At 40.5% G+C, this 69,287-nt stretch overlaps 1 protein-coding gene across 1 annotated transcript; it reads right to left on the minus strand.

Moving 5' to 3' along the window:
• Positions 1-18,406: 18,406 nt before the first annotated feature.
• On the minus strand, positions 18,407-49,434 carry LOC143037967 (proline dehydrogenase 1, mitochondrial-like). The gene is made up of 2 exons (XM_076206713.1): positions 49,202-49,434; positions 18,407-19,985 (listed from the first exon to the last, which is right to left on the minus strand). Exons 1-2 carry the CDS (start codon positions 49,357-49,359, stop codon positions 19,823-19,825), a joined length of 321 nt encoding a protein of 106 aa, XP_076062828.1. The 5' UTR covers positions 49,360-49,434; the 3' UTR covers positions 18,407-19,822.
• Between the last annotated feature and the right edge of the window lie 19,853 nt (positions 49,435-69,287).

Consider the following 69,287-nt stretch of genomic DNA (forward strand, 5'->3'; position numbering starts at 1 on the left):
CTACTGGAGCAATATGATAAATTCAAAATTAATATTTGCCTAAAAATTTGGTATTTGGATAGGACAAACTAAACAATAAAATTTACAAACCATAAATCTCCATTTTGTATTTACAGAATATGTACAAATTTTACTTTGTGAATTACTAAGTTTGCGTTCTGATTATCCATCACACAAACTTGAAAGATGCCAAACTTCAGTCCACTATTAAAGTTCCAGAACCAGTATGTTCCAAGTATGAAAAACAAGAGAAGTTTGACATCATCCAAAAGCAAAGGTCCATGTTTAATTGTCCACAGTGAATTCTTCTTTACCAAGGACAAATAGTACTCCGAATATAATTCCAAGAATCTGAACTACAGTGCTGAAGGGTATTTAAATCCGGTGTAACGTCCATCTGGTGCAGGCCATTTTTTCCTAATCTGGTCTCTGACACACACTGGAAAGGGCAGGCGATTTCTTCTGCCCAGTCGTTGCTAACACCACTCCACTAAATTAAGATAGGCAAGATACCTGTACAGCCTGAAAAATAAAAGTACCAATTTATGATTATTTTGCTGTAAATTCATAAAAATATGCATTTTTACATAGTCTATTGTTTATATATTTTGTTACATGTACTTGAACCGTACCTACCTTGAAACACAAAAGGGCATCTGATAATTCTTCTTAACTCGATGTGAAGTCACTTTCGTATTGCGTGCTGGCCATGTTGAGGAATGTAAACAGCTGTTACGTCATCAGTATGTCCCAGCGGTGGAAAATGTAACTACGACACTGAAAAGTTCGTCTACAACCAGGCATTTTTTTTAAGATCATGCTCTTTGGATAAAATAAAGACTAAAATGCCAGAAACGTTCATTTTAGTGTTCTAACTTCTAAGTTATATTTTCACACATGAAATAACAAAAAATAAAGAAATCCAAAACCCTCTCAGTTGACCTTTGATATTCCTGTTTTTTAAGTGTATGGATAGTCGCCTAGTGAGACTGCACGTGGTATATCCAAGGTCCATGTAGACTGGTCAGCCAGCCGAGCGGGCCGAGTGCGGGTGAGGTGTGATGACGTCATCCACGCCGCACCTTACAGCCACTCACAGTACTGACTTGAACTTGACCACCCTTGGAGCCTGTTATCTCTTCCCCTCCCCCCCCTTTTTTTTTAACTGCATTACATATTACCTACATGCATTACTAATTAGATGAACACTTGGAATATTAAAGGGTCTATCGTAAGCACAAATATATTCATAATTATGGCAAACAGTAGTCATAATACAAAGAAAAATTAAGTTCATACCATTCATAATGTTAGCATAAATATTCAATATTTGTTATTGAATATAAATCACTTAATCATAGCATAAACAACAAAGGAAAACAGGTAATATGGTCCTAGTGAAAAAGTAAACTACATATCATTCATGTGGTCAGTTTCATTAGCTTTCTGTTTTGACCTTTGCATGACTTATGTTTTTTCTCGTTTGTCTTAATGCTATTTAGATTCCTAATTCTAAAGTACACAGATATTTTGGCAAAAAATTATATGACATCATGAGGTTCATCAAGTCCAACATTTTCTAATTCACAAACAAGTGTTTTCAAGCACTTTTCCTTCCTTGAGAATGTCACCGTGTATTACTTTAAATGTTTCTCTCATAGTTGTTAATTGGGAAAAGAAGGTGTCAGCAGGAGCATACAATCCACCTCTGTTTACTTCATCAATCCATCTTTTAGCCATGGCGGTAGGCCTACAGTCACTTGCTTTGTGGCCTAAGTGAGGATATTTTGACTATTTGTCAAATAAAACTAAACTTGAGAAAAGGGAAAATGAAGTTTCATGTTTTGATGAGAGGTAGTTGGCATCAAAACTGTACATTACTAGTCTTTGCTTCAAAGATTTGGATGTTGGGCCAGATGTAAATTATGAGTATGATAACATTGATTAAAACCTAAGAGACTGTGTAATCTCAGTTTCTAATCCACAGAAAGCAATCCATGTACTTATAGAAGAATCTCTCAAATACATTGGTGGTTATATCGTTAAAAAATTTAACACAAAATATCCTCACTTAGGAATCTAAATAATAACATTAAGACAAATAAGAAAAAACATAAGCCATGCAAAGGTCAAAACAGAAAGCTAATGAAACTGACCACATGAATGATATGTAGTTTACTTTTTCACTAGGACCATATTACCTGTTTTCCTTTGTTGTTTACGTTATGATTAAGTGATTTATATTCAATAACAAATATTGAATATTTATGCTAACATTATGAATGGTGTGAACTTAATTTTTCTTTGTATTATGACTACTGTTTGCCAAAATTATTATGAATATATTTGTGCTTACGATAGACCCTTTAATTTTCCAAGTGTTCATCTAATTAGTAATGCATGTAGGTAATATGTAATGCAGTTAAAAAAAGGGGGGAGGGGAAGAGATAACAGGCTCCAAGGGTGGTCAAGTTCAAGTCAGTATTGTGAGTGGCTGGGAGGTGCGGCGTGGATGACGTCATCACCCCTCCTCGCCCGCGCTCGGCCCGTTCGGCTGGCTGACCTGTCTACATGGACCTTGGGTATATCCAACGCTGCTAGAGTTACGAGGTGCAGTCCTCAAACACAAACTCGTATACTATACTAGTTTTAGAGGTAGCCTCTGTGTTGCAAGTCAGTGTATATTTCTTGTTGTTAAGCAATCAAATGTCATTCTTAAATTTTTCCTGTATAGCAAAATTCCGTTATATCATTATAACCACTTTGAAATTTGTGATCATACTTGAATGTTTGTATTTCCAGATTTTTCCTAAAGATGTCAATGTAGACGAAATGTCGAGTAAGATTTCAAATGGATGTTTTTGGCAAACTCGTCTTTGCTCATTCCCGAATGACCGGATCCTTGTTAAAAACATATAGGCAATTCACTCAAAGAATCTCAATCGATTCTGCGTTTTCGGTTGGCAGCCCTGTTCACCTCAAGCTTCTTTAAAATATATTTATATTTCTTCACTTAGTTCAGTGACTACGAGTTACACGAATTTCATGTACATCTAGAGATGAAGCAGTCCTTGTTCACCTATTTCAAAGCTTTCCATCTCGATAGTGCAAAGAAAGTAATTATAGCGAGTATAAGATAAATATAACTTTAATGTTTATACAGCATTTTATTTATTATCGCTGTGTCCAGTCATTATGAGGCCGGTTATAAATTTTAACATGTCTTCTGGGGTATAAAATAGTCATAAATATGATTGTACTTTCGCATATCCCACAAAGTGATTTAAGAAAAAATGAAAGGTTTATATGATACTGGATGGGTGGCGGGAAGCACAGCGTCTTGCCCCCTCCCTCTCTCACTCACTCCACCCCAATCAATCTCACGAGTCAAAACTGAACACGACTTGAGTATATACCGCTCATGGTTTTTCGCATCTCTATTAGTTTACGGCTTTCATCATCTCATTATCTTTTCGAGTCTTTGAATACGGTTGTACCAACGTATATGGTCGGAAGAGTGACACTCAGACCGGAAATTGAAATAATTAGATATGAAAAAGTATGATCCGCCTCTACGTGGTGCATCCTGGAAACGTCATAATAATGACCTTTCGCAGTGAGCAAATTGATACCAGACACCGCCAGATTTTGTAATTCTTGCCGGAAAATAAATACTTTTTTGGGCAAGTTTTATAAGCTTACAGAGGTGTATCGTTGTACATTGTGTCTGAAATTTAAGTCAATTAATTTCATGATTGCAAACGGCATATAGCATTGTTTGAGCCTCTATTTATAATCACAGATGATATTCGTAAAACAGCCTATAATTGTATCAAGCCAAGCATTTGTCATTTTCTATCGATTTCAACGGACGTATACTGATATATACTTTCATTTGAACCAAGCAATAGGCATATCCATGTAATGTATCGAAAATATAATTTTGCATCGAAGACTTAATTTTTTCGGTACGATAAACTTTGTCTTAAGTTATATTTTTTTTAATCTGACGTGTAGTTTGCCACGGTACACGCAAATTAGTAATATTTGTTTGAAAATAGCTCCCAGCAGATCTAAGAGGCTATTCTTTACAAAAATGTCGTTAACTTCGTACGTCCGCCACCACTGTTGTTATTTTTTATTTCACTGATTATCTTCATATAGAGGACGTAACAGTGATATCCATTATTTTTCAACACTCAGATAAAATGCACAAACCGAAATCAACATCCTCTTATTTTTACTGCTCATAGTTACTTCAGTCAAAATAATTACCTATTTTTAGTTTTACCTTATAATTAAATTAAAGCCTTATCACACACTAGTAAGTAAAAATTATAATATTATGAGTCATGTGTTTAATTTCAAATACATTTATGCAGCAATTTATGGCGTATCTTTTTTTAAATATCGATTTTCAAATTAGCTAAGTCACCCCTTTGCCTCGTGAAATCCGAGACAATTGAAAATTCTAGCTCTAATAGGAATCTACGAGCCTGATTGCGAAAAGTCCCATTGACGGCTAAATGAATCATGATTTTACCAACCGTAGCATTTCAACCGCTCTATATTGCAAGAGTGTGGGGAAGGGAGGAGATAGATCTTCCATTACGCACTGTGGTGACAGATGCCCCTCATGAATATATTTTATAGTGTCTCGTGAGTTGCATCGTAACGAATTTTTTTTATACATTTCAATTTCCGATCCGAGTGTCATTTTTCCGACCATATACGTTGGTACAACCGTATTCAAAGACTCAAAAAGATAATGAATACGAGATGATGAAAGCCGTAAACTAATCGAGATGTGAAAAACCATTAGCGGTATGTACGCAAGTCATGTTCAATTTTGACTCATGAGATTGATTGAGGTAGAGGGAATTAAGCAAGATGCTGTGCTTCCCGCCACCCGTCCAGTATCAAAAGATGATCATATAAACCTTTCTTTTTCTCTTCTAGGTGTCACTTTATGGGATAGGTGAAAGCACAGTCATATCCATGACTTCTATATCACAGAAGACATGTTAAATCTTGCACAGCGATAAGTAAAATGCTGTATAAACGTTAAAATTATATTTCTTATCTTATACTCGCTCTAATTACTTTCTTTGCACTATCGAGATGGAAAGCTTTGAAATTGGTGAACAAGGACTGCTTCATCCCTAGATGTACATGAAATTCGTGTAACTCGTATAGTCACTGAGCTAAGTGAAGAAATGTAATTGTATTTGGAAGCTTGAAGTTTCAGCCACCTCAACGGGGGAAGGGTGAGCAGGGCTGCCAACCGAAAACGCAGGATCGACAGATTCTTTGAGTGAATTGCCTATAGAAAATACTAACAATATTTTCAACTGCCAGAATGCCATTCAATACTATTTGTATACAAGAAAATCTATATATTTTTTAAATATATATTATACATATATATTACACACACACACACTGTATGTACTCAGATAAAAGTTTCTCTTACAGCATTTGATTTCATATTCCAAATGTGAAGCAGAGACGTCGCTCTCAAGCTCATCCTCCCTGCATGAATCCACTATGTCTATCACGACCAGCAAGAATACAATGAAACCCGACCGTACCGATCGTGAGGAATTACTGTACGCAAGATTGGGTAGCCCACACACGTAACGGGTTGCGAGACACGTTCGAAGGCACACATACAACAAGGACAGGTTGGAACAGACACGAAAGACTGGCTTTGAGAGAAGTGAGATTGCAAGAGAAAACATGGAGAACAGGGCATACGTGGATGGAAACCGGTAGTACGGGCCAAGATCTAAGAATATAAGGTCTAACCACTTCCGACCGAATTTCGAGGGAGTTGGCGCAGCGAGCCCGTGAACGTCACCTGGCTGTTCAAAGTGGGGTTAGCGGGTCCTATAGCTGTCAGTTGAAGTTGGTCCGTCGTTCGAAAATGACGTCGCCTTCGCTCGCACCGCTCCACTCAATTAGTTATATTTTGACAAATATTATATAAAATATATATATAAAATATTATAGTTCCTGTCTATATATATGAATATATAATATATATGATATATAATATATCTATATAATATATAAAATATTATAGTTCCTGTCTTCCTTGGCGTTTCACAGTTTTCTTCAGTGTATCACAAAGAGAAAATGGACGCATCCAAACGACGTCAGAAGCTGCGCAGAACTGCTCCAGCGGTTAGACCTGTTTACTTAGACCTTGGTACGGGCAAGAGGTCAAACAAAGCTTCTCGAGATGAGATAGCACGACATAAACACCATCGTGGGAGAGGCGAGCACCAGATCGTACATTTTCGCAATCTTGCTCCTGTCAGGATATTTTGTACCGTAATCATACCCTTGTTAACAAGAACATACTGATTGATTACTTCTACATGTTCCTCTGGTTAAGATGGCTTTTTTCAAACACATTATTTACCTAAGTGTAGTACTGGAGTGCTCACTGGGTCCCGCCTGCCATCCCAATTATAAATCTTTATGGTTAATTCTATTTTTAATACCTATTCTAAATGCACCAAACAATTCTATTAAGGAGCTCCCTTTCACACTCAAAATATTAAATCTATTTCTAACAACAAACTGCAATGGAGGATTGTGAAATTTTAAGGAAGAGGAAGGAAACAAGGCTGAGGAGGAGGCGATTAAACAAACTGGGAAAGGGATGGCAAATGCAAGAAGCGAGATGAGCGTGGCGGGAAAATAGGCCAAGGTCTCCTGCGACAGGAACGGAATGTAGGCAGAAGAATAAATGCAAAGACGCAAGCCGACAGACAGGAAGTGTGGTGTGCCTGTGGTGGAGGTGGAGACATGATACAACAATACCGGTGTACAAGTGCATGCTCCAAGGTATGTTGGCGGCGCCGACGACGCCTGCATGTGTGAGAACACGTGTATGCATTTGACAGGCAAACATGTGGTGGGCTAAGCTAGAAATACATGCAGGGCGAGTTCATGACTAAAGACCTTCGCTATCGAAGGAGTATCACGAGTATAAATTAAGTAGCAAAGCTGTAGCCAGGATGTGATGAAAGAGTCACCCAGTGAGGAAGAGTTCAAAATTGTTGTACTCTTTTTTTTTCGATAGCTTTCGATTGAAAATGCCCGGCGGCTGCAAAATCAATAGGAAAACTGCAACTCCAAAATTCATACTATCTATGGTGCAATAATTCGCAAACTGTCAAATTGCCCGAGTGCTTGTCGAGCGAAATAACTAAGGTGGTGCCCCCCGGTAGCTGGAGCTTCGACCCTGCCAGACGCAAGTTAATATCCTAAACCCAGCAGGCCCGGCAGAATTTGCCCGCCAACCGCGTTGCCCGACGGACACACCTGATCGTCTGGACATGGCTGAATGACAAAATATGGTAGCGCTTACAATGTGCATTAAATATCCGTATTATACTACTTAAATAATACATAAAATACAAATAACTAATTATGCACTCGCTCATTTCACATTTGTGAAATCTTTCATACAATTTGTTAGGCTTAAGAATGTTCTTATATTAACTTTTATATTTCCTATATAATACAAATTATGCTAGACACGTGCGAGATCTGCAGATCTAAAGGCCTGTCCAGAAGAGTGGGCCTGATCGGCGGGCATGCCCGTTAACGGGCACATTTGACGGGCAAACTCAAATTGCCCGAGTGCTTGTCGAGCGAAATAACTAAGGTGGTGCCCCCCGGTAGCTGGAGCTTCGACCCTGCCAGACGCAAGTTAATATCGTGAACCCAGAGCAGGCTTCCCTCCCACATCCCACGTCACTGTAACACAGTTCACATTTTTTATCATGGTGTACAATATATTCTTCTTGACAATGTTAGGCCCCATGCTTGTTGTACCGCACTCCACACGCTAGTGGTGGGCAGCTACCGGTAAAGTTACCGGTTTTATCGGTAACAGCCTTGGCGGTAGCTTACCGGCAATAATTCTGCTACCGTTAAGGTTCCGTTAACCGATAAGCTATACCAAACACTCGTGGCGCGGTAAGCACGTCTCGGCTTGGTGGTACTGAGTGACGGTAGTGGTGGGCAGCTACCGGTAGTTACGGGTTTTATCGGTAACAACCTTGACGGTAGCTTACCAGCAAAAAATCTGCTACCGTTTAGGCTCCGTTAACCGATAAGCTATCCCATAATACTCAGAGAGCGGTAAGCACGTTTCGGCTTGGTGGTACTGAGTGACAGTACTGACGGCCCTACGTAGGATGAAAATTAACAGGAACGTATTCAACGTGCTAGATCGTCCTGCTCCCTTCTCGGCCCACAGATGCACAGTACGAAATGTACGTATTCGAATATGAAAATTAACAGACGTGCTAGATCGTTTTGTTCGCATCTCGGCCCGCAGAGGTTCAGTGCAAAATGTACATATTCGATTAGTCAGCCTATGTGATCTAGAAATGAAGAGGTGGTCAAACTACTCGAAAACTTTTCAGTCTGCCTGGTTAAAGGATCCCCTGTTTAAAAAATGGTTAGCGGAAGTGAAAGAGGATGGAAATAAGGCACGTTGTAAAGTTTGTAGAACGGACATGAAAGCTCACAGAACGGGGAGATTGGAGAGACACTGTTTCCACACTTACCAGATCTTCATATTTAACTTTATATTTAATGTTTATTAATATATGCATATTTACATAAATGTACGCAGTTGCTCATGAAAGACACCATCTGCATGTTACAATCTATTTGTACTGTACTTGTATTGGAGTTAATCACAAACAAGTTCACAAATACACTTATCAGACTCGCACGAGTGATGACTGACAAGGATATATATATAAGCTATGGGTTGGGGCAGGGAATACAGTATACCACAACAGACTCACGGAAAGCAGAAACAAGAATAAGCGGGCAGAGATGATCAAAGATTCTGGTGGATTAACACTGTGCCCATTGAAGTGGCCTCTACGACGCAAGGTAACGTGTTATTCAAAAATCATATTTTGTTAGTGATACGCATATAATTATTATTCGCGTAGTCTTAAGTAACTAATATTTGCGAGCCTAACCGATTGGTGGAGGTGGCGCGCGCTGGCGATTCCGGTGGGCATGTATCCAAATGGATACACAGAATAAAAAATTGAAATAAAATATATGCGTGTGTTTTTTGTCCATTTAAAGGTACTATAATATAAATATAGGGATCGTAGAGTCCTGCTAATACAAAATTAACGTAATTCCAATATAAAAATGACAACTATGAACAATTGAAAAAAACTTTGACAGAAATTCAAAGGGTTGAGATTGTGTTCCTGAGCCTAATATAAGAGGAACTTGGTAAACAAAATTTTTATGAAAATGGCCTACATATGTCAATTCATCTCGCACAAAACCTTTAAAACCTCAATTGTACAAAAAAAAAACTTTGTCCTGACTAAATGAAAAATGGGTGATTTTGGAAATGAATTTTTATGTGTAATGTGTAAAAATGATGCATGTAATTATTTTTCTTTTATGAAATTGTTTCTATGTGAAAAATATATTCTTTGTATGAAATTGCACTTACATAGAGACGGAAGTGGAGTGTGAGAGGGGGAGGGGGGGATTGGTGCGTAGGCCTATGCACTGCGGGAGAGGAGGTAATGCTGTGACCTTACACGCACCCCCTCCCTACTCCCCGCCCACGAGAGTTGGAGTAACGACTCGGAGCGCAGGATTTTTATAGTGACGACGTTACAAAACTTGTGACTACACACCATAGTAGGATGAAATTTGTCATAAAGGCGACTCGAACTTGGGACGTCACTACTACCTCACGAGTCTTTTACCGGTAAATTACCGGTAATTCCGGTAACGGCATTGTTTACCGGTAATTCCGGTATTGAAATTAGCGGTATTTCCCCAGCACTACCACACGCTACTGGCGTCGTCGGGGACGCTCAGCAATTCATCAACTCGGTCGTGTGGACAACATTCACGGACAGGCCCGGCATAATTTGCCCGCCAACCGCGTTGCTCGACGGACACACCCGATCGTCTGGACACGGCTGAATGCCAAAATATGGTAGCGCTTGCAATGTACATTAAATATCCGTATTATACTACATTTATAATACATAAAAAAAAAAAAAAAACTAATTATACACTCGCTCATTTCACATTTGTGAAATTGGCTTTCATACAATGTTAGGCATAAGAATATTACCTTAACTTTTATATTTCATATATAATACATCACTTTCACCTAAATTGTAACTTAAAATATGTTGCTTTAATAGAGCTTGACAGCGTTAAACAAGAGAACTTTAGATGTGATGAATATCAACGATTTTTATACGAATTACTTTACTGTACTCTTTTCTTTTGTAATTCAGATAGTGCATTTAGTTATGCATTTAAAAAACCCTATATTGCTATTATACACCTTGATAGTGTTAAAAATGCCCGTTTTAGCGCAAATAATAAGTATTAATCCAATAGGCAACAGCCTGTGGGAAAGCTCCAACGCTTGTGAATTAAACACCTTTAGGGAGTATTTCGACATTTCAAAACTGAAAATAAGGCACACGAAACAATTACATTTAGACGCGGAAGTGTCAAGCACCAGGAAATACGTCTACGGAGTAAAGGAGAGAAAAGGCAATAAGGATTTCATGCCCTTTTCGGTGCGACCCAGAACGAGTAGCAGACATTGCATTCGAAACAGTATCAGAGATTCACGAACAAAAGCAAGGCGACATTCAGCACACTGACAATGTCAGCAACGTGTTAAACTGCTTCTGCTTGCGAAAGAATTATGTGCAGAGTGCTTACGCTCTATGTCCAGTCCCGCGTGACTTGACTTAGGCCCCGTCCACACGGAGCATTTTGATGCGCGATGTATTGAAGCGTTGAGTTGAAAAACGTGACTTTCAATTCGTCGCAGCATCGTGAAAGCAGTCATGGGGCATACCGATTTCGAATCGCTGCGCAGTGTGTCAATGACAGTTGAAGGAAGAGGACACACGCGCTCTGCTTCGCCCTTCTAGTTTCATACAATGGCACAATTTCCGCAAAGCCGTTCGAGTGGACGAAGACTATCATATTACATTTCATTAACCTACTAAAGCAGTACCCAGCCATTTGGAATATCAAGTGCAAAGAATATAAGATTAGAAATATAAAATGTACAAGCATCGAAAGCTGACTTATATTCTTTAACAAAATGTAATGTGCGGAATGAAGACATTACCAAAAAAAAATTCACACACTGAAAACACAGTTTCACAGGGAAATGACTGCTATCAATGCATCAAAGAGGTGCTGGATCGAAAAATATATACACTCCAAAAGCTGTGGTGATTTAATGAGTAGAGCGTCGGCAGACATCCTTCTCCCGTGAAAGCCAAATGATGACTGACATCTGGTTGCTCGCTCAAGGTATTCGCAGTGATGCAGCCCAAGATCTAAGAATATAAGGTCTAACCACTTCCGACCGAATTTCGAGGGAGTTGGCGCAGCGGGCCCGTGAACGTCACCTGTTCAAAGTGGGGTTGGCGGGTCCTATAGCTGTCAGTTGAAGCTGGTGCGTCGTTTGGGAAAGACGTTGCCTTCGCTCGCACCGCTCCACGCAATTAGTTATATTCTGACAAATATTATATAAAATATATATATATAAATATATATAAAATATTATAGTTCCTGTCTATATATATGAATATATAATATAATATATATATATAATATATAAAATATTATAGTTCGTCTTCCTTGGCGTTTCACAGTTTTCTTCAGTGTTTCACAAAGAGAAAATGGACCCAGCCTAATGACGTCAGAAGCTGCGCAGAATTCAAACGGTCTGACCTGTATATTTAGACCTTGATGCAGCCCGTCCGGAGGCTAGTGTCAAGTTTTCAACACGACTACTGCATCAAGTCGCTGATGCGTGATGCTCCGTGTGGACGGGGCTTTAGAGAAACATTGTGGACCGACGATATGGAGTAAATTAAACTTCCTAAAGAAAATAATATAAACATGGCTGTGGATGGCTTGCTAAATGTGTTTTATAACAATTTTGTCCTGTCCGACCTCCAGTGTGATTGTCCTTTTTTTAGGCTTAAAACGAATTACATATTTTGCCTCGTATATGCTAGAACAGATGAAATGGTTTGCCTCAACTACTGGCGCATCAACACACACACACACACACACACACACACCGGAAAAACAAGGTGAAGGAGTTATGTTCTTGGCTAAGAATATTTTACATGTGACAGTTACAAATTGGGAATAGTGTGGAAATGATCACGATATGAATTGAAGGAGATGAAAGTTTTTGTGATATGTGCCCCCAAGAACGGGTTCTTGGAAAGAAATTACTCTAAAAGGTTAGAAGATACAAGGATTTCATTAAATGGGGTGCTAAAAGATGAAATAAACGCGGTATTTATGGAAGATTTTAACTGCAAATAAACCTGTTGGGAACAGATGACAGTGAAAGGTGGAGAGGAACTAAGGGGAAATGTATTACTTGATATATGGAATATACAATGACACCAGATATAGAAATAATAAAGAATTGTCAAGACTGGATTTATTACTTCCGTCAGAACCTGAAATTGTGGATAAAATTGAATATAAGACGCCAATTGGGAAGTGACCACATATTACTTGAACTAGAACTAAAGGAGGAAATATATAGAGAAATGAGAAACAGAGACTAGTACACAGTAAAACGAACTTTGTGAAACTTAAGCTTTTTTTCTTTCAAGAGAGTTGGGATAAAATTCACAATGAAAAGACGCAAGTGGAAGAAAAATGGAAGATTCTGATGGAAATCTATAATGAAGAGGTGGATAAATATGCACAAAGACAACAACAGGAAAAGGAATATAATAAGTGCTGGTTTAACAGCAAATGGTGCAGCAATGCAAAGCGAAGCTTGGGAAAGGTGGAAAAACAGAAAAATCCTAGAAAGTGGTATATTATATATATATATATATATATATATATATATATATATATATATATATATATATATATATCAACGAAAGGAATATGTAAAATACGCAGGGAAGAAAAAGAAATTATGAAAAAGACAATAGAAAAAATTAAGGATAAACCAAAACTATATATATGTGAATGGTAAATTGAAAAACAAACATAAAATAGGTAAACTACGCCATGGGAACACTGAATACACAGAAGATATAGGATTGGCTGAGGTCATGAGTAAACATTTCAAATCTGTTTTCACTAGAGAAAAAGTATGGCAGATAATGGCGAAAAGTGAAAACCCACCCTATAGGAGTAATAACACGAGCTGAATTATTGGACCAAAGCCTTGATGTCAAGAAATCGCACGGCCTGAATGGAGTGTAAAGAAGAATTGGTAGGCAAAATATACAACATGTTGTTCACTTAAGGAAGGAAAAATACCGAATGACTGGAAAAAGGCCAAAATCGTACCGATATAAAGGAGGTAACTAGGAAGACCCAACAAATTACACACCGGTTTCCCTTACAAGTACCGTAGCTAAATTCTGTGAAAAAAGTTACCAAAAATAAATGGACAAAACATCTAGAAGAGAACAACATACTAAACCCGAGACAGTTTGGATTCAGACAAGGAAGATAATGTGCCACAAATCTGATCTGGTTTTACAAAAGACTATTAGATATAATACAGGAAAGGGACGGATGGGCTGTTTGTGCTTTCCTAGATCTACAAAAAAAAATTGTTAAAGTGCCACACAGAAAACTATTATGAAAACTGAAAACCAAAGGAGGGGTACATTTTTTTTTTTTTTAAAGTGCCACACAGAAAACTATTAGGAAAACTGAAAACCAAAGGAGGGGTACAAGGTAAACTACTAGAATGGATGGAGGATTTCTTACATGGAAGAAAAATGAGAGTAGTGCTCAGAGATAAAGGTTTATGTGAATGACATGAACGAGGGTGTGGGCAGTTACACGAGCTTCTTTGCTGATGACGCAAAGTTGTTGAAAAAAGTGAACACTGAAATTGACCGAGTCGCTGCAGAGATCTGAACATAATTTGGGAATGGAGTCAGAAGTGGGAAGTGGACTTCAACATTAAGAAATGTAGTATAATGAATTTTAGAAAAAAGTAAAATCAGGAGAGCAGGACAATATAAAATAGGTGAAAACGAGGTCAAGAAAATGGGATTTGAAAAAGAATAGTCATCACAAAGGACATGTCCCCTGATAAACAGATAAAATTGTCGGAGAATCCTAAAACTTGCTGAGATCAATAAAAGTGTCATTTACTTACTTGGACGAAGAAATGGCTTAGAAAATATTAGTCACACTGATACAAAGACTGGAGTATGCAAGGGCATTATGGTCACCCAGTACCAAAAAGAATACACGGAAAATTGAAAGAATCCAAAGAGCAACTACGAAGTTGGCCCCCCACACTTTCAGAACTGTCATACGAAAAGAGACCGTCAAAACTAGTTATCGACCTTGGAACAAAGAGAAAGAAGAGACTTGTTGACCATCTATAGAATCACGAGAGGTATAGAAGTCCTTGATAGAGAATACTTACTAAATTGGTATAAAAGAAATAACAGAGAACATGGAAATAAACTCAAAAAGGACAGTTATAAGCATCTGAAAACGAACATCTTTCTCCAGAGTGGTGGATGTATGGAACAAACTGGACGAAATGATAGTGTGTGAAAAAAAAATATACACGAATTTCACAATTTAGATATTGCGAGATACAGAGATGGGACACGGCAAGCGTATCTCCCCTTCCCGCAAGATACATATACCAAAGGCTTTTCCCCCTTACAAGGGAGGTAGCCAAAAACAAAGGCATAAAAACCATTCCCACCCATTCCATCCCTAAATACACTCCAATTCCGTCCACCCTCTACCCTCCCTCTTATCTTGGCACCTCCTGGATGACTGGTCATCCCTGTATCTTGTCCACTGCCCTGGGTCAGACACAGTGTCGCAAGACACAGCACATCCACAGCAAGGCCGCTTCATTAAATCGGCGACCCCCCCCCCCTCTGCGTCCCCTCATGCAGAAAAGAAGACGAGGAGAAATCCCTTCGGGCTGCATCAAAATTTTCTCACACATACCACCTCACCCCCCATCCCCTCGCCCATTCCACCTCTTGCATCACATCATCCATATACAACAAATTTCCATTCACCCGTCTTCTGTCCTCTCCCGTCCTTCCTCAACAGACATTCCCCTCTTCCCCAAAGCATCCATCCATCTCATCCCAGGTCACCCCCTCATGTTCATTCCCTCCACATCTGCCTTCCATACCTCTTTTACTAGTTTTTCTTCACTCATTCTTTCCATGTCTCCAAACCATCCTAATACTCTTTCATCAACCCTATCCCCTAACTCCCTTACCACCCCAGTTCTCCTCCTCATCTCCTCATTCTATCCAGCCTAGTAACCCCTATCATACTTCTCAGACATCTCATCTCAAACACATTCAAACTCCTTCTCTTTTCCTCTCTTACGTTCCATGTTTCTGCCCCAGTGCTGTTGGCACAATCACTCCTTCATACAATCTATTAGCATCCATTCCCAAATGTCTGTTTCTCATTAAAAAAAATTAATCCACCAAGGCATTCACTCGCTTCTCTCAATCTACATTCTACCTCCACCCCCACTCCTCCCTTTCCTGCCACATTCGCACCCAAGTATCTGAAACTATCCACTTCCTCCAGTCTCTCTCCCTTAATGCTCATTTCCAGTCTGCTGCCACTTTCACCCCTTGCACATGTCACCACCTTACTTTTACCCACATTTATCTTCAACTTTCTTCTTTCACACACACTCCCAAACTGTCACTAACTTTCTCAATCTCTCCTGATCCTGCTACAAGCGCAGTGTCGTCCGCAAACAACAGCTGGCTTACCTCCCACTTTTCTCCATTTTCTTTAACCATTTCTAATACCTCTCGCACCACCCCATCCATGTACAAGTTGAACAGCCAGGGCGATATAAAACATCCTTGACGAAGTCCCACCTTTACCTCGAACCACTCATTCTCTCCAGTTCTAATCCTGACACATGCTCTACTACTCTCGTAAAAACTGACAGCTCCTAAAAGCTTTCCTCCTATCCCGTATATCTGCGAAACCTCCCACAGTGCCTTCGTGTCTACCCTGTCAAGTCTTTTCCAAATCCATAAAGCCCAAAAAACATTCTTACCTTTTCCTATAGCTTTCTCACATATGTGTCTTACCACAAAAATTTGATCTACGCAACCTCTACCTGTCCTAGATCCACACTGTTCCTCACCAACGACTCCCTCTGTTCCTCTCCTAATCCTCTCAATCAATATCCTCGCATAAGCCTTCCCAACTACACTTAAGCCAATCCCTCTTAAATTACTACACACACTTGTCCCCTTTTCCCTTGTAGAGTGGGACTATACAAGCACTCCTCCAGTCCTACGGCACTCTACCCTCTTTCCAGCATTAAATAACTTCACCAGCCAGTCCACCATGACTGTACCTCTTTTTTTTTTCCATTCTGCATGGCATCCATCCAGACCAGGTGCCTTACCTACTCTCATCATCTTAACTGCCTTCACTTCATCCGTCCTTATTTCTCCTCCATTTTTCTCACTCATCACGGTCATTTTCTTAGCACTTCCCACTGCAACTATTTTTTCTTCCCTATCCTCCCTCACATTTTGCAACTCCCTAAAATACTCTGCCAGATGCTCCCTTGGGCAAGATGGTGCGTTCGTGCGTGTGTGTCACAGCATTACGGATCGGTTATATGAACTATGAAGCTCTCACCCGGGAGGGTAATAGCTTTCGATCACGAGAATAGCACATATCGAACGCTGCTCCAAAGGAAGGAAACGTACCTCTGCCGACCATCCTTTAAAAAGAAGAAAGAAAGAAAAAAAAAAAAAACTGACACCCACGTAATAATAAATGCAAGTAGTGTCTAGTGTTTTTATTCACCCTAGTGGAGGATATCTGTCATAAGTCTCGGACGCCTCGTTCTAATCTGAAATCCAACGCTGATACATAAAATACGTGCAATCTGTCGAAGTAGATGGTAATAAGTGCACTACCGTTGAAAGGTTAAGTGGACTGACACGTTCGGCAAAAGGAAATACGTACGTATTGGCACAAGGAAACGCACGCAGTCTCGGATGACACCCATTTTTGCACTATGAGGAAGTACAAACCACGTGGAGGGTACCGTGCTAAACATATACGTACTTGAACTATTAAGTAGGCAGAAATGGACAAAAATTTAGGACGTGTTTGTGTGCGAGTGTAGTGGGGGCAGGCAAGAGGAACGAGAACTTCTAGAGTATTACAGCCAAGACAGACACAACCAAGGTAAATAAATTACTATTACGGGACTTGGGGTGCGGTGGAGAACGAAAAATCTCTGCCAACTCATGTCCACTTCGTCCCAGCCAAATATTGCGTGTGGTAGGCAGCTCGGCGGAGCCTGCTCATCCTCCACCCCTCTTCCTCCCAGTGACCTATTTCTGGTTTGCCGATTACCCACATAATATATCGGCTCAAGACTTCTTAATTAAAAAGTATCAAAGACGTCAGCCCAAAAACTCACGAAGGCTCGTCTAGGTGTTCCATTCATCTGAGAATACCTACAGTATGAGCGCGCTCAGAGTACTTAATTTCAGTACACAGGAAAGGAGCAAAGTTTGTGGGATCGTCTCTTACCCGCCAATTCATTGTACCTAGTTTCAAATTCATGCATGATTCCAATTTGGGTTATGCCCTTAAATCCATATATTTTAATTATCATACTTAAAATCTTAACGTGTGCGCGTGTGATTCACCATGGTCTTGGATCACGTGTTGGACTCGTGATCGACAGCTATTTCCCTCCCGGAAGAGAGCTTAGATCATATGACCGATCTATGGATAATGCTGTGACCTTACATGTGTACACACACACACAACTCCCCGCACACCAGAGTTGGAGTAACAACCCGCAGCGATATTATTTCAGCCCTGGGCGGGATTCATACCCGGACCGCAGTAGTGGCAGCCGGGAACTCTACCAACTGCGCCACGAGTTGTGTGTGTGTGTGTGGTCTCGAGACCACACACACACAACTCGTGGCGTATGTGTGTGTAGTTTTAGCACTCACCGAGAGAATTGTGCGTGAGAATGCGTGTGTGAGAATAAGTGCGTGTGTGATAATGTGTGTGCGCGTGCCTTTCCCCTTCAATTTCTGTCCGCCAACACCTTACCACCACCCTCCGCTTCCTTGGATCCCTTCATTTCTGGCGTCGTCGAAGATGCACACCCACCATCATCCTCTCCTCCTACACTCCCTCCTTGGTTCTGTCGATATCCTCCTTTGCTGCCTCTAGACGCCACACTACTCCCCTTCTTCTAATTGATGACTCACTATTTCCTCTCGTTCCCCCACCCCGTCTCTCTCCTCCACGATGTTTTTTTTTTACCCCACTTTCCCTCTCCTGCCCTATTCCAAATCTACCCTTTCCTCATTCGTTTCCTTTCGAATCCCCTTTACCTATCTTAGAACTAGTCATCCTTAATACTGTATAATGGGAACCTACTTCACGGTTTACTTTCCCTCGTTCCGCTTACTATATGCGCGCGCGCGCACGCGCACACACACACACACACACACACACACACACACACACACACACACACTTCAAGAATACAAAAATAACCCAAAATGAACGAACAAGAATAACGAGAAGAGGAAAAAAATTAAGCATACCGTTGACAAAAGTACATTGACCTTCAGAGGGACAGAAGGAATATCTAGGTTGAAAAGCGAAGAAAGCTAGGTAGCTGAAATAATTAACAATTTTCCAATCAGTATTCAACAAAGGGGAGTTTAAGCAGAAAAGGACAAAGGTAATGAAAACGTTATAAACAACAGTGGAAATACGAGAAACAATTAATCTACAAGAACCTGAAGTGAGAAAGGCGCAGCCAGATGGGATCTCAAACTGGATATTGAAAGTGTAGAAAACAATTTATGTATAAAATACTCAATTGATTGTATGTTCTCTAGAAGAAGGGAAGGTGCCACTGGGTTGGAAAATTGCAAATGTAGCACCAATATTCAAAAGATGGAGAAGGATGTACAGCTGAATGATTAGAGTCATCAACAAGTGTGATGGCCAAAATGTATGAACAGATTGTAACCAACAGATTGATTAATTACTTGAGGAAAGTGAATCTTGGTTGACAAATTATTTAGATTTAGACAATAAAAGTCCACAAGTATCCTCTACCGTCTGGTACATAGATACTTTGAACGTTTCGTTCTTTGTATTCATACACAAAATTATGGGGCCGTCGACTCAACTTTGTATTTCATAAATAATTAACAAATTAATTAATAAAAACAAATTCAGATTAAATCAAATTTAAAATTATTAACATGGCTGTGCTCAGATAAGAGGGAGCAACATCAATGGACCGGCTCACTGCGACAAGAAAATGTAATCACAACAGTGCGTTCCGGTGTCTAATATTACTATGGATTTTATGCGTGTTAATCCACTGACAACTGGAAAAATAGTTATGGCTACGGGTGCTGACGGCTGATGGGGACCTGGCAGCACTCTCAAATCCCAGAGGCCAATTAAATGGGCCTTCTTACTTACTTTTTTTTTTTTTTTTTTTTTTTTTTTTTAAATTGTGCTAAATTAAGAACCACCAGGTGGACACCTAATGTGCGCCCCCACCTCTCATACCGTCAAACACACCACACCTCCCCCATACCAGTCTCTCGAGCGCGTGCGGCAGGTCCCGTTAACCGATAGCAACATTAAGTCCACATGCAAAGGGACGATTAGCAACTGCAAGATATGGAAACAAGCGTGCGAGCGTGCGTGTGAGTACATGTCACCTTGACTCGGCTGTTGCTGCAGCTGTGGCGGCCGATGCGGCTAGGGATGCTGAAGGAGCGTCCTGAGGCTGCTCCGCTGCGTCCTGATGGCTGGGCAGCCCCACCTTGTACGAGACCACCTCGCACTTCGGGTAGGATCGTAAGTCGCTACGGTGCAATCTATAAGCAAAGGAAGCCAGGTCGTCTTCCACAAACTAGGATCTAAGGTGCGACCAACAAGTCTCAAACACAACGACAAAGTAAACGAAATGGGTACTTTCCGCCCTGTGAAGAGGTGGAAAGTTTCATCCCGCTTGTCGTATGTTTACCTGCAGACGCACCTTCATGAACACGGAGTTTACTGCCGACTCTTAATACCCGTGTACAACCACGGTCAGGAAGTTGCTGTGCAATCACCTTTTCCAACACGGAGACGTAAAAAATAGTCGAGCTGTACAATACTTCTGACTATGCATTGGCATAACAAGATTCTCTCTGCAAGGAATCCGAGAACATGGCACAAGTAAAATCTATGAAAATCTTGAGTGCTTTGAATTACAGAGATACTCGTGTGTTGTTCCTGCAAGGCCTCTACAAACAAATCCTAAAAAAAAAAAAAAAAAAAAAAAATCCCTCACCAACAGTGAAGAACTCAAGTTCCACGTCTCTTACCCATGCCTCCTGAACCACGACATAAAACTAATAAACACTCCTTACTTAGTGACAATGGTCCACTTTTATACACAACTATCTTTTATTTTCCTAGATTTCTCTCTCGCTCCCACAAAAACAGATCCCGTGTGCACGGGTGGTCTTGTCTATGTAATCCATAACCCAATATACAAACAGTATACCAGCGTGACTATGCACGCAGGGTTTTACGGGTGAGCTTCAACAGTCTAGATACAACGTTGACGTTGCAGTGTGGGTATTTGTTTATGTTGGCGTAGGAATTTGCGTTCCTACTACATATCGGAACCAGCACCTGAACGTAATAGTTACGTACATCACTGAGTGTAGTAACCAGGAATCCTGGACATGTAGTTAGTTTGACTGCCATACAGCCAAAACAAAGTCAAGTCATCATGACTTTACAGACACCAAAATATGGTTTGCTTTCATCTGTGTGCCTGGAAGGTACACCAAGAAAGAAGACTGTCAGTATGGCAGGTATGGTACTCTCCACCTGACGTCTTTGATATTTCTGACAAGACTTCCCCTGAGGCTCAATAGATATTACATGTATTACCCGTATCTATAATATGTGGATATGCATGGAAGCACGAGAGTTGTGTGTGTAGAAAAATTAGCGTCAGTGATTACTGAAGACCCTGCAACCTCTATCCAAGTAAATTAAACATCCGCGACGGTCCAGGAGTGCTGAAAATCAAAACACGCAAGCGAGATGATCCAACAACCTGGAGAATACAAACGCGGCAGCTAAAAGAAGTCAATCGCAAGAGATCTTGGAGCCCAATTCATTAATGGAAATCTTCCTTTCTGGATGATGAGTGCTTACAAACACGTGGCAACGAATCACTAACAGGGTAACGTGGCCAGGATGCAACAAAATCTGCACACAAACAACTGCCATGCCATATAGCTTGGCTGGAGTTTCAAATAATGACCATACATTTCAATGAACTTTCCTGAACGACTACTAATCGCAGCATCTCTAAGTGCATAGGGGAGGATGACGAATGTGTAAACAAACACGCAGGTACAGTGTCCAAAGGCAGAAAAAGGTGCATACAAATACCACAAAGGTGCAATATAGAACCAAGCAAGTGCTGACATGACACAAGGGTGCTGTAAGGTCGGCCTGACATGAGGGCTTAAAAAGGTACTGGGAAGCTCCAAGATGTGCACGATGTAGTTATACACCCCGTGTGTAAGGTAAATAGTACCTCAAACCCCAATATCAAGCCGAACTAAAGGATGGAAACTGCATAGGTAAATCAAACAAGACGCGATTTCATTTGAGGAAATAGTCCACTTACCCTTCCTCCATAGCAGATGCGTGCAAACAAGACCAGTAGTATTGGCAATGGATAATCAGCCAAAATATTAGTAACAAAAATTTCTACATAGAATGAATGAAAAACAAAAAAGACTAAATCAAGAATACCAGCAGAATCATGAGTCGTTAATCACATGTCCAATCATAATGGGAACACATTCCAGAAAATATACTGGAATTCTTAAATATAGGACTACAAAATGAAATCTGCCCATTCTTAATGTGCATTAGACAATGTAATTCCTGAAAAAGCAAATTTTAACCCCAGAAAATACATGTATAAAATTGTGCCACCACCTACTCTTAAACCCACCATTTACATCTTACACAGCACAAATACGTTTCCGGGGTACAAATTCATTCATAATCCTAGAGGGGTCACCAATCAGCCTTATCCTTTCTAGGATAACCCCCCCCCATCAGGTATCTCCAAAGCATACACCGCATGACTAACCGGTCAATTTATAGTTTCACTCAACCAACGATTTTCTGATGTGGCTTATGTGTTTCTGGTGAGATATGTTGTGTATTAATTGATGGTGTACATCATTTCCGTCGCAAATATGTAGTTTTCAAGTAATGAATATTTAAACTTATGCCTACATCTCCCCAACAATCTTGGGGAACCTGTGGGAAATCAGGGTTTTTGGGTGGGTAGCATTAAATCGAGTAATGCGCGTTGCAAAACAGGTCTAAAATCAACAAGAACACATAAAAAATATATGAAAATACATAAATTACACCTTTGATGGCGGCAGTGGCGGCGGCTGACGCGAGCGTAGCCATGTTATTGTTGAGCAGCGTTACCAACGATTCGCAAAATTTCTCGCTCTATCCGCTACATTTAGCGAAGCCCACTCCGCCCGCGCAAGAGTTGCTAACCCTAAATTAGGGAATAAACTCATGAAGCTTTGATTGATTCATTGATTTATGAAATTTTTGGCTTGAAGGCCAAGCACCGGAGCCGGTAGGCCATTCAGCACATATTTATCTTATATAAATAGATAAAAATTCAAGTAAAATAGTAAAAACAATAAGCACTCACAAAAACACATCAGAACAAGATACACTCACAAGCAATCATGTACACAATTTTAAATTTCATAAAATAAATTTATGTCTTTTAAAAACTTTCACATTCTTCACATGAGCTTCCTCCCCTAAAATTTCTTTAAAAGATCAATTTGTTCAAAATTTTGCCCTGCGCTTGTTAGAGTATGCAGGGCACTGAATTAAAATGTGTTTAATTGTAAAAACAACTTGGCAAGTGGGACATTGGGGGGCCAGCCTTTCTGGTCCACTTGCCATAAAAAAATTGTGGGTAATGTAGGAATGGCCAATTCTTAATCTTGTTAAAACAATACTCGACCTTCTGTCCAAAGAATGACGCTTCCAAGGTTTCACCAAGGGGTGAATCTCTTAACTTGTAACTACCGTCCAGCCTTGTCCATTGTTCTTGCCACTTCTCCATTGCATAACAATGAATTACTTGTTTGAAGTCTGTATGTAGGATTTTTGTGTCCGTTATATGGCTGAGCCTAGTAGCGGCTTTGGCTGCAGCATCGGCCTGTTCATTTCCAGTAATACCCACATGGGATGGCACCCAGCAAAAGTTTACTTTTACTTTTTTTCGGTTGTTAATAAGAATCAACCAGTCCTGTATTTCTTGGACTAAAAAGTGAAGAGGCAATAGTGTATTTCGAGAAGATAGAATGCTCATGGAGTCTGTAAAAATAACAACGTTCTTATTAGATGGAACAGAATTAAAAACAAATTTGAGGGCGTTGCTGACTGCCAGCAGTTCAGCAGTAAAAACAGAGCTAAAATGAGGCAACTTTCTCTTTAAAACTGTGCTATCAGATACAACAGCACAACCAACACCATCTTGGGATTTTGATCCATCTGTATAAACAAAGACTGAATCAGCATGTATTGATAAATGTTCTAAAATTTCACTTTTTAGCTCTACAGCAGTTCTATTTTTCTTGTTTTTAAGAGGAAAAATTACAGTGGGGCATCGGTTCCAAGGAGGGAATTTGGGAGGCGTGATCTCAGCAATTGTAATAGGAACAAGTCCTACCTCCTTTGCCCCAACTTCACATCTCACTTCTAAAGGTTTCAGCAGAGTACTTTTTCTTGGAGCTCTGTCTATCGGCTGCTTTACATATTTGAAGTTTGGATTTTGTTTTGATGTCAAGACACGAGATATATATCTAAGGCTTAATTCCCCCCTGCGAATATAGAAGGGAGGAATTCCTGCATCCACATACAAGCTATCCACTAGAGATATTCTATAAGCTCCTGAACAGATCCGCAAAGCTATATTGTGGACTATATCAAGCTACTTTAATAAAGTTTTACATGCCGATCCATAAATTTGACATCCATAATCGATTTTGCTAAGGCACAATGTTTGGTAAAGCCTTATTAGAGTTATACGATCTGCTCCCCAGTTGAAGCGAGACACTACCTTTAGTATATTAAGTCGCTGTTTAACAGTGCATATAACCTCATTTGTGTGACGAGTGAATGTCAACCTTTTGTCCAAAACCAGTCCCAAGTATTTTACTTGATCTTCATAAGGTAATAGACACCCTCTAAGAATAAAGTTGGTATCTCTTCCTTGCGTCTTAGTCTGGAGAACCTAATGGCTTTTGTTCTTTCAGCAGAGAATCTGAAGCCCCTGCAATTAGCCCATGCTGTTGCTAAGTTAATAACCTCTTGAATCTTTTGGCCTGTTTCTAATGTTGTCAATTTGCTGCACACAATAGCGAAGTCATCAGCATAAGCCAATCCATGAACTCCTGCAGGAACTTGTTCTAACAAACTATTGATGGCTATGCTGAAGAGTGTAGGACTCGGAACACTTCCTTGGGGAATCCCTTCCTCTTGAAGATATGCAGAAGAGAAAGAAGAGCCCACTCTGACTTTTAGATAACGGTCAGACAAGAAATCCTTTAAACAATTGAACATATTACCCCCGATACCCCACTCTGCAAGTTGCTTCAGAATGCCTCCCCGCCAGGTAGTATCGTAGGCATTTTTCAAGTCAAAAAACACAGCGATGCTTGAGTTCTGAATTGCAAAGGCATTCTGAATCTCACGAGTGATAAAAAGTAAGGGGTCCAGAGTGCACTTATTTCTTCTAAATCCAAACTGTTGGTTAGATAGATTTTTAGATTCCAAAAACCAAACTAAATGCATATTAACCATTCTTTCATAGATCTTACAAATGCAGCTAGCGAGAGCAATAGGTCTGTAACTTTGTGGGTCATGAGAGTCTTTTCCTGCCTTTAAGATTGCTATGATAATTGAAGTCTTCCAAGATTTAGGAGATCCAGAAGACCAAAATTTGTTCAGCACATTTAAAAGGAATTTCTTCGAGGATATGGATAAATGAGCAACCATGGAATAAAGAATGTCATCCTCTCCAGGAGAGGTTGGGGAGGACAAAGATAAAGCATAATCCATTTCATCCAAGGTGAAAAGAAGATTATATGCCTCCGAGTTCGTATTGGTAGGGGGAATAATCGTGGTCTTGTCTCTAATTCTTCTGAAATCATGTGAATAATGTAGTGGACTTGAAATATCAGCATAATGCCTTCCAAAAGCCTCTGCTACTTCTCTTGTATCTGATATAAAAGAGTCATTTATCTTGAGAATGGGCAAAGGAGATGGAGTAAACTTTCCTTGTAATTTTCGAATCCTATTCCATACTAAGGTAGGGGAAGAGTCATATTTCAATTCGCTAATAAATTTAATGAAGGATTCCCTCCTTGCTTTCTTGAAGATTTTCTTCTGCTTTGCTTGAGGTCTTCTTTACGTTATCTTATTGACTAAACAATGATATCTCCGATATCTCTAATAGCAAGTTCTTGTAATCTTTCTGCTTAAATCACATTCATCGTTCCACCAGGGGGCTACTGGTGGAACCAGCTGTCCTAGGAATGGATGAGAAAGCACCAGAAAGTATGATGCCTACCAGATAATCATATGCATCAGAGTTACTAAAAAAATCACTAGTCTTATAATTAATCTTTGTGGATCTCCTAAATAATTCCCAATTGCCTCTCCTGTCTTCCATTTAGGTAAGCAAGAGGAGGGAGTGCTCTTTAAATATTTGATATGGGTAGGCCAGTGGTCGCTACCATGGAGATCTTCATCTATTGACCAACTGTAATCTAATCTTAAGGATGATGAACAAATAGTTAGGTCTATAGCAGAACTTGAGTTGTGAAAGACATCAAACCTAGTTTTAGAACAGTCATTCATAAAAATATCTTTATTATCAATAAATTCTTCAATTATATTGCCCCAGGGGTCACACCTTGATTCACCCCACAGAGGATGCTTGGCATTAAAGTCACCCATTAAAATAAAAGGCTGAGGGAGCTGGCCGACCAAAGATTGTAGGTCATTTAACTCAAACTGACGGGAGTGGTTATATATGTCTAGGAGTCGGTCTTCCAGTTCAGGTTCCAAATACAAAGAACATATAGTGATCCATTTAGTGGTAAAGATTTGTACTGCACAAGCCTGCAACACCAAATGTAGGTAGACACTTCTGTGGTTTACCGATTTGTTAACAATGATACCAGTACCTCCATGGGCATGGCCCCCAATCATAGGAGATCTGTAAAATTTATAATTAAGTCCAACATTAGGGGATAAATCGCCAAGCATAGTTTCTTGGAGACAAATAGCAGACACATGTTCTTTAAATAGAATCCGAACCTGCTCTCGATGAGAATTAAAACCTTGAATATTCCATTGAATTATAGACATTATACAGTTTTCTTTTTCTTTTTTGGGTCTACTGGTCTGGGAAGAGAAGTTTGGGAGAGAGAGGGTCTACAAGATGGGTTCTTTTCTAATTTCTTTGCTTTCGCGGGTGGCATCCTCCTCTCTGACAATGGTCCGATAGACGATGTAGAGTCTGGCTTATTTGTTCCTTTCTTAGATTGCATATCACGATATGGAGATGAGGGTGGACTGTGGACTCCATAGCTTTGCTTCTGTGCACCTCAACTGAGTGAAGCACACCAGTCTGTGATCCCTTTATTGGAGAGCCCCCCCAAGTTTGGAAGGTTGACCGATTGAGAGGAGGCTTTATTGAAGGAACCCTGTAAGGTTTCAGCAATGGGGACTTTAGGTGCCCCTCCAGATGGGTCAGGAGACATTCCCTCAACTGGGGATGAGAGAACCTCCGCAGAGGAGGGTTGAGGAATACTAGAATTTCCAAGTTGTGGAGAAGAGCAATTAGGTCTAATAGTGACTCTTTCATGCTGAGGCTTGGGTTCAGCATTAACAGAAGAATTCATATTAGTATTTGTTTTTCTATTAGATTCTAGAGTTGGTTGATCCTCATTGCTTCTGTGCACCTCTACTGAGTGAGGCACACTAGTCAGCAATCCCTCTACTGGGGAGTCCCCCAAGTCTGGAAGAGAGATTGCCTGAGAGAAGGCTTCATTGGAAGAAGCCTGTGAGGTTTCAACAATAGAAACCTTAGGTGCCCCTCGAGATGGGGCAAGGGACACCCCTTCAACAAGGGGTGAGGAAACCTCCGATGAGGAGGGTTGAGAAATATTAGAAATCCCAAGTTGAGAAGAAGAAAGACGATTAGATTTGATAGTAACACTTTTACACCAAGGTTTGGGTTCAGTGTTAACAGAAGAATTCATATTGGCATTTTTATTTCTATTGGGTTCTACAGTTGGCTGACCCACTTTACAATTTGTTTTAACAACATCACTGTATCTTTTGGAATTAGTTAGTCGTCTTTTAGCATGTCCTACACTTATATGTTCTGCATGAGCTTTTAGTAGTGTTTCCTGTTCCTTCTTATAAATTACGCAGTTCTTATCTCTGGCATCATGCTCTTCTTTACAATTTATACAAACTGTTGGGCGGGAACAATCCCCCATGTTCAGGCTGAGCACATATCAAACACAGTTTGTCCCTTGCACATCTGCGGGAAGGATGGCCAAAACCATAGCAGTTAAACATTAGTTTGGCACATTTCTAAAATTTCTTCTTCCTCAAAGTCATAGAGATCTCTATTAAAAATTACCCCTTTGGCATAACTAAAGGTATAGTGGGGTTTAACTTCCTTAATGTTTGATTTCTGTCTCAAGTTAAGCACCATGGCAGCTTGTTCATAAGATTTTACATGAATTAAGAAGGAATTTCTTCCAAATCGTGATACCTGCGAGTTAGTCAAATCACCAGAGCCAAGGCGACTTTTCAAGAATCTTCTAAACTCGAAGAAGTTAGCACGTTCCTTTGCAAGAGTGATAATAAGCCACTTAGCTGGATTGGGAGGCCTCTGCACACTTTCCCTTCCTTTCCTCTATCGGGTTTCCTGGATAAAAGATATCCAGGTTAGGTGGCACTCTAGCAATAAGTTGGGCCAAGATTCATTTTCTTTACAATTATTATAATCCAAGCAGGCAGCTGCTGCATCCTGATTAGAAAGAAATGAGATCCAGAATCGCCAAGCTTTAAAGTTGTCAGTCAGTTTAACCCCGATCTCTTTAATTGGTCCAAATTTACAGAATTCTTCATGCAAGTCAATATAACTCTTACCAAGAGAGACATATTTTAAATGTAAGACTATGACTATTAGGGGCAACATTAGAGCTATTTATTGGTTTCTGAGTATCTAAAGATGTTTTCGTCACTTCAGAGTCCATTCCAATTGTAAGTTTCTGGGCTACAGAATTATCTGTCAATGAAGTCTTTGTATTGTTACCGAAGTCCTTTTTCAAGCCGGAGTCATCAACTGGGGGTTTTACTTTTGCCGTGTCAATATCGTCAACATTAGGATTGGCAATATTAGGAGAGGGATTGGGGGGTTTAGGAGGAGGATCAGGAGTGGTGAAGGTTTAGAATGTACAGTTTGAACAGCCACCATGATTGTGTATATTTATGAGGCCACACCATATATTAAGAAAGAAAGATCAATGTATTCCAGTCCATGGTCAAAGACAAGCTAGGGTCGTCAACAAAAGTCTTTTGGCTCAGTTTTCGTCTGGTGGCTTAGGGCTGACCTCTCCAGTATGGTTGCACCTGGCTGGCACAGCTCAGCCTGTCCTTGCTACACATAAGCCCCCCCACTACATCAAAGTACTGGGCCTCGGGGGGGCATGAAGCTTCGAGAGGACTGAGAGTTGTGATTTTGTGTACAACTAACCTAACCTAACATAACATAACCTAACGTAACCAAACCTCAACCTAACCAAACTAACCTAACCTAGCTGGGGGCTTTGCCCCACAGACCCCTCCAATCCCCACCAAAGCACTCTTAGTAATGTAACTTGAGCTCTCTTTAAAGTATAACTATTAGTATAAATGTGCATTATAACTAATTGCCAATAAACTAAATGGTAACCATATTTGCCATAAATTAAAAACCACAATAATAGCATTAGCATTACCTTATGAGGAAGAGATTGAGGGTTGCTAAATGTAGCAGATAGAGCGAGAAATTTTATTAATCGTTGGTAACGCTGCTCAACAATAACATGGCTACGCTCACGTCAGCCGCCGCCACTGCCGCCATCAAAGGTGTAATTTATGTATTTTCATATATTTTGTGTTCTTGTTGATTTTAGACCTGTTCTGCAATGCGCATTACTCGATTTAATGCTCCCCACCCAAAAACCCCAATTTCCCACAGGTCCCCCGAGATCGTTGGGGAGATGTAGCCATAAGTTTAAATATTCATTACTTGAAAACTATGCATTTGCAATGGAAATGATGTACACCATCAATCAATACACAACATATCTTACCAGAAACACATAAGCCGCATAAGAAAATCGTTAGTTGGGTGAAACTATAAATTGTCAGACAAACCTAATGAAGCTTTCCAGACTACAAAATAATGAAGTATGCCAATTCTTAATGTGCATTAGACATTGTGTAATTCCTGAAAAAAAAAAAAAAAAAAATTTAACCCTACAAAATACATGTATAAAATTGTGCCACCACCTACTCACCCATCCTTCACATCTCACAACACAAATATGCTTCTGGGGTACAAATTCATACATAAACCCAGATGGGTCACCAATCACCCTTATCCTTTCTATGATAAATGCCCCCCAGGTATCTCCCATGCATACACCAGATCTACCCTACCATCTACGACTACTACCTAATGAAGCTTTCCAGACATCCATTGGATGAACAGAATTAAGGGACCAGAAGGAGCAATGGGCAGCAAGAAAGAATATAATTACTTTTCCTTGCCAATAACCATATTCTCCATCCTTGGTGACTATATTGCGCCAAAGTGCAGTCAAAGGTGCTAAATTGTGTACAGGTCCCCCCCCCCCCAAAAAAAAAGACATTTCTCCCTCAACATTATTTAGGTTGTGTCCTTGACACAAGTTTATTTCCTATAATAAAAATAAATAAATTAATACAACTCAAGCTATGCCTAAGTTGTGCAGCAAACTACAAAAACACATATACCAAAGGCATGTGTATATGTATTTGCACGTGTGTATATGTATTTGCACGTGTGTATATTTATTTACCTAGTTGTATTTACCTAGTTGTATTTTGCGGGAAGGGGAGCTATGCTCGTGTTGTCCCGCCTTTGTATCTTGCAGTGTCTAGTTTGTTTTTAAACTCATGAATGGTTTTTGCGCATACTATTTCATTGTCCAGTTTGTTCCAAGTGTCCAAAACTCTATGAGGAAAACTGTTTTTCTTCAGTTCTCTTCTATAGCTATGTTTTTTTATTTTCTTTCCATGTCCTCTTGTGTTTCTTTTGTCCCAGTTAAGTAAGTTCTCACTATCGAGTACCTCTGTGCCTTTCATGATTCTGTAGATGGTCAATAGGTCACCTCTCTCTCTTCTTTGCTCCAGTGTCGGTAACTCCAGTTTAGCCAATCTCTCTTCGTATGATAGGTTTGCAAGTGCAGGTGCCATTTTTGTAGCTGCTCTTTGGATTCTTTCTATTTTCTTTATATTCTTTTTGGTACTGGGGGACCACAATGTCGCTGCATACTCTAATCTAGGCCTTATCAATGTAACCAATATTTTTTTCATCATGTCTTCGTCCAAGTATGTAAACGCCACTTTTATTGATCTTAGCAAGTTGTAAGTCTCCCCGACAATTTTGTTAATCTGTATATCATAGGACAAGTCGTTCGTGATAATTACTCCCAAATCTTTTTCGGATCCTACTTTCTTTACTTCTTTGGTTCCAATTGTATATTTTCCTGATATTCTGTTTTTGCTTTTTCCAAACTCCATTATGCTACACTTCTTCGTATTAAAGTCCACTTCCCATTTCTGACTCCAGTTCCATACCCTATTTAGGTCTTCTTGCAGTGCTTCACAGTCCTCATCAGTTTCTATTTTCCTTAGCAGTTTGGCGTCATCGGCAAAGAAGCTCATGTAGCAGTTCACGTCCTCATCCATGTCATTCATATAGATAGCAAACATTATTGGTGCCAGCACAGATCCTTGCGGTACTCCACTGATCACCTCTTTCCAGTCTGAATATTTTTCTCTGAGCACTACTCTCATCTTTCTACCAGTCAGAAAGTCCTCTATCCATTTTAGTAGGTTTCCCTGTATTCCTCCTATGTGTTCCAGTTTTTTTAGTAGTTTTCTGTGTGGTACTTTGTCAAAGGCTTTTTGCAAGTCTAGGAATGCACAATCAGCCCATCCATTTCTTTCTTGCACTATGTCTATTAGTCTTGAGTAAAAGCATATTAAGTTTGTGGAGCATGATCTTCCTTGTCTGAATCCGAATTGTCTTGGGTTTAATATGTCATTGTCTTCCAGATGTTTTACCCATCTATTCTTGATTATTTTCTCACAAATTTTGGCAATGGTGCTTGTTAGTGATACTGGCCTATAGTTGGTGGGTTCTTCTTTGTTTCCTCCTTTGTGTATTGGTACAATGTTAGCGTTTTTCCAGTCCTCGGGTATCTTTCCTTCTTTGAGTGAGCTGTTTATTAAGATGTGTATTTTGTCTGTTAGTTCTTCTTTGCACTCCTTTAGAATCCAATTTGCAATACCGTCCGGGCCATGTGATTTTCTGACATCCAGCCTTGATAAATGTTCTGATATTTCCTTTAGTGATGCTGTAAACTCATTCATGAGGGGAGATTTCTTGTTTTTGTCTATGTCACAATTCGGTATTTTCTCTCTGGTGAAAACAGATTTAAAGTGATTGTTCATGACTTCGGCCATCTCTAAATCTTCTGTGTATTCTATGTTTCCTTGGCATAGTTTCACCAATTCCTGTTTGTTTTTAAGTTTACCATTCACATACCGATAGAATAGTTTGGGTTGCTCTTTGCATTTGTCTATAATATCCTTCTCATGGTTCCTTTTCTCCTCTCTTCTCACATTAACATACTCATTTCTATAGTTAACATAAATTTGCCATTTGCTTTGTTTTTTGTCTTTTCTCCACTTTTTCCAAGCTTTGTCCCTTCTGTCTTTTGCCTCACTGCATCTTTTGTTGAACCAACATTTAATGTACTCTCTCTCTCGCTTTTGTCTTGGTACATGCCTGTTTACCCCTTCATTGTAGTTTTCCATCAATATATTCCATTTCTCTTCCACTGCTGTTTCTTCCCTGTAAAATATTTCCCAGTTTGCATTCCGGAAGAATGTCTTTAGTTTTGTAAAGTCTGTTTTGTTGTACCTCAGTCTTCCTTTCCTATGCTTTTCGTTCCTCTCTATGTCTATTTCTTCCTTTAGTATAGTTTCGATGAGTACATGGTCACTCTTTCCAATTGGTGTCTCATACTGGACTTTATGCACTATTTCAGGCTCTGTTGTAAATATTAGATCTAGTTTCGATGGCTCTTCATTATTTCTGTACCTTGTGTTTTCATGGACCCATTGGGTCATTGTGCACCTGTGTATATGTGTGTATACATACACACTGAATGGTTCCCAGTGATCAATTAATATCTTTTTCAACCACATATCACTTTTAATTCTGTACCATCGCAAACGAGACTGAGAATCGCTCGAAGGAGGCATCCGTTGGAAATTGAAACGTAGATGAGCCGAGGATTCGAACCCAGCTAACCCGTAACAAAGTTACGGGATAGCTGGGTTCGAATCCTCGGCTCGTCTACGTTTCAATTTCCAACGGATGCCTCCTTCGAGCGATTCTCAGCCTCGTTTGCGATGGTACGGAATTAAAAGTTATATGTGGTTGAAAAAGATACGTGTATATATATATATATATATATATATATATATATATATATTTGGAAGAAAGTATACGCTGGACTTGTCATTTGCCAATTTATTCTGACCTTTCAAACCCTGTCCAGGGTTCATCTTCAGGGTAATACAGTGGTAGCAATAGGAAATCTATATAAAGGGGATCTCCCTCATACACTGGGACAGGTAACCCTGGTAATCGTTACATTTCAGAAACAAACAAAAGTAGAATACTCAATCACCGATTGTACTGTACATATCACAAAGATTAGACATGGTGCAACCCGAAAATAATTCCAATTGGAACCCCATTAACACAATTCACATCATACCATTAGTGTCAAAACTAGCCAATCCAATCTTTATACTAAAACATGTGAACCTGCCTCACATTGATGTGAAGATCCAACACAGCTAGGCTACTCGTCGCCTGTAATGCGGGAGATTAAAAATATAAAATAAAGACTAATACAGAACATATAATACATCAATAAAACAAACATGCAGAGTTTATAATAATATAAGAAAATACAAGGAAGATTGAAAAAAATGCTACCACACGCTAGGATGCACCACAATGCATCCGGTAACCTAAAAGGCACCACACAGCGTGTTGTACCAACACATGGAACAAATGTCCCATGAAGCAATTACCTTAATTTAAATTAATGAATGCTTCATGGGACATCTGTTCCACGTGTAAGTATGACATGCTGTGTGGTGCTTTTTAGGTTATTGGCTGCAATGTGGTATGTCCTAGCGTATGGTAGCATTTTTTCAATCTTCCTTATATTTTCTTATACAGACGCTCCTCAACTTATGTTTTAGTTATGTTCCGAACTGCCGAACGTAAGTTGAAAATGAACGTAAGTTGTTACTGTACTATACATCCGTAAATTCTATTACCGTATCTTATAAAACACCCCTAAAGCATTAATTATACACATAACATTGTAAAATAATAACATTAATTTCAAATAAATTAAATTCAAGCAACATAAATGGAGATGGTGGAAGAGGAGGGGGAGGAAGAGGAGGATGAGGCAAGGCACGTTCAGTCTGTCGTTTGTGCCATGTAAATGGACGCAGCGTCATGCGTAAGTATCGTTTGAACTACGGAGAGCGTGCTAAACTAAAAAATTCACTCAAATTTTTTTTTTTTTTCAGTCAGTTCAAACATAAAATTGAAAAAACGTAAAACGAATGAACGTAAGTAGAGGAGCATCTGTATATTTAATTATAAACTCTCTGCATGTTTGTTTTATTGATATACTATACATTCTGTACTATAGTTTTTATTTTATATTTTTAATCTGCATTACAGGCGACGAGTAGCCAAGTTGTGCTGGATCTTTGCATGAACGTGAGGCAGTTTCACATGTTTTAGTATAAAGATTGCATTTGCTAGTTTTGACATTAATGGTATTATGTGAATTTTGTGTTATGGGGTTCCATTTGGAATTATTTTCGGGTTGTACCATGTCTAATCTTTGGGGCATTCTCTGTTAAATCAACCAAATTTTTTTTAAATTAACACCCTCATCTCTCAGAGTTTGATGAAATATGGTTATAGGGAAATCATAGACCCTGAATCAATTTTTAAATTTTTTAGATCAATCAGACAAACGGTTCAAAAGATATGACCTCAGGAATTTTGAGGTCGCGTGTGAGGTCATATGTTTTCAGTGACCCATAACTTGGTTAATAATGATCAGAATTGCATATATGTATATATATTTAGAATCAGAAAAAGCCAAGGAATTCGAATATACATGTTTTAAAACTGTAGGTTGAAAAATAAATAAGTTGTACAAAAAACAATATTTGAGGTCACAATTTGACCTCTGGGGTATCAAATGAGAATTTCTTTTTATAGATATTTTTAATCTGCATTACAGGCGACGAGTAGCCAAGTTGTGCTGGATCTTTGCATGAACGTGAGGCAGTTTCACATGTTTTAGTATAAAGATTGCATTTGCTAGTTTTGACATTAATGGTATTATGTGAATTTTGTGTTATGGGGTTCCATTTGGAATTATTTTCGGGTTGTACCATGTCTAATCTTTGGGGCATTCTCTGTTAAATCAACCAAATTTTTTTTAAATTAACACCCTCATCTCTCAGAGTTTGATGAAATATGGTTATAGGGAAATCATAGACCCTGAATCAATTTTTAAATTTTTTAGATCAATCAGACAAACGGTTCAAAAGATATGACCTCAGGAATTTTGAGGTCGCGTGTGAGGTCATATGTTTTCAGTGACCCATAACTTGGTTAATAATGATCAGAATTGCATATATGTATATATATTTAGAATCAGAAAAAGCCAAGGAATTCGAATATACATGTTTTAAAACTGTAGGTTGAAAAATAAATAAGTTGTACAAAAAACAATATTTGAGGTCACAATTTGACCTCTGGGGTATCAAATGAGAATTTCTTTTTATAGATGTAAAAAATGAAGGCAAAGGCATTAGCTATTAGAATCGGCAAAAAAAAAAAATTATGTATTTTTCATGAAACTAACCTATAAGTGAACACCATATTCCTAAGTCTGGCATCAATTCTCCCTTTTTTTCCACACTTAAGCTCATATTTTGACACACAGATTTTTTTTTTAGATATAAAAGCAAAGACAGGGTTCTTCGCAATGAGAAACAATCATAAAATCCAAAGTGTAAGTTGGTAAGCTATGAGAAACAATCATAAAATCCAAAGTGTAAGTTGGTAAGCTATGAGAAACAATTAACAGTGTTGCTAAACAGCCAGTTGAAACAAGTTGCTACTTGTCTAATTTTAGCATCCTTGTCCACATGTTAGTACAGTTGCAGCCATATAACTGGGTGGTTGTTGTTGTTGTCGTTCCTTAGACTGTCTGTCCGAGCAGTCCCGTCTCCCCAAGGAATGCCATAGCCGAAACTGGGTTTTCCCACAAATCCTTTATAGAGCGTATGTTGTGTTGTTTGCGTGCATGATTGTGTATAATGCAGTCGTGCATGATTGTGTATAATGCAGTCTTCCATTATGTGTTGTATGGTATGGGGTGAAGTGTTACATCCTGGGCAGCTGTTCACAATGCGGTCATCCAGCCTCTTCTGGTAGCTTAGAAGTGCTGGGAGAGAGGATTCAGAAGGGTGGATATCAGGGGGTCTGGCATGCAGCAGTGTGTTGTCTTTCAGTGTGTTAATGGAGCGGTGAGTGATATGATTATGAATATGTTTCTGGAGGCTGGTATTTGGTGGTTGTGGAGGAAGAGAAGAGAGTATCTGTGCGTGATAAAGGTCTTTAGGTGTTGTTTTAATGTTTCTTGGTGTGTGTGGGTGTTCTGCTATGTAGTGTAGCGGGTGTAATGTGTTTGTGGTGGCTGCGGCAAGTGTTTGTGTGCCTCTCATGTCGAGGTGGTCCTTGACTTTGAGGACTTTTGTTTCATGGTGTAAATGGTCTGTAGGTGTTGTATTTGTGCAGCCTGTAATTGTTTTTAGGGCTTTGTTTTGTATGATTTGAAGGGTGTTGTGGTGTGTCTCACTGAGATTAGGAGCCCATGCAGGACTCGCATAATTCAACACTGAGCGTATGCATTGTTTGTATATTGTTATATTAGTTTCTTTGTTTTGTCCAAATGTTGTTCCAGTGATTGACTTAAGTGCGTTAAGTCTGGGTGTGCATTTGTTTTTTATGTTTGTGATGTGTTGTTTGAAAGACATGGATGTATTTTATGTTACACCAAGAATTTTCAGTGTGTTTGTGTGTGGTATTAAAGTGTTGTTGATGTAGAGATGAGGTATGTATTTGTGTTCTTTTGTTCTTTCTACACCCTTCTGGGTCATCAGGAACAAGTTCATATTATTATCCCTCAAACAAGGATTCATGTGCTGTGCCAGGACATCGTATATTATCTGTAATGAGTTGTCCTAGCCTAGGAGGAGGTAGCAGAATTCAATACATGTTTCCCAAAAAAGAAATTGATGAAAGCATTGCAAATGCAAGACTGGTGTTGGCTAGCACATGAATCCTAGTAGGTGAGCATTGTTCTTTGTCATATATCTTATTTTCAGTGCAGGTTAACAGTAATACAAGTTTCATTTCTTATATTCTTGGTGTCTGCCAACCTCAAATCTAAGGACCAAGATATTACAATTCCTGGAATATATATGCAATTTATAAATTTGGTGTTTTCTTAAATGACATGAAAAGTACCAACAATGATTTTTTATTATGTTCACTTGTAAATTAGTTACATAAAAATTACTAACATTACCAAACATTTTATGGTTGTTTCTCATTGCTAGGAATCTTTTGTTTTTAAATCTATAAAAAAAAAAAGTCAAAACATGGACTCAAGCGTAGAAAAATAGGTAGAACTGACGCCAGACTAATATGTTGATCATTTATAGATTAGTTTTATGAAAAATAATTACATACAAACTTTGTTTTGCTAATTCTAATAGCTAATGCCCTTGCCTTCATTTTTTACATCTATTAAAAAAAAAAAAAAAAATCTCATTTGATACCCTAGAGGTCAAATTGTGACCTTAAATTTTGTTTTGTATAACTATTTTTCAGCCTAGAGCTTTAAAACCTGTATATTTGAATTCCTGAATTCCTTGGCTTTTCCTGATTCTAAATATATATACATATATACAATTCTGATCATTATTAACCAAATTATGGGTCAATGAAAACCTATGACCTCACATGTGACTTCAAATTTCCTGAGGTCATATCTTTTGAACTGTTGGTCCGATTGATCTAAACATTTCAGAAATGGATTCAGGGCCCACAATTTCCCTAAATACCAAATTTCAGCAAAATCTGAGAGATGAGGGTGTTAAGCACTGGTTGATCTGACAGAGAATGCCAAGTTGTGATATGTACAGTCAGTGATTGAGCATTCTACTTTTGTTTGTTTCTGAAATGTAACGGTTACTGGAGTTACCTGTCCCAGTGTACGAGGGAGACCCCCTTTATATAGATTTCCTATTGCTACACTGTATCACCCTGAAGACGAACCCCAGACTGGGTTAGAAATGTTGGAATAAATTGGCAAACAAGTCCAGCATACACTTTCTTCCAAAAATGATTCCTGGACTCCAGCAATTTATGTATATATGTACATATATGTGTATATATATATATATATATATAATGTGTGTGTGTGAGTATTTACCTAGTTGTATTTTACGGGAAGGGGAGCTATGATCATGGTGTCCCGTCTTCGTATCTTGTTTTATCTAGACTGTTTTTAAATTCATGTATCGTTTTTCCACACACCACATTCTCACCTAACTTGTCCCAAACATCCATTACCCTGTGGGGAAAGCTGTTCTTTTTCAGGTCTCTTGTATAACTGTCTTTCTCGATTTTCTTTCCGTGTCCTCTTGTATCTATACTATCCCATTTTATTAGATCCTCTCTATCAATAGTTTCTATGCCTTTCATGATTCTATAAATAGTTATCAAGTCTCCTCTATCTCTTCTTTGCTCTAATGTCTGTAGCTCAAGTTTTGATAGTCTCTTCATATGATAGTTCTGAGAGTGCTGGTGCCAATTTCGTAATTGCTATTTGCATTCTTTCAAGTTTTGTTATACATTTTTTGTACTTGGTGATGACATCGTTGCTGCATACTCCATTCTTGGTCTCATCAAAGTGACTAGTATTTTCTTCACCATTTCTTCATCCAGGTATGTAAATGCCACTTTGATTGTTCTTATTGAATTACAAGTTTCTCCAAAAATCTTGTTTATACATATCTCAGGGGACATATAATAACGACTCCCAGATCCTTCTCATTTTCTATTTTTAATTTCTTCCTCTCCCAATTTATATGATCCCACTTTTCTTTTTTTGCTTCTTCCAAATTCCATTATACTACACTTCTTAATATTGAATTCCATCTCCCACTTCCTACTCCATTCCCATACTTTATCGAGATCACTCTGTAGCAACTCACTATCTACAGTGTTCACTTTTTTAAACAATTTTGCATTGTCCTCAAAGAAGCTCATAACTTTCAATTCCTTTATCCATATAATTAATATATATATAGCAAACATTATTGGGGCCAGAACTGTTCCTTGTGGAACTCCACTAATCACTTCATCCCAATTAGAGTTGTTTGTCTCTTATCACCACTCATTTTTTTTTCATGCAAGAAGTCTTCCATCCACTTCAGCAGTTTGACCTGTATTCCTCCTGCAGTTTCTAATTTCTTTAACAATTTCTTATGTGGCACCTTATCAAAAGCTTTTTTCAGGTCTAGAAATATACAATCAGCCCATCAATCTCTTGTAGTACATCTATTAGCCTTGAATAGAAACACGCCAATTTTATGACGTATGATTGTCCTTGTCTAAATCTAAATTGCCTTGGATTTAGTATGTATTTTTCCAAATGCCTTACCCATCTAATTTTCATCATTCTTTCACAAATTTTAGCTATTGTACTTGTAAGAGAGACCGATCTATAGTTAGTAGTCTTCCTTGTTTCCCCCTTTATATATTGTTACTATATTCGCTCTTTTCCAGTTTTCTGGAACTTAATCTTTTTTCAATTAACTGCTTATTAGACTATGTATTTTGTCTGTTAGTTCGTTCCTGCATTCTCTCAAAATCCAGTTTGCCATTTCATCTGGTCCATGCAATTTTCTGACATTAAGGTTACTCAAGTGATTCATTATTTCATTCTTTGTTACTTCTACCTTTTTCATAAGGGGGATTTTCTCCCTCGTAAACACCAATTTAAAATGATTGTTCATAATTTCTGCCATTTCTATTTCCTCTGCGTATTCAACTCCTTTTCGTAGTTTCTCAAATTCTTGTTTGTTTTTCAGTTTGTTGTTTACAAATCTGTAAAATAGTTTTGGTTGATCTTTACATTTTTTTTATGACATTTTTCGTATTTTCTCTTTTCTTCTCTGCACACTTGTACATATTCATTTCTATAATCGGTATATATTTTCCATTTTTCAGGTCTTGTCTTTTTTCCATTTTATCCAAGCTTTATCACTTTTGTCTTTTAACTCCCCACATCTTTTGTTATACCAACACTTTACATATCCTTTTTCTTGTTTTTGTCTTGGAACATACTTTTCCATTCCTTTATAATTTTTTCAAAATAGTCAATTTCTCTTCTACTGTTTCCTCCTTGTGTATCCTTTCAGTCTGCTTTTCGAAAGAATTCTCTTATTTTATCAAAATTTGTTTTTCCATACATCAATCTTACCTTTCTATATTGTTCATTTTTTTTTTCCATGTATTTTTCCTCGTTTAGTTCCAGTTCAACCAATATGTGGTCATTTTTACTTATTGGCATCTTATATTCAATCTTGTCCACTATTTCGGGTTCTGATGTGATTATTAGATCCAATCTCTATGGGTCTTCCTCATTTCTATACCTAGTATTCTCTTGTATCCATTGCGTCATTGCATGTTCTATAATCATATCAAGTAGTACATTTCCCCATAGGCCTTATCCACCCTTCACCATCATCTCTTCCCAGCAGATTTCTTTACAATTAAAGTCACCCATTATAACTATTCTTCCTCCATCTTCCATCATCTTATGTAGTGTTATCCTTGTGTCCTCTTAACATTTTTGTGTTCTCTCTCTTCCCATGAAGCCATCTTATGAGGCATATAATTTACTACAAACTTCCTGCTCTTCCCATCCCTGTCTTCCACTTCCATCATAATCATCTCTATTCTTTCCATATGTGACATTCCTCACATTCCATCCCTGAATACACTCCACACCCCTCCACCCTCCCTCTTATCTTAGCACCTCCTGGATGATGGGTCATCCCTGCACCTTGTATCAATACCTGAGAGAAAAGAAGGAAATAGCTAAAGAGATTATGAAAGAAATGCAGGATGGAGGGCAAAATTTCTAAAAAGAAATCAACGAAATCCATAGAATAGGCAAATATTCAAAAGAAAATAAAAGAAGAAAAGAAAAAAAACAACTGAAAAGAAAACTAAGAACTCAAATTATAGCCGAGGAGGCATTATCGAAAGCAGTTAAACTGGCAAACAGCGAGAAATTAAAACATATGATACATAAGGAACAGAGTGATGAAGAAAAAGAGAAAGACAAAGCTCTCAGAATTGAAGCCAATAATAGAAATGAGAAGAGAACAGACAGGGGGGAAAAAAAATTGGAGAGTACTGGACTTGAGGCTGAAAAAATGGTTCATCAAAAAAATGGAAACTTAAACCTAAAAAGAAAAGGAAATAAAAAGCTAAAAGTGGCATACACAAATATCTATACCATGATCTCTGGAATCAATGAACTAAATGACTATCTAGAAACAGAAAAACCTGACATTAAGGGAATAGTAGAGACAAAATTGAAAGGACCCCTATCAACAAGCATAGTGGGACATGGTCTATACAACCACTGGGTGAAAAATAGAACAGAAAAGCAGGGAGGTGTCGTCATGATATTGACCAAAAAAGGGTCTAAATGTGACAAAGATTATTGAAGGCATAGGAAATGTAGAATTATGATCAAAATTGCAAACAAAAAGATGAAAAGCAGAAAATTTGTAGCAGTGTATGTACCATCAAAAACACATATGTGGTCGGACAGCGAACATTCCAAATTGTTGGAAGACACAATGATTGTGCTAAATGAGTTACTGAGAGAGGGTAGAAACATAGTAATCATGGGTGATTTTAATGCAAAAGACAATCTGGGAAGAAATGATAAAGAGGGAGATGAACTTTGGAGCAACATTCTACTGGATATGACCATCAAATATACCCTAACACAATGGGTTAAGGAAAATACTATAGAAACAATGAGGAACCATCGAAACTAGACTTAATATTAACTTCTGAACCAGATATTGTGAACAAAATGGAGTATAAAACACCAATTGGAAAGAGTGACCATATACTAATAGTTTGAATTAAAAGAACAGAACAATGTAGACAGGAATGACAAACAGAGAAGGAAGATTGATGCACAAAACGGATTTTGTTAAACTAAGAAAAAAATTCCAAAACATAAACTGGGATAAATTCTCTAAAGAGGAAACAAAGATGGAAGACAAATGGAACATATTAAAAAAAAAAGTTCAAGGAAGGAATTACATGTACCAAAAAAGAAACAAAAAGAAATTTACATAAGTGTTGGTTTAACAAAAGGTGTAGTGAGGCTAGAAACAGGAAAGACAAAGCCTGGAAAAAATGAAAAAACATCCAAATGGCAAACATATATAAAACTTGGGAACGAATGTGAATATAAGCAGGAAAGAAAAAAGAAATTATGAAAAATATTGTAGACAAATCTAAGGATCAACCTAAACTATTTTACAGATATATAAATGAAAAACTTAAGGATAAACATGAAATAGTGAAATTGCATGACGGAGATAGAGAATATGGATTACACAGATGGCAGAAGTTATGATCAGACATTTTAGATGTTTTTACAATTGAGATCTCACAATCTTGGGAAGATGAACAACAAGAAATATTACCTACGATGAAAGAAATAAAGATAACACAAAAAGAAATAAGAGACCAGATAAAAAAAAAACTAGATGTCAGGAAATCACATGGACCAGATGGAAGCGCAAATTGGATACTGAAAGAGTGTATAGACGAACTGACAGATAAACTATACACGCTAATTGACTTCTCAAAGAGGAAAGTTGCCGTAAGATTGGAAAGATGCAAACATAGTACCAATATATAAAGGAGGAAATAGGGAAGATCCTACAAACTTCAGACCGGTATCCTTACAAGCACAGTAGCAAAAATATGCGAAAAGGTCATCAGTAACAAATGGACCAAACACTTGGAAGAAAATAAAATAATAAACTCCAAACAATTTGGCTTTAGAAGTGGAAGATCATGCACCACAAACCTAATCTGCTTTTACTCGAGATTGAGATAATACAAGAGATTGCTGGGCAGATTGCATCTTCTTGGATTTGCAGAAGGCATTCGACAAAGTACCACATAAAATATTAAAATAATAGGAGGCATACAATGTAAACTGCTGGAATGGATGAAGGATTTCTTAACTGGGAAAAAATGAGAGTGGTATTTAGAGACAAAAATTCGAACTGGGAAGATGTGAAAAGTGGAGTCCCATAAGGCTACATACTGGCTCCTTTAATGTTTGCCATATATATATAAATGATATGGATGAGGGAGTAAACTGTTATATGAACTTCACTGACGATGCCAAATTACTCAAGAGTAAGAACAGAAGAAAATTGCATATCGCTACAAGACCTTGACAAAATATGGGAATGGAGTCTGAAAAGCAAGAAACTTCAACATTAAAAAATGTAGCATAATGGAATTGGTCAAAAATAAAAATAGAGTATCGAAACAGTATAAAATTAGAAACAATGTCAAAAAAGTAGATTCAGAAAGGGACCTGGGAGTAATCATCTCAAGTGACTTGACACCTGATAAACATGTCAATAAATTATTTGGAGACTTATAACTTACTGAGGTCAATGAAAGTGGCCTTCGACTACATGGATGAGATGGTTAAAAAAATTGTTACACCGATAAGACCTAAACTAGAATGTGCTGCAACACTATGGGCACCTAGCACAAAGAACAAAGTTAGAAAGAATACAAAGAGCAGCAACAAAAATGGCGCCTACACCGACAAACCTGACATACGAACAAAGATTGGAAAAATTACATTTGTCATCACTGGAACAGAGAAGAGAAAAGAGGCGATTTGTTGACCATTTTCAGAATTATGAAAGGGAGGGAAATTCTCGACAGAGACGACTTATTAAAGTGGGACAGAAGATAAACAAGAGGACATGAAAATAAACTAAAGAGAGACAGCTACAGAAGAGACCTGAAAAAGAATAGCTTCCCACATAAAGTGATTGATGTTTGGAACAAACTGAATGGAGTAACAGTGAATGCCAAAAATATACACGATTTAAGAATAAACTGGATGTGGAGGGATACGAAAACGGGTCACTACGAGCATAGCTCTCGTCCAGTAAAATACAACTAGGTAAATACACACACACACACACACACACATACACAATTATATATATATATATATATATATATATATATATATATATATATATATATATATATATTACACACACACACACACATGATGTGGTCACCAAGTACAAAAAAATGTATAAAAAAAACTTGAAAGAATACAAAGAGCAATTACAAAATTGGCACCAACACTCAAAACTATCATATGAAGAGAGACTAGCAAAACTTGAACTACAGACACTAGAACAAAGAGAGGAGATTTGATAGCTATTTACAGAATCATGAAAGGCATAGAAATTATTGATAGAGAGAATCTGATAAAATGGGATGATAGAAATACAAGAGGGCACGGAAAGAAAATCAAGAAAGACAGCTATAGAAGAGATCTGAAAAAGAACAGCTTTCCTCACAGAGTAATAGACAGTTGGAACAAGTTAGATGAGAAAGTGGTGTGTGCAAAAATAATACATGAATTTAAAAATAGTTTAGATAAAATGAGATATGAAGATGGGACACCACGAGCATAGCTCCCCTTCCCGTAAAATACAACTAGGTAAATACACATGCTGTCGCGTACCCACTGTCCACATTTTTCCTTTTTCTTTTCTTTTTCGAGTTGGTCGTTAGTTGTCTACCAGCACGTAGTTAACCCCCCCCCTCTTTATCTGGCAGCCGTGTTTAATGTTGAGACACCCAGAAAGTCAACATGTCAGATCACCATGGGTGTAAAGTACCAAGTTGTATTTTTGGTTATATTTCTTTTCTCAGTATTTCATTTTCTCTTTGGTTTAATGTGACCAGCTTTATTTATTTCAACTTGTAACAGTTATCATATGTCAGTATGCTGCAATGTACTCAAATTTTTGTATTGCATTTAATTGTAGATGTATGGTAACAGTTTCCATGACTGGCAGGTTGGATGTGCATCATGCACTCCAATTACCAGCAAATTATCTTGTCTTTCATTTTCTTTGTGTTAGTATTAAGGATTTGGATTACGTACATAATATTCGTGTGTGTGTATGTAATTTGGGTTGTGTAAGTGATTAGGCTACTATGCTGTTATCCAGAATGGGATAGTAAAAACTTTCTATTGTTGTACTCTTTGGCTCCATTGACCTGTTAGGTCAATTGCTAGTATTTTAGAGGCTTAAACTTCTCTCGTTGCTTCTTCCTCATCTCGTTCGAATCATTAGCCGGCCATCCGTCTCCTTTTCGGAGACTTTTTCATACAAAAGTGTAAGTGGTTTTTATAGGAAGTATGTCCTATGTCGGGTGCGGAGTTTTCGATAGGATATTGAGGTTACCTTTTGGGATTTTGAATTTGGTGTGTCATATGGGCTTTTGCCAATTTGTTCTCGTGAGTGACTTTTGTTCATCCGTTTCCTCCACCTTTGTTTATCCACATTACGCATAAACTGTTAATAAAGTGTGGTTATTTTTCACGTGATTTTCTTGTCTTCTAACTTATATTAAGATAAATACTTAATTGTTCTGTTACCCAAGTGCTTTTGTTGTTATTGTTTTGTTGTGTAAATAAGATCTTAAAACAAAACACTTTTTCATTCCTAGAGAAATTAGAGTAAATAAATGAGCTATACTTTAAATATTTCAAACCCCCAAAAAAGTAACAGTGGCGACCTTGCCAGGATATCATGCGTGATTGTTAAACCCGATTTTGAATAGTAATACGAGATGGTAATTACTTTGAACGGAACCGAAAAGTTGGACGAGTCACAAAGAGTGAAGGAAGAGCCAGTAAGTGATTTGGTTGTGTGGGCAAGAAAAGATGCGCCGGAACAATATTTTGAGTTCCGCCGTCTAGAGCTCCAGCTTAAGCTTGCAGCACAGATACGGTTAGCGGAGTTACATGCAAGTGGAAGTACACTTTCCCAACCGTCTTTTGTTTTGGATATGCCGGTCAAAGGCAATCTGAAACCTGTTCCCGTAGGGTAATTTAAAGATCATTTACAGTGTTCATACTGCAAAATAAGCGGTCATGAAGTAGCTCTGTGTTGGTTTAAGATGCAGGCAGAGAAGTCTAAGCCTGTAATAATCAACCACTTCACTTCTTTGATACAAGTGGAAACTAACATCAACACAACCCAACGATTTCTCAAACCCCTTGCGTATCAGCAGAAAAATGCTGTGTATAAATAGAAATGGTGAAAAATACGCAGGTAAATGAGAAATATCTGTTCCATATACTTTCTTTGCATGCTGTGCTGCAGTTTCACACGGGCTATTGTACCAAAACCACCCCCACCTCATCTCTGGAATTACTTCTTTGTTTTTATAATGGCTAGCGCCAGCCAACTTTGTTCAGCCAGGGTTCAAGACCCCATCTACCTTCTGTTCAGTTACGAGTCTTCTTGGTTCTAGTCTGCAGACAGGTAAATTTGAATTTTGAATCTAGGACGACGTTTATTTTCCTCCCTCTAATAAGGGTTTAAGTATCCTCCTCTGTAGTAACCTTTTATTTTTCTTATTTGAACTGTCCTAATTTTACAGCTCGTGTACAGTATTTACAAAATTAACGTCCACTCATTTTAGCACCTATCCTACAGATTACATTATATATATATATATATATATATATATATATATATATATATATATATATATATATATATATATATATATATATGAACTTGTAGGAGGATATTCAACACACATTACCAACAACACAATATGGTTAAGGTACAACGAATGAAAGCCATCTACATCTTTCATTTCGTTGGGATAACTATAACGTCTGGTCTGGCTCAATGGTCTGGGAACAGCACCAATGGAACTACCATAAAATGTTAAGATACTTCATAAAGAACAATTTTCGTCAAGAGTATTCAATGAATATTTAAGAAAAATTATTCTGTGTTTTCTTGTTCATACTATAGTCAGCGCAAGGAGAATTGGCCGATAAGGCGTGGCTAGGATATTTCCCGGTGTTGCCACATATGGGCATCCATGGCGAGAACGTGCGTCTGGATGCAATGTTTTCTGAATGCAGTGTGAGGGGGGCGGGGCCAGAGATTAGATGTAGTGGCAACGTCGCTCTCGCATGCACCGATGCCATATCTACACTTAAAGAAACGAAACCTTTGTATAGAAAACATTGCTTTGATTTTTATCTCAGTGGTGGTGTGTGACAAAAAATTATAATATAATCATATGAGGCAACATTATAAAATTATAAAATAGAATTATATAATAAAATAAAACTATAAAATAATTATATGTGGCACCACAGGGGAACTCCCAGTGGTCCGCCCTAACGGCCAGATCTCAGTGCATAGGGTATAATAACATCGATGCGATTGCGTCAGATCACTGCAAATCAGTTGACGAGGAAAACTTGAAAAAAGAAAAACAAATAAATAGGTAAATTAATTAATAAAAACCTAAGATATAATGATTAAGGCACCGGCTTCCCCATCCTTTCTTAGTGTACAAATAATGGCCGTTGCCACGTTGCCGCCGTCTGAGATCAGGATATGATGAAGATTGAGCGTGGTAAAGGCCTTATAACGAATATTGATCCAATTCTATGTTGATAAGATTAATGTCTATATCGCAATACACTTATTGGACCGTCTATATATAGAGACCTCCTTAGGATCTTCCTTTACGTAGTGCAATTTCTTCGTACAGCTCTTCCTGGTTATCTGATTATTTGTGCTTTTATAATGTCGATTTCAAAGCCGATTCATCTCCGAGTATATATGACTGATCATGATACACAATAAATTTTACAGCTAACCAAGGTGGGTATCATGTTTATGTAGATTAAGCCTTTGTTTTTCGACTCAAGATTTCTCCCAGAAAAAAAAAAAAAAATACTCGATGACCATCAATTTGCACAAACTTACATCATCAAAACATCGAAAGAAAAACAAATAAAACCAACAACTTGATATCACTACAATGCAAGTATGGAAATGTTACTAATAATAAAGTTATATAAAATCACAAGTGAAACTTTTAGTTGAAAAAGTTGATAAAATATATGTACATTTCTTATAGAGCAAGATATCGTATTTATTGCATAAATTTTGTTTCTCTGAATATAAAAGAGTTGACAAACTCAACACACCCACGAACAAATATTGACCAATATCACAGATGTTAGAGTATACTTCAAAACAGTGACGGGTCTAAACCTACACTGCACGCACGCCAAGTAACTGCAAGCTCTTCACACTGCAACGATCTCGCCTCCGAATACTTTACTCGTTCAAAATTCGTTCTGAACAAGTGAAACAGTTGGCAGGCTTGGACACTTATAAAAATAGGACTGTCAGTGATACACATGATCGAGGCACAAACGTACACAATACCCACAAACATATGTACAAACACCTGCGGTGTTACGTTAGAGCTAAACGAATGGGCTCGAGTAAACATGCTGCATCATCTGGTTACGTTTGTAACAAAAGCCCCAATATACCAGGAAACAAACGATTTTCTGAGCAAAAAGGACTGCTATTAGTATGCGATGTACGGATTGACGTTTGGCTGCATAATGAAAAATATATAAAAATAATTCATACTGAATCACAAGAGCACGAGAACCATTACAACAAACGTTTTATACACAACCTTTCGAAATCTGAAGACAAAATACTACGTAGAACAAATCTATTCTCAGTACAACATTTTATCCATAATACGAACTTAAACAATTCTTATTTTTCAACTAGATTAGACCATTTCTGATATGAACATTAAAAAAAAAATCGAGCATACACGGAGCAATACATAAACGAATTCGACTAAGCATCAACTTTGAGAACTTACTTCCGAACAACTTAATTTGGACAAGGCTACGAAAAGTCTCTGTATCGTGAAGGAAAGTTTCAGTTTAAACCCTTCGACTATGGACGCCCTTTACATATTTTGTTCTGGCTAACCAAGTAATTTTATTCGGACGTACGTGTCCCAAGTCCATCTCACTGTTGAACAGTAATGTAATGTGTTGGAGCAAATTTACAGAACATGTCATCAGCATTTGAGGGTTGTACAGTTTGGAATAAAAGTTTGGCTATGGTCTGGAAAGAAAGTGCTATTGCTTAATAGAGGATTAATGCAGAGAAAAGTAGTGATAAACAGTTTACAATCTTATTTAAGAAGCTTTAATAATGTCTAAAGACATCGAAAGCTACTCACTCCATTTCTCGTGCCTCAGCGGTCTCACTACTGATGTCCTCTTCGACGGAGTAGTCCAAGATTGATTTGACGCCAAAGGATCGTAGACATTCCAACGTTGGCTGAATACGAGTTTGGTCCTCACCGGCCACGAAATGTCCGTAGAAGGTGTTTTTCATTAAAAAGGTGAAAAGTTTAGTCCCTAGTATCTTCTGGAGGAACTTGAGGATCTGGGGGAAGGAAGAATGCAGGGAATTAATAATCTATCTTCTGGGCCAAAGGAACAAATTTATCAATATACCAAGGACCTCTTCTCCTTTCTCAGGGAGAAAGCCTGCCAAGGCACACCCACCGACACCCATTCCACTCCCATCCATCATCCATTTGTTTCCCCTCTCAGTTCCACGTGGATGAAGGGTCATCCTTGTCCCATCTTCTGTCCGGTTCAGAAACAACACATAAGAATGAAGGAGACTGCAAGAGATCATAAGGCCCACACTAGGCAGCTCTGTATCCATCACCACCTGTCATCCCCATCCATAAAGTTGTCTAAGTTTCTTAAAACAACTGATAGTTTCAGCGCTTACTACATGGTTACTAAGTTTATTCCATTCGTCCACCACCCTATTAGCAAACCAATTCTTGCCCATTTCCTTCTTAAATCTAAATTTGTCCAGTTTAAATACATTACTGCAAGTCCTGCCCTGTTGTTTTAATATGATGACCTTGTTTGCATAACCCTTGTTAAAGCCTTTGATCCACTTGAACACCTATTAGATCACCCCGCACTCTGCGTCTTTCCAGAGTGTAAATTAAGGTGCCTAAGCCTCTCTTCCTAAGGCAAATTTCTGAGTCCTTGTATCATTTTGGTCATTCTTCTCTGTACTGATTTTAGTGAATTGATGTCCATTCTGTAGGACGGAGACCAAAACTGTACCACATAGTCAAGGATGGGTCTAACTATCGCTAGATGGAGTTTGATAATTACCTCTGCACTTTTATTCGTTACCGTCCTAGCAATGAAACCTAATGCTCCGTTAGCTTTATTCCTGGCGCTAATGCACTGTTTCCTGGTTTTAAGGCCCAGACTCACGAGAACTCCCAAGTCTCTCTTGCACTTTGTTTTCTCTAAAAGCGTGTTATCTAAGCTGTATTTTTGAGGTTGTGTAGCTCTACGTTTAACGCGTTACACTTAGAGATATTGAAGATCATTTGCCATTTCACCGACCATGTGAACAATGTTAAGATCATCCTGCAGAATCTCTGCGTCGTCTCCTGACCTAATTTGGCATCCTATTTTTGTGTCATCCGCAAACTTACTAACATCACTATTTATCTCATAGTCTAAGTCGTTTATGTACATATTGAACAACAAGGTACCCAAAACCCTGGGGGACCCCACTAGTAAAATTACCCCACCTAGATTTTACTCTATGGTGACCCGCTGTTTTCTGTTACTAATCCAAGCTCTAATCCATTCTAACACTTTTCCTCCTATGCCATGGGCTTTGATTTTATTTAGTAGTCTCTGGTGGGGCACCTTGTCGAACGCTTTGCTAATGTCAAGGTAAATAACATCGTAATTAACGTTGTTATCTGACGCCATATATATTCTAATGTAAAAGGACAGAAGATTAGTCACACATGACTTACCCTTGGAGAAACTATGCTGTGTATCATGAATTAAATCATGTCTTTCAATGTGTTCTCCGAGTCTATTTACTATTGATTCAAGCATTTTTCCTATAACCAATGTCAAACTGATTGACCTGTAGTTGCATATAGACGATCTATCTCCCTTCTTAAAAACAGGAACAACGTTTGGCTGCCTCCAAGCAGTAGGCAAAAAACCAGTGTCTACCTATTTATTAAATATTCCAGTTAACTGGTCGCAGATTTCAAATTTACACTCCTTAAGCATTCTCGGAAAAATTTCGTCTGGACCCAGGGATTTTGTAGCTTTAAGTCTTTCACTCTGCTTGACTACAACTTTACTAATATTAGACTTCTTTCTCCATCCCCACTGAACATCGGATCGCAGTCAGGTACTTTATCTAACCTCTCATTAGTAAACACCGAGAGAAAATATTTGTTAAACTCCTCACTCATTTTTTCCTCCGATTATATCATGACATTTTCATCATTTTTATTTGGTCCTTTTCTTTCTTTATTTTTTGTTCTATAGAGATGAAAGAAACACTCTGGGTTGGATCTTGCTTTACTGGCAACCTTAATTTCATAATTAAGTTTTGCTGTACGTGTATTCTTTTTAACCAACCTTGCCATTTTGCTATATCTTGATTTAAGGTGCGTTTTCCCGTTTTCTATTTTTATTTAAGTCCTCTTTTCATTCCGATCTTATGTTTCAATCTGTCAGTCACCCATTTGGGAGTATATTTTTTCGTATTGACTTCAGGGGGATAAATGTATTTTGTTCATTAATAATTAAATCAGTTAGATTGCTATCCATTTCATTCAAATCGCTGACCTGTCTGTTGAGCCCCGGCCCCCAAGTGACCTGACCCAAGGTATGCATATTACCCTCTGTGACCCGACCCCTGGTCATGTACCGAGACCTGACAGTGCTGATAATGTCCGAAACGTCCGTATGACATTTCATATTCAATTTCAAATAGGATTTTATATTGTCAAAGTTTGCTCTCCAGAAGTCTGGTACCTGGACGTTATTCGTACTTTTTAATTCTTCCCAAATAATATTAAACTTTATTTCTTGATCGCTAGAGCCTAGACTACCCCCCAATTTTACATTACTAATTAGGTGCTCATTATTAGTTAAAAGCAAGTCCAGAGTATTTTCGTCGTGAGGCGATGCGCGGTGTCTTTGTTTGTACCGCGGGTTTGGCCATCCTTTCGGGTCGCGCATCTGCGCAGGTGGCCACAGCCCCAAGCAAGGTCGCGTCGCCGGGTCAGTGTGTGATTGGCACAGGTCAATTTGCCCACGACCCGTAGCGACCGCGATTGGCTGCGGATTTTGCGCACGGCCCATGGGCATAGCTTTCATACGCGCGGAGCAAACGGGGACACACTTCGGCATCGCCCTCACAGTAAGTACTATGTTCTTCCTTTACTCCCGCTAATCAGTAATAATAGTTTGCCTCCGTACACACACATATAATAAAAATACAAAACACAACAACAGTGTTTTTGTCAGCCTACACACCCGCTCGACTATCCTACCATAGTGGTGGCGACGGTGGTGTTGGAGTTGACGCTATTACACGCACCCATTCCTCAACTCTGAACATATTTCCAAATAACATTTCACTGTTAGGACTACTCAGTGAACACGAGGAGTGATAATTAGAAATTTTACCATGTCTCGCCGTAACACCAACACCCACGTGGTTGGACCTGTGAGTCAGCAGGCCAGAGCGCTGCGGGCGACTGCGGATGTCCCATTCTTTCTTCCGGCATTAACCACCACCCCATGAGTGGCCTCCCTGCCTGTACTGACGCGATATCTTGGCTTTCCTTATTAGAGGAAAGGTGGTCCCCAGAGGTCCCTGACGCAGACAAAATTGCAGTTACTCAGCAGAAAACTGCCGGTGATGCCGCGATAGCAAAGGGTAGGCATCCCAATGATTGGGAAGCATTCGAACTCAAGTTCCGCGACTTTTTTATGCACCCGCGTCGGCGGATGCTATGGCCGACCGCCTCGCTGAGGCAGTCATGAAACCTTCTGAGACGCTCACGTCTTTTGCTCTACGGTTGGCTGATATGGTCTCGTCCTATGCGGTGTACCACCCAGAGCGGGAGGATTGGGCCACAATTTCGGCTGTGACCAGAATTAAGCGGGCTATGCCGCCGCAGTTCTCAGGCACCCTCACTCGCGAACAGCAATCTTCCATTATTGGTGTCCTCCACGCGGCCATTGACTATGCCCAGCGGCATAGTTGCGATGTGAAAACGGTGTATGCGGGCGGTGCGGACTCGCCCATGGCCTTATATCCAGCCACAGCCGCTGTGTCGCACCAATACCCGGCCGCGGACGCAATTTCCCAACCACCCTCACAATCATATCCCATATCCACATTACACAGAGTCCCAGACTCTTCCTCACCTCGCACTTCGCGGGAGACAGAGACCAATCCTCGCAATTTGCGAGCGACGGAGGCGCGCCCTCGATGAGCGAGAGACCGGGGCGCGGCCTCGCGAGGAACGCACATTCTTCTCACAGGGCAGGGGGACACAGGAACACGTGGAAGCGTAACCGGGGCCGTGGTAGTCACAATAGGTGGCGTCCATATTGCACCCATTGTAAGGTGGGCCACGAGACCGATACGTGCTATTTTAGGGCACGCGGTCAGGCAAGCACGTGTTGCCACACTTGCGGGGGCGCAGGGCAGATTTGGAAGGCTGACACTAGTGTCGGTCAGAAGGCCCAGATGGGTTTCGCGGAGAGTGGCTCGTCAAAAAACGGCCAGCGCAGGGGAAAGCACACCCTAAGGTGACGGTTGAGCGGAAATCGAGCGTGGAAATTGTTCACGTCGATTTGGCCAGCTCCCATGGCGCTGGTGGTGGTTTGGCTATGGTAGCAGTTACTTTGTTAGAGCCACACGCTACTCGGTCCGTTTGTGCTCTCCTAGACACGGGAGCGGCGGTGTCTCTTATTCATAAGAGCATTTTGCCTGCCACCATGGAAGGCTCCCAGGTTGGTACCACTAGAATCATAGTGGCCGACGGTTCAGAGATGCCCAATCTTGGCAAAGTCGCTGTTCGGTTTGATCTCGCAGGGTTTCCGTTCCAACATTCTTTCTTCATCATCCCTGCTGAGGGTCTTCCTTCTAAGCTCATCCTCGGGTTCGATTTCCTCGCTGCGCATAAGGTGACTTTGACATTCCGTCCATTGACGTTCAAAGTTGAAGGCAAGGATGTTCCAGTAATCCTTGCAAGGACGGTCCAGCATTCACCACCGCTCATCGCCGTGTGCGAGGAGCGCCACAATTATCAGGGGGTAAGTGAAGCACCCACGTTTCCAGTTAAGACCGTTGAGGCTCAGTGGGTACCAGGGTTCTCAGGCGGAACCATAGGGTTAACGCTCGAGAGGGCAGACAAGCTCGCTCCCGCAGGTCAGGCCGTCTCGGCGCTCTTTACAGCACGCCCATACGCCGAGGGCGCCAGCCTGCTCGGCCAGGGAGTAGTAGCGCTCCTCAGAGCGGAGGACAGGAAGGCATGGTGCAAAGTTCCATTCCTGAATTTGGGCCCGGATACCCATGAGATTCGCAAAGACCAAGTGGTTGGAGAACTTACCCTCTTAGGGGAGATTGCGCTAGTAGATGGTGGAACTAACGTCTCGGTGGGAACGGTGCAGGCGTCTAACGTAGTGGATAGCTCTCGTGGTGATAAGTTACGAGTGGAAGTAGGGAAGTTTTTCCCTAATAAGCATAGCAGGGAAAGTATGGCTCTGACCTCTTTAGTGGTCAAATATGGCGATGTTTTTGCCTTACCAGGGGATCCACTTACCGTGACGCCTCACTTCTTACACGAGATTCGGACCATTGGGCCGCCGGTCTACCGCAAATATTAACCCATTACAGAGGAGAGATTAGAGAACTCATTGGGGATATGCTCAGTAAGGGGATCATTCGCCCATCTCGTTCTCCTTACAATACTCCTGTTGTTCCAGTTAAGAAGGATAAAACCCTTCGTCTTTGTCTTGACTTTCGTGCTCTAAATCGACACGTAGTTGATGATAGGTTCCCTCTTCCCCATATTGACTCGATGCTGCGCAGTCTCGGCTCCAGCGTCATATTCTCACTGCTAGATCTTAAGCAAGGGTATCTCCAAATCCCGCTGATGGAGAGCAGCTGCAAGAAAACTGCGTTCTCGACCCCCGAAGGGCATTACGAGTTCACGTCTCTTCCCTTTGGGTTAAAAGACGCTCCATCCTGTTTTCAAAGGGTGTTGAATCAGGTGTTAACGGGGCTGTTAGGGGTCAGTGCGATGGTGTACATGGACGATATCATTGTTCTGGAAACATCTTGGGTTGACCACCTCAAGAATCTTGAGGATGTCATTCGGAGGTTGCAAGAGGCAAACCTCTCATTGAGGCTGAAGAAATGTCATTTCTTCCAGAAGGATGTCGCTTACCTAGGTCATGTTAAGTCCGAGCCATCAAAACTTTTCCCCGGCCAGCGCGTCAGAAAGAGCTACTCTCATTCCTGGGATTAGCGGGATACTACAGGAAGTTTATGCCTAACTTTGCTGAGATTTCGTTGCCTTTGGTCGATATGACGAAGGCTGACGTAGCGGGGAAGCACAAGAATCGTGAGCTTGGTCCATGGACACCACCTCAGTTACATGCGTTTGAGTCCCTCAAATCCCATTTCTCCTCCACGGTGGTCCTCCCTTACCCCAATTTTGCGAAACCTTTCTTGCTCACCACTGACACCAGTGCTTCGGCGATTGGGGGCGTGCTTCAGCAAGAGGACGACGGAGGTAGGAGACGCCCACTCTCCTATTTCAGTCGCACTCTTAACGAGCACGAGAGACGGTATAATACCGTTGAGCGAGAAGCGTTGGCGGCGGTGTACGGTCTCACGATTAATCGCCCACTAATCATGGGATATCCGGTGAGACTTTTGAGCGATCACAGGCATTTGGTCTGGCTCTTCACTGCTAAGGGCACGAACACTCGGATTCTCCGGTGGCAAATGGCGATCGCCGACTTCGATATTGAAGTCAATTATATCCCAGGGAGACTGAATATTGTCGCGGACGCACTCTCTCGGATACGGGGGGCTGACCACCCTATATATGATTTCATAGTTTCCCAACTATCCACGGTTGGCCGGGGTAACTCAAAACTCAAATTCTGAGGAGGATACCATCACGTGGAACCAGTTGGAGATCAGGAAAGAGCAGGATGCTCACCCTGATTAGGGTCGACTTAAAGAGTACCTCCGAGGGGCCACGTCAGGAGCGCCAAAGATTCCGCGCCTAAGAGTGCCGATCGGGGAGTTTCGACTCCTCCCCGACGGACTCCTAAATATCATGCGCGTAGAAATGTGTACCAGTTGGAGGAACTTCGCCTGGTATGCCCTGAAGGAGCAAAGGCAGCAGCCTTACGTATTGCCCATTGCCTTCCTATGGCGGGCCATGGCGGAGTCCAAGTTACTCTGGAACGGCTACAAAAATTTGCATTCTGGCCGAAAATGTCGGAGGATGTGAAGGATTTTATAAAGAAATGCAAAATCTGCATCACTTGCAAACCTTCCTATGACCTCCCAGCTCCACTTAGACAGTTTCCTGACGTAAAAACTCCATTCGAGAGGGTACATGTTGATCTCATTGGCCCGTTAACCACCACCCTAAATGGTGCGAAGTACATCCTGACAGTAGTCAATGTCCTAACCCGCTTCTTGGTCGCCGTGCCCATTAATTCCAAAGAAGAGCGGACTGTAGCCCGAGCTTTCCTAAACCACATTCTGGCCATACATGGTGCTCCGAGGCAGGTGATCACAGACGGCGGAGGAGAATTCATGAACGAGACGTTCAAAGAGGTGATGGCAATGGCGAACATCAGCCATCATAAGATAACTCCGTTTCATCCCTCGAGCAACGGGATCGTTGAGAGGGTAAATGGGACCATTATAAAAATCTTACGGTCCCTCGTCCAGGACAATCAAACAGGCTGGGATCAGATGCTCCCTTTAGCGGTCTTAGCCTACAATTCTGCGTATCATAGAGTCCTGCGGGATTCCCCGCATTTCCTCCTGTTCCACAGAGACCCCGTCCTCCCTATAGCTGAGTTCACCAGGCCCAATGCCCCGTGGTATAATACGGATAATTTAGCAGCCGAAACAATGGCTTTAGCAAACTCATGTTTTGACAGGTGCCAAAAGTTCATCGAGGCTGCCACAATTGAGAGGCACACAAAACGGCCGAGGGCAAGGATAAAGCAGCTCGCCCTTGGTGACAGAGTTTACGTCACCGCCAAACCTAGGCAAGGGGTGACAAAGAAGCTCCAGCCATTGTTCCAAGGCCCCTATAGGGTGCTCAAACAGGTGAGTGATGTAATCTACTGCATCAAACATCTGCGGTCAGGACGTGAGTTCTGTGTACACACAGACAGGATAAAGCAGGAGGGCAACCTCTCTGTGTGCGAGAATAAGAACATCAGGAGAGCGTTCCCCACACATGAGAAGGAACCCCTGGACCTCCAGGAGGATAGTGCCAGCTCACATTAGTAAGCCGATTCCAAGTCATGTAACCTCTCCGTGTGCGACACACAAACGCCAGACGAGTGTTCACCACACGTGAGACGGAATTTGAACCTACCTCCAGTGATACCGATGTTACGTTTTTTTTTTCAGACTTTTTTTTTCACATTTCCCTACTGTAGATATGGTTTTGATATGGTGATCAATTTTTTTTTTTTTTTTTTTATTAAAATACAAACTTCCTTTTGTATGACGGCGACCCCCAACCCCCTCTTGGACAAAGATTCTGCCGCTGTTGGTTTCCCACAGATTCCCCATTCGGCCCGAGCCTGCGCAGCGCCTTTCTGCCGGTCGAGAGGACTACCGCGGGTCGTCCTACCAGCTGCAGGATCCCAGACGAGGGGCGTGGAGCAGCTCCCCAATGACGAGGGAGCAAGTCGCCGCGGAGTGCAGGGCAGCAGCCCCTCTTATTTCTCCGCCACTATTTTTTTTTTTTTTTTTTTCATCGGTTGAATGCTGTCTCTAGGGGATTCACCAGTCTCTTTGAATACTAGGATGGTTGAACATAAACGTTCCATTAAATATGCACAAGAGAGCTCAGCTGTGTTCCAACATATTAAGCAATTTAAACATTGTTTAGATTGGGATAAAGCTGAGCTTATTTATAAATCCAGATGCGAGTTCTGGAGAAAAATGGTAGAATCTACTATCATTGAATATCAGCCCAACATGAATATTTCAAAGGGGCAATGGTCCCCGGATATATTGTCCGGACTCTACATCACCAACCTATTGAAAACTCATTTGCCTCCTGACCTCACATACGGAGTGAGCCGAGGATAAAGACCTCTCCCATGTTCCCCTTTCTTTTGTTAAGGGTGCTACTTAAGCAGCACGCTCTCTCTTACTTGTATCTACTGAAGAGGATTGCAGTTTGCAATCGAAATACATAGATTCCCCGTTTCCAGTCTTTTCTACTCCAACAATGGTTTCTACGTGATTGACAAATGTGTGATTACATTTTTCACCTGTAATATACATATATATATACATATATATATACATACATATATACATATATATATAGATATATATACATACATATATATACATATATATAGATATATATACATACATATATATATACATATATATATACAAATATATACATACATACATATATATACATACATACATATTAGTATAAATGGGCAGTAAGTTTTCTTGTAGACATGTTCGATTGAAGACCAGAGCTAATTCAATATCCACTATCTTCTTAGTGATTTTCTCAATATTTCTAATAGTTTGTTTGATTCTTGAGGGGAGGTCAAACACAATACTTCCGAGATCCATGATGTTATTGTAACGAAAAACATAACACAAAATATAAATACAAGCTTTCGGTTGAGTCATCCAACCATCTTCACTTAAGTGAGATTACATATACAGAACAGGAGTTTAAATACAAGTAAAAAGGGGGGAACTAGGAGAGTTAGGAGTCAGGTACTGGACGGAGGTGAGGTCTTCGTATCAACAGGACGTCACTGGGGGATACATATGGTCACGGTATATATATCATAAATTATATATATACATATATATATAAATACATATATATATATATACATATTAAATATAAATACATATTCTATATTATACAGTATTATATACTATGACATATTATATATACTATACATATATATAAAATATAATAAATAAATATATATGTATATATATAATATATATGATATTATATATAATGTATGTATATATATAATATGTATATATATAATATGTAATATAAATATAATATGATATATATATATATTATATATATATATATGGTAAAATATCTAATATAAATATATATATCAATATGTAATCCCCAGTGACGTTCCTGTTAATACGAAAGACCTCACCTTACCGTCCAGTACTTGACACCTAACTCTTCCTAGTTCCCCCTTTTTACTTGTATTTAAACTCCTGTTCTGTATAATGTAATCTCACTTAAGTGAAGATGGGTTGGATGTACTCAACCGAAAGCTTGTATTTATATATTTTGTGTTTATGTTTTTCGTTACAATAACAGCATGGATCTCGGAAGTATTGTGTTTGACCTCCCCTCAAGAAGCAAAACAATCTATTCGGAAAATTGAGAAAATCACTAAAAAGATACTGGATACAGAATTAGATCTGGTCTTCAATCAAACATGTCAACAAGAAAACTTACTGCCCATTTATACTAATATGTATGTATGTATATTTATAGTATGTATGTATATATTTGTATATATATATGTTAATATAAATATGTTAATTATATATATCTATATATCTATGTATAGTATATGTATTATAATATAATCTATATATGTATATATGTATGTATATATATATGTATATATATATACTGTTATTACAGGTGAAAAATTGTAAGTCACACATTTGTCAATCACGTATAAACCATGTGATTGGAGTAGAAAGTACAGGAAACGGGGAATCTATGTATTTCGATTGCAAACTGCAATCCTCTTCAGTAGGATACAAGATAAGAGAGAGCGTGCTGCTTAAGTACACCCTTACAAAAGAAAGGGGAACATGGGATAGGTCTTTTATACTCGTGCTCACTCCACCGTATGTGATGGTCAGGAGGACAAATGAGTTTTTCATAGGTTGGTGATGAAGAGTCCGGACAATATATCCGGGGACCATTGCCCCTTTGAAATATTCAAGTGGGCTGATATTCCAATGATAGTAGATTCTACCAGTTTTTCTCCAGAACTCTGCATCTTTATTTATAAATAAAGCTCATCATTAGTCCAATCTAAACAATGATAATATGTTGGAACACAGCAGAGCTCTCTTGTGCATATTTAATGGAACGTTATGTTCAACCATCCAAGTATTCAAAGAGACTGGTGAATCCCCTAGAGACAGCATTCAACTCGATGAAGAAAAAAAAAAAAAAAAAATAGTGGCGGAGAAAAATAGAGGGGCCGCTGCCCTGCACTCCGCGGCGACTTGCTCCCTCGTCATTGGGGAGCTGCTACATGCACCTCGTCTGGGATCCTGCACCTGGTATGACGAACCGCGGTAGTCCTCTCGACCGGCATTAAGGTGCTGTGCAGGCTCGGGCCGAATGGGGAATCTGTGGGAAACCAACAGCGGCAGAATCTTTGTCCAAGAGGGGGGGGTCGCCGTTATACAAAAGGAAGTTTGTATTTTAATAGAAAAAAAAATGTTATCACCATATCAAAACCATATCTACAGTAGGGAAATGTGAAAAAAAAGGTCTGAAAAAAGAAGAAAAGAACGTAACATCGGTATCACTGGAGGTAGGTTCAAATTCCGTCTCACGTGTGGTGAACGCTCGTCTGGCGTTTGTGTGTCGCACACGGAGAGGTTACATGACTTTGGAATCGGCTTACTAATGTGAGCTGGCACTATCCTCCTGGAGGTCCAGGGGTTCCTTCTCATGTGTGGGGAACGCTTCTCCTGATGTTTCTTATTCTCGCACACAGAGATGTTGCCCTCCTAGCTTTAACCGGTCAGTGTGTACACAGAACTCACGTCCTGACCGCAGATGTTTGAATGCAGTAGATTACATCACACACCTGATTGAGCACCCTATTAGGGGCCTTGGAACAATGGCTGGAGCATCTGTGTCACCCCTTGCCTAGGTTTGGAGGTGACGTAAACTCTGTCACCAAGGGCGAGCTGCTTTATCCTTTGCCCTCGTCCGTTTTGTGTGCCTCTCCAATTGTGGCCGCCTCGATGAACTTTTGGCACCTGTCAAAACAAGAGTTTGCTAAGGCCATTGTTTCGGCTGCTAAATAATCCGTATTATACCACGGTGCATTGGGCCTGGTTAACTCATGCTATAGGGGAGGACGGGGTTCCTGTGGAACAGGAGAGAAATGCGGGGAATCCCGCAGGAAACTCTATGATACGCATAATTGTAGGCTAAGACCGCTAAAGGGAGCATCTGAACGCCAGCCTGTTTGATTGTCCTGGACGAGGGACCCGTAATAATTTTTATAATGGTCCCCATTAACCCTCGTCAACGATCCCGTTGCTCGAGGGATGAAACTGGAGTTATCTTATGATGTGGCAGATGTTCGCCATTGCCGATCACCTCTTTGAACGACTCGTTCATGAATGCTCCTCCGCCGTCTGTGATCACCTGCCTCGGAGCACCATGTATGGCCAGAATGAGGATTATGGAAAGCTCGGGCTACAGTCCGCTCTTCTTTGGAATTAATGGCCACGGCGACCAAGAAGCGGGTTAGGAACATTGACTACTGTCAGGAGATGTACTTCGCACTCATTTAGGGTGGGTGGTTAACGGGCCAATGAGATCAACATGTACCCTCTTGAATGGAGTTTATTACGTCAGTAAACATGTCCTAAGTGGAGGCTGTGGAGTTTCATAGGAAGGTTTGCAAGTGATGCAGAATTTTGCATTTCTTTATAAAATATCCTTCACATCCTCCGACATTTTCGGCCAGAATGCAAATTTTTTGTATCCGATCCAGAGTAACATTGACTCCCGCCAAGGGCCCTCCAATAGGAAGGCAATTGGGCAATACGTAAGGCTGCAGCCTTTGCTTCCATCAGGGCATACCAGGCGAAGTTCCTCCAACTGGTACACATTTCTACTAGCAAGATATTTAGGAGTCCATCGGGGAGTAGTCGAAACTCCCCGATCGGCAACTCTTTAGCGCGGAATCTTTGGCGCTCGCAGACGTGGCCCCTCTGGAGGTACTCTTTAAGTCGACCCAATATCAATGTGAGCATCCTGCTCTTATCCTGATCTCCAACTGGTTCCACGTGATGGTAATCCTCCTCAGAATTTGAGTTTTGAGTTACCCCGGCCAACCGTGGGAGATAGTTGGGAAACTATGAAATCATATATATGGTGGTCAGCCCCCCGTATCCGAAGGAGAGTGCGTCCGCGACAATATTCAATCTCCCTGGGATATAATTGACTACAATATCGAAGGGGGGCGGGCGATCGCCATTTGCCACCGGGAGAATCCGAGTGTTCGTGCCCTTAGCAGTGAATAGCCAGACCAAATGCCTGTGATCGCTCAAAAGTCTCACCGGATATCCCAAGATTAGTGGGCGATTAATCGTGAGACCGTACACCGCCGCCAACGCTTCACGCTCAACGTTATTATACCGTCTCTCGTGCTCGTTAAGAGTGGCGACTGAAAAAAGGAGAAGTGGGCGTCTCCTACCTCCGTCGTCCTATGCTGAAGCACGCCCCCAATCCGCCGAAGCTACTGTTGACAGTGGTGAGCAAGAAAGGTTTCGCAAAATTGGGGTAAGGGAGGACCACCGTGGAGGAGAAATGGGAATTTGAGGGACTCAAACGCACGTAACTGAGGAGGTGTCCATGGACCAAGCTCACGATTCTTGTGCTTCCCCGCTACGTCACCCTTCGTCATATCGACCAAAGGCAACGATATATCAGCAAAGTTAGGAATGAACTTCCTATAATGTCCCGCTAATCCCAAGAATGAGAGCAGCTCTTTCTGACGCGCAGGCTGGGGAAAAGTTTTGATGGCTTGGACTTTATCTGGCTGAGGCTTTATCCCGTCCTGGGATATAAAATTACCTAGGTAAGCTTCCTCCTTCTGGAAGAAATGACATTTCTCCAGCCTCAATGAGAGGTTTGCCTCTTGTAACCTCCGAAGGACATCCTCAAGATTCTTGAGGTGGTCGACCCAGGATGTACCCAGAACAATGATAACGTCCATGTACACCATCGCACTGACCCCTAACAGCCCCGTTAACACCCTATACAACACCCTTTGAAAACAGGATGGAGCGTCTTTTAACCCAAAGGGAAGAGACGTGAACTCGTAATGCCCTTCGGGGGTCGATAACGCAGTTTTTCTTGCAGCTGCTCTCCATCAGCGGGATTTGGAGAATACCCTTGCTTAAGAAACTAGCAGTGAGAATATGAATCTGGAGCCGAGACTGCGCAGAAATCGAGTCAATATGGGGAAGAGGGAACCTATCATCAACTACTGTGTCGATTTATAGGCACGGAAAGTCAAGACAATGACGAAGGGTTTTTATCCTTCTTAACAACTGGAAACACAGGAATATTATGTGAAGGAAGTAGAAACGAGATGGTCGAATGATCCCCTTACTGAGCATATCCCCCAAAGAGTTCTCTAATCTCTCCTCTGTACTTCTCAGGAATGGGTTTAATATTTGCGGTAGACCGGCGCACCAATGGTCCGAATCTCGAGTAAGAAGTGAGGCGTCACGGTAAGTGGATCCCCTGGTAAGGCAAAAACATCGCCATATTGAACCACCTAAAGAGGTCAGAGCCATACTTTCCCTGCTATGCATATTAGGGAAAAACTTCCCAACTTCCACTCGTAACTTATCACCACGTAGAGCTATCCACTACGTTAGACGCCTGCACCGTCCCCTACCGAGACGTTAGTTCCCACCATCTAATAGCGCAATCTCCCCTAAATGAGGGTAAGTTTCTCCAACCACTTGGTCTTTGCGGATCTCATGGGTATCCGGGCCCAAATTCAGGAATGGAACATTGCACCAAGCCTTCCTGTCCTCCGGCTCTGAGGAGCGCTACTACCTCCCTGGGCCCGAGCAGGCTGGCGCCCTCGGCGTATGGGCTTGCTGAAAAGAGCGCCGAGACGGCCTGAACCTGCGGGAGCGAGCTTGTCTGCCCTCTCGAGCGTTAACCCTCATGGTTCCGCCCTGATAACCCTGGTACCCACTGAGCCTCAACGGTCTTAACTGGAAACGTGGGTGCTTCACTTACCCCCTGATAATTGGGGCGCTCCTCGCACACGGCGATGAAGCGGTGGTGAATGCTGGACCGTCCTTGCAAGGGGGGGGGGGGGGGGGGGGGGGGGGGGGGGGGGGGGGGGGGGGGGGGGGGGGTGGGGGGGGGGGGGGGGGGGGGGGGGGGGGGGGGGAGATGGGGGTGGGGGGGGGGGGGGGGGGGGGGGGGGGGAGGGGGGGGGGGGGGGGGGGGGGGGGGGGGATTACTGGAACAACCTTGCCTTCAACTTTGAACGTCAATGGACGAATTGTCAAAGTCACCTTATGCGCAGCGAGGAAAGCGAACCCGAGGATTAGCTTAGAAGGAAAGACGCCACAGCAGGGATTGATGAAGGAAAGAATGTTGGAACGGAAACCCTGCGAGATCAAACCGAACAGCGACTTTGCCAAGATTGTGCATCTCTGAACCGTCGGCCACTATGATTCTAGTGGTACCAACCTGGGAGCCTTCCATGGTGGCAGGCAAAATGCTCGTATGAATAAGAGACACCGCCGCTCCCGTGTCTAGGAGAGCACAAACGGACCGAGTAGCGTGTGGCACTAACAAAGTAACTGCTAACAAAGCCAAACCACCACCAGCCGCCATGGGAGCTGGCCAAATCGGACGTGAACAATTTCCACGCTCGATTTCCGCTCAACCGTCCACCTTAGGGTGTGCTTTCCCCTGCGCTGGCCGTTTTTTGACGAGCCACTCTCCCGCGAAACCCATCTGGGCCTTCTGAACCGACACTAGTAGTCAGCCTTCCAAATCTGCCCTGCGCCCCCGCAAGTGTTGCAAACACGTGCTTGCCTGACCCGCGTGCCCTAAAATAGCACGAATCGTTCCTTCGTGGCCCACCTTCTTACACTTGTGCAAAATGGACGCCACCTATTGTGACCTACCACGGCCCCGGTTACGCTTCCACGTGTTTCCAGTGTCCCCCTGCACTGTGAGAATAGTATGTGCGTTCCTCGCGAGGCGCGCGCCCCGGTCCCTCTCCGCTCAATGGCGAGGGCGCGCCTCCGTCGCTCGCAAATTGCGAGGATTTGGTCCCCTGTCCTCCCGCGAAGTGCGAGGTGAGTGGAAGAGTGCTGGGACTCTGTGAAAAGTGGATATGGGATATGATATGTGAGGGTGGTTGGGAAATTGCGTCCCGCGGCCGGGTATTGATGCGACACAGCGGCTGTGGCCTTGGATATAAGGCCATGGGCGAGTCCGCAACCGCCCGCCATACACCGTTTTATCACATCGCAACTATGCCGCTGGGCATAGTCAATGGCCGCGGTGGAGGACACCAAAAAATGGAAGATTGCTGTTCGCGAGTGAGGGAGCCTTAAACTGCGGCGGCATAGCCCGCTTAATTCTGGTCACAGCCGAAATTGTGGCCCAATCCTCCCGCTCTGGGTGGTACAACCGCATAGGACGAGACCATATCAGCCAACCGAAGAGCAAAAGACTTTAGCGTCTCAGAAGGTTTTCATGACTGCCTCAGCGAGGCCGGTCGGCCATAGCATCCGCCGACGCGTGGTGCATAAAAAAAGTCGCGGAACTTGAGTTCGAATGCTTCCCAATCATTGGGATGCCTACCCTTTGCTTGTCGCGGCATCACCGGCAAGTTTCTGCTGAGTAACAGCAATTTTGTCTGCGTCAGGGATCCTCTGGGGACCACCTTTCCTCTAATAAAGAAAGCCAAGAAATCGCGTCATTACAGGCAGGGAGGCCACTCATGGGGTGGTGGTTAATGCCGGAGGAAAGAAAGAATGGGACATCCAGCAGTCCGCCCGCAGCGCTCTGGCCTGCTATGACTCACAGTCCCAACCACGTGGGTGATGGTGTTACGGCGAGTACATGGGTAAAATTACAAGATTATCACTCCTCGTGTTCACTGAGTAGTACCTAACAGTGTGAAATTATTTGGAAAAATTTTCAGGAGTTGAGGAATGGGTGCGTGTAATAAAGCGTCAACTCCAACACCACCGTCGCCACCTACTATGGTAAGGAAATGCGAGCGGGTGTGTAGGCTGACAAAAACACTGTTGTTGTGTTTTTTGTATTTTTTATTATATTGTGTGTGTACGGATGCAAACTAAAATTACTGATTAGCGGGATTAAAGGAAGAACATAGTAATTACTGTGAGGGCAATGCCGAAGTATGTCCCCGTTTGCTCTGCACATATGAAAGCTATGCCCATTGGCCATGCGCAAAATCTGCAGCCAATCGCGGTCGCTATGGGTTGTGTGCAAATTGACCTGTGCCAATCACACTCTGACCCAGCGACGCGACCTGGCTTGGGGGCGTGGCCAGCTGCGCAGATGCACGACTCAAAAGGACAGCTCAACCCGTGGTACAAACAAAGACACCACGCATCGCCTCACGACGAAAATACTCTGGACTGTGCCTTTTAACTAATAATGAGCACCTAATTAGTAATGTAAAATTGGGGATAGACCTAGGCTCTAAGCCGATCAAGAAATATAGTTTAATATTATTTTGGGAAGAATTAAAAAGTACTAGATAACGTCCAGGATACCAGACTTCTGGAGAGCAAACTTTGACAATATAATATCCTATTTGAAATTGAATATGAAAAATGTCATACGGAACTTACGGACATTATCGAGTCACGGTGCGTCAGGTCTCGGTACATGACGAAATAAAAAAAAAAAAAAAAAAAAAAAGGTGTCGGTTCCCACAGAGGGTAAATTATTGTATACCTTGGGTCCAGTCACTGGGGGCCGGGCTCAACAGACAGGTCAGCGATTTGGAATGAAAATGTATAGCAATCTAACTGATTTTAAATTATTAATGAACAAAATACATATAATCCCCCTGAAAGTCAATACGAAAAAATAGTAATACTCCCCAAAAGGGTGACTGACAGATATAAACATAAGATCGGAATGAAAAGAGGACTTTAAATAAAAAATAGAAAACGGGGAAACGCACCTTAAAATCAAGAATATAGCAAAATGGCAAGGTTGGTTAAAAAGAATACACGTACAGCAAAACTTAATTATGAAATTAATGGGTGCTAGTAAAGCAAGATCCAACCCAGAAGTGTTTCTTTCCATCTCTATAGAACAAAAAATAAAGAAAGAAAAGGACCAAATAAAAATGATGTAAATGTCATGATATAATCGGAGGAAAAAATGAGTGAGGAGTTTAACAAATATTTTTCTCTCGGTGTTTACTAATGAGAGGTTAGAAAAGGTACCTGACTGCGATCCGATGTTCAGTGTGGATGAAGAAAGAAGTCTATCTAATATCAGCATTAGTAAAGTTGTAGTCAAGCAGAGTGGAAAGACTTAAAGCTACAAAATCCCTGGGGACAGACAAAACTTTCCCGAGAGTGCTAAAAGTGTATAAATTTGAAATCTGAGAACAGTTAACTGAAATATTTAATAAATCATAGGTAGACACTGGTTTTTTTTGCCTACTGCTTGGAGGCAGCCAAACGTTGTTCCTGTTTTTAAGAAGGGAGATAGATCGTCCTATATGCCAACTACAGGTCTATCATTTTGACATTGGGTTTATAGGAAAAATGCTTGAATCAGTAATAGTAAAATAGACTCAGAGAACACAATGAAAGACATGATTTAATTCATGATACACAGCATAGTTTCTCCAAGGGTAAGGTCATGTGTGACTAATCCTTCCTGTCCCTTTTACTTAGAATATATATGGCGTCAGATAACAACGTAAATTACGATGTTTATTTACCTTGACATCAGCAAAGCGTTCGACAAGGTGCCCCACCAGAGACTACTAAAATAAAGAGCAAAGCCCATGGCATAGGAAGGAAAAGTGTTAGAATGGGAATTTTAGAAAAAAAGCTAGGATTAGAAACTGAAAGAAACAGCCCGGGGGGGGGGTTTTTTTTTTTCACCATAAATGGAGTAAAATCTAGGTGGGGTAATGTTACTAGTGGGGTCCCCCAGGGCTCGGTTTTTGGTACCTTGTTGTTCAATAATGTACATAAACGACTTAGACTATATAATAAATATGTGATGTTAGTAAGTTTGCGGGATGACACAAAAATTGGATGCCAAATTAGGTCAGGAGACGACGCAGATGATTCTGCAGGAATGATCTTAACAAATTGTTCACATGGTCGGTGAATTGGCAAATAGATCTGTCAATAACTCTAAGTGTAACGCGTAAAAACGTAGAGCTACACAACCTCAAAATAGATACGGGCTTAGATAAACACGCTTTTAGAGAAAACAAAGTGGCAGAGAGACTTGGGAGGTCACGTGAAGTCTGGGGACCTTAAAACCAGGAAACAGAGCATTAGCGGCCAGGAATAAAGCTAACGGAGCATAAGGTTTCATTGCTAGGACGGTAACGAATAGAAAGAGCAGAGGTAATTTCTCAAAACTCCATCTAGCGATAGTTTTAGACCCATCCTTGACTATGTGGGTACAGTTTTGTGTCTCCGTCCTACAGAATGGACATCAATTCACTAAAATCAGTAAACAGAGAAGAATGACCAAAATGATACAAGGACTCAGAAATTTGCCTTAGGAAGCAGAGGCTTAGGCACCTTAATTTACACTTGCTGGAAAGACGCAGAGTGCGGGGTGATCAAATAAGGTGTTCAAGTGGATCAAAGGCTTTAACAAGGGTTATGCAAACAAGGTCATCATATTAAAACAACAGGGCAGGACTTGCAGTAAATGTAATTAAACTGGACAAAATTAGATTTAAGAAGGAAATGGGCAAGAATTGGTTTGCTAATAGTGGTGGGTGGACGAAAGGAATAAACTTAGTAACCCTTTAGTAAGCGCTGAAACTATCAGTTGTTTTAAGAAACGATTAGACAACTTTATGGATGGGGATGACAGGTGGTGATGGATACAGAGCTGCCTAATGTGGGCCTTATGATTTCTGGCAGTCTCCTTCATTTTTAGTTTTTGTTTTCTGAACCGGAACAGAAGATGGGACAAGGATGACCCATCATCCACGTGGAACTGAGAGGGGAAACAAATGGATGATGGACAGGAGTGGAATGGGTGTCGGTGGGTGTGCCATGGCAGTCTTTGTCCCGTGAGAAATGGAGAAGAGGTCCTTGGTATATTGATAAATTTGTTTCCTTGGCCCAGAAGATAGATTATT

The sequence above is a fragment of the Oratosquilla oratoria genome, chromosome 2 (genome assembly GCF_046742065.1).
Source record: "Oratosquilla oratoria isolate Oo_2021 chromosome 2, ASM4674206v1, whole genome shotgun sequence".
Taxonomy (NCBI): Eukaryota; Metazoa; Arthropoda; class Malacostraca; order Stomatopoda; family Squillidae; genus Oratosquilla; species Oratosquilla oratoria.

Coding starts and splice junctions, on each gene's coding strand:
- LOC143037967 (XM_076206713.1), bottom strand. CDS start 49,359: ATGAAAAACACCTTCTACGGACATTTCGTGGCCGGTGAGGACCAAACT. Junction 19,986..49,201: donor GCTGAGGCACGAGAAATGGA/GTGAGTAGCTTT, acceptor CTTTGCTTATAG/ATTGCACCGTAGCGACTTAC.